Genomic DNA, 72,089 nt, shown 5'->3' on the forward strand with positions numbered 1-72,089 from the left:
CAGTGACACTTGAAAACTGAAATGTGCCCATCTATACATTTCTCTGTCAGGCAGATTGGCTAAATGTCCCACACAAATAAGACGTAGTGAGGCCTTGTTTCTACTTGTCATGTCTGTCTCATACTCCCCAGGCTTTCTAGAGGAAAGAGTCTAACAGTTTATTGACAGATAAACACATAGACATCTACACTCACTAATATATGGCTGCAGCCATTCTCAAGTTAAACGATTGATCACCCCGAAACTTCAACTTGACGCGTCTAAAATGATGCTACCCATTCAAGAGCTTTTTCAGACTCCGCCTTTGTCTCTTCTCATGCATTGTTGTGCTAACTCAATTCCATTTTATGGTTATTAACAATGTTGTGCTGTTCTTCGTGCCTGTTTTTTTCTTATGGACCACTAAGCAGCAATATCTAACTCAGGATGTATTGATGATAAGCAGAGAATACAGCCAGCTGTATCAACCAACAAGACATCAATATGCAAACAAGCCGACTATAAACATGTTCTTGTTAGTTATCCTGCTGTCTTTCACCCCTCCAGTATCTACATATTCCCTTGGTTGGCTTAAGCATGCACATACATGTACAAGAACACAAAAAGAAAACAAACACCGGATGTGTTGTATACAAAAGACAATTTTGTTCATTCTTATCCCGTTGGCTCACTAATGCAGTACAGAGGCTGTCTTGGCCTGGTCAATACCTTTCTCTCAAAATGATGAGGAATGGCCTGCGCTGCAGTAACACTGTGCCGGGAGATTGATCACATGCAGACTACTGGAGATTAAATGGCTTTCTTGTGGAGAGCCAGACTGCCCCTGGATGGTGCAGTGTGTAGATAGGAAGCCCATTCTGTTGTCTCAGTTCCCAACAGCTGCACAGCCTTAGGACAAATCAGCATATGCAGGCATTCAAGCTGCAATGCATTGATTTTTATTGGAAGGTAGAGGCTTGCGTTTGACTGCATCATTATTTAGCTTGTTTAGATTGTTATTTAGAAGAACAATCTTATTTTATCTGTTGTCAACCATCAGTAACCATCAGTGTGTGTTTTTACTTTTGGGATTACAAACGTGCATGTAACATGTCATACCTTTTTTGAATTTGTTTGAATACATTTTAAATAATAGAACAAAATGGTAAAAAAAAAAAGGAATTGAAAAATGAATGCGTATTGTTTTTCAAGGCTGCGGCGTCAATCGCAGTCCCGCACCGCAGTGCACCGCAGTCCCCACCGCAGTCCCCGCACCGCACTCCCCGCACCGCACTCCCGGCACCGCACTCCCGGCACCGCACTCCCGGCCAAAGCTTTTAATAATCGCTGTTGGTTACTTCTCAATCTTCAAAGCCAAACATTTTACTCGGGACAGCCCTAGTATATATATAAATATTGTGTTTTTCTCTGGTAGGATAGTGCTGGATGGGCCCTGTGGAAACGCTCCCGCTGCGCGTTGCTTTTGTTTCTCTGGCAACAATATCTTGAAAACATATCACCGCTCAAACAGCTGATAGTTCAGAGATTTTTAACTTGAGGCGTTTGGAGTGGCGACCCGAAAAAGTCTGAGCGCCACGTACGCTATTCCCTCATTGGGAATAACTGAAAAAGATGCTGACCATCAGGAAACACACCCTTCATGTTTAAGTGATGCACACTAAGAAAAATACTTTTATCAAGGTAGAGAGAAACACTTAAGAAACCCACATGACATTAAGTATGTTCTATTTCACTAGGTCTTTATTCCCCTCTAATGGTTTCCATTTAAAGACCAGCAGAGCCAGTGATTTTACTCCCTCTAGTTAATGTTGGCTCAGGAAATTGTCATGAATGCGTTTGTGTAATGCAGCACATGTGTTTGTGTGCGATGGGTGTGGTGTGCGGAGGAGGAAGGCCGTGCACTCCAAAGTGAAGAGATGATTAGAGCGACGTGTGGTTTGATATGTGCGTGCTGGTCTTCACTGATAATGAAGCAATTATGCTGCAGAACCATTTATGCTTGTGACACAAATATATTGTAAAAATGTAGCACAGCATATATGCGTGTGTGCGTGGGTGGATGTGTTATACTACAGAAATAGACTGCCAGGTAATTAAATGTTGATACAGAGAAGAGCCACTAGACTTTTAATGGCATCAAGGCAATTGAGACCACATCCATGATTATAATGTAGTTAAAGGTGAGTGTTGTGGTTTCTCATTTCCAACAAGCCTTTACTGTCTTCTCTAATATTGAAACAACTAATGGTAAAAGAAAAAGCATTCAGATCATTATCTTAAGTAAAAACAATACTTAAGTGTAGAAGTACACAGAAAAGAACTTCATTCTAAATGAATCACTTTAAAGAATTATATTATGGAGTTATTATGACCAATTCATTAATGTGTAAACAGCGTTTTAACATTGCCGCTGGTTAGTAATAGTCATGTAGTGGTGTCGCCTGGCCTGGGTATTCGGGGCAATAATATGATCAGAGGTGCACGGCAAAGATCTGAATTGCATAACGTCACTTTTGTCACTACGCGCCTTTGCGTACCTCAAAACATCAAAACAAAACACATATTTCGTCTTCACGTCTTCAATCTTCGAACTTTCTATGACTGATTGTACTGGGTGCTGGCCGAGCCGCCCAGCCGCAGGACATAACCGACGGACCTGTGAAGCTTTACAGGAGGCAGAGGCTTAGGTCACTGTGTAACTACTCTGGTCTTGAAAGAACTTTACGTATCGAACTGATGTCCACAATCACGTTTATTCTCTTCTTTGCACAATCATGAAACACCGTGAAAACGTGTTTGCCTAGTAGACCAGCAGTAGAATTATCGTTATCACATCGTTGACACTTTTACCGTCCTTTTACTCTCTCACAAACACAAAATACACATCCGGGGCAAGAGGTCACAAGACTTCCGGAAAGACAACTCTTATCATTTTTACAAAATAAAACAAAGTTCAAACATACATTAAACACTCTTTAAAAAAGGACAAAACCATAATAAGGGACCTTTGAGCGTGAGCTACACTCCCACCAAAATTACCTTCAAACACATGCAGATGTCAATACATATACAGGGCCGCCCCTGGCCAACATTGTGAGATGAGCCCCCCCCCCCCCAACCGACAGGAGTGAAAACTTTTTTTTGGAAACAAAGTAGGCTACTTTGCAAATATAATTCCTGTTTATTATTATTATCAACACAGTTACTTTTTTATACAGTGAGGTAAATGGTAAATGTGCATGTATGTCGTTCAGTGCGTCTACAGGTGAATGCGTCTGCATTTCCTGCCAAATACTAGCCTAGAAGATTAAAATATAATTAATGCAAATAAACTACTTCTACTACTAATAATAATAATAATAATAAATAATAATAATAATAATAATCAATTCAATAATATAAATACCATATTATTTTATTATAATATAGTTGTAATATAGTCAAGACAAAACATGCTTATGACATGCTCAAAAACTGATATTTCTTAAATCTGTATTCTAGTTCCCTCTGTCAGCAATGTATCAACAACTACACACACATTTCTCCTCAGTATTTCTCTGTGTTGTGGTTGACATGATGATGACTGTTAGGAGTTAAGGGGAGAGGCTGAGCGTCACCATGATGATGACTGCAGGAGTTAAGGGGAGAGGCTGAGCATCACCATGATGATGACTGCAGGAGTTAAGGGGAGAGGCTGAGCATCACCATGATGATGACTGCTAGGAGTTAAGGGGAGAGGCTGAGCATCACCATGAAATGTGCAAATTGACATAAAAATGAATGAGGGGAAAAAATGCTCCATGTTTTTTAAGCTGTAAACTTGAACTGTTATGTAAGCCAACTAGACAGACAGTGTATCACTCTTCCTCCTGTACATTAGCAGATAAAAGGCATCACATACTTCAATGAATGTTAAATAAAGAATGCTGGAAATAACTGCATCTCCATTAGCCTATATGCTATGCAGAGACTGCCTCCTTCATGTCGTGAATTGCAGCTGCTGTTTTAATATGGCAATTGGCAATTTGACTTATACAACATTCGCAAGTTGTACATTTGACTCATACAATAACCCACCTTCGAGTGATGCTCTAGTTTTCTTCATGTTTAGTTTTTTCCCCTCTTGCTTGCGCCGGACTGACTGAAACTGTCTTTTCACCGACATCTCTTCACCTGCACTAGTGGCCGTATCAAAGCCGTGATTGGTCAGATGTCGATTCATTGCAACGGTGTCGGGTTACAGACGTGCTCCCCTTGTCACCTCTCACTCTCGCGGGGGGGGGCAAGACGGGCCCCATGCAGCCTGCGTGATTGGCCTGTAGGGAGGGGGCCCTGTACATACAATAATATGATCTTCATCAAATAAATCAATGGTAATTTTCAACTCTTTTCGCTTGTTTGTCTTTCCCTTAACTCACATATAGAACAATGCAAGTTCACAATATCATTTACATATTTGAGCAATCAATTTTCATTTACTTAACTCAGGCTACATCAACTTTATTAATCCCTTAGCCTAACGAGGAAATATATAAGTGTCTAGCAACTGCTTGCTTCCTAACTGCTCTCCATTAGAACAACTAACTTCTGAATTAGTGTTGCACGGTGTACCGATACTTGAAAGGTACCGCGATACCCTTTCGTTAAAAACGGTACGATTCCTCCGTTTCATTAGTATCGGTAAGAATGACGGGTAAGAATGACGGGGAAAAGTACTCCCGTGAAAAAGCGCCGTTTTAATAAGAGCCGTGTGTGTTCAGCGCTCTGCTTCCACTCCCTGCACTGCAGCCGTGCCTGCAGTCCCTCTCCTCTCAAGCACGTTCTAAGTCCCTCCCCTCTCTCGTGCACGCGGCCACGCGCTAGCTGCCAGAGCATGTGGAAAACGAGAAGCATGGCTGCAAGTGGAAGTGCAACTGCCGCTGCGCCTCGGCTTGTTGACAAAAAAGACGCCAGAAGTCTGTGAACGGGCCGTTCAGGTGTTCAGAGCAGAGCTCCCTGTCGCAGCGGCAGAGCATGATGTGTGCACTGAAAAGTGTTTCTGTCGCAATATTATCGTTGAGCAAACTTAACTAGCAAACTAGCATCACTATCTGCTAACGTTAGCTTTAGCCTTCGTTTTCTATTAGTTTTTTTCATAGGCTATAAACGGAGGTGGTATAAGTATATATCTTGTACTTGAGTAAAAATAGAAGTACCCGGGTCTTGTACTTGAGTTAAAGTATTAGTACCAGAATGTACGAACAATCCTGCAATCAAAATGTTCCTCAAATAAAAGTACAAAAGTATTATCATCAAAATATAGTTAAAGTAGCGACAGTAAAAGTAGAAGTACTCAGGTCTTGTACTAGAAGCACCAGAGTGTAGGAATACTCTGTTACAGTAAAAGTACTGCATTCAAAATGTTCCTCAAGTAAAAGTATTAAAGTAGCGACAGTAAAAGTAGTCATTGTGCAGATTGGTCCATTTCAGAATAATATATGTGCTGTGTTTTATAATGATTGATCATGAAAGTGTTCTCAAAGCTGGTAAAGGTGCAGCTAGTTTGAATCTTGTGGATTTACTCCAGGTGGATCTAAAGTCTGATTTAACACTTGATTATATTTCACATAATTCATCCACATCTGTGAAGTAACTAAAGGGATTAATACATGTAGTGGAGTAAAAGTACACCATGTACCTCTGAACTGTAGTGGATTAGAAGTACAAAGTAGCAAAAGAAACATTGAAATACTTAAATAAAGTACAAGTATCTCAAAATTGTACCCAAGTAGTACTTGAGTTTATGAATTTAGTTACTTCACCAGTGGCTATACAGATAGAAAGACTAAGCCTTGCACAGAGGCATGAAAATACATTTTCAAAATGCTCAACAGTGCTGCCAAAATGTTAAACTCACTGCTACACAATTAAAATAAATGCTTTTATATATTATATTAGATGTGACTCTTTGGGGTTTCTGTTCTTAGTAACACTGCTGCTTTAGTTGTTCTGACTGCTAAAATCATCTGTTATTCCTAATTTTAAAGCCGATATTCCGTGTTTCCCTTTTTTTAAGAAAAGTATCGAAAAAGAATCGGAATCGCAATTCTTGACTTGGTATCGGTATCGAAACCAAAATGTTGGTATCGTGACAACACTATTCTGAATAGGTCTTTCAACAACGGGTGACTTGTTGAGGCGTTCACCCTTTCCCCCCCGACTGCTGCATCAGAGAAGTGATGAAGTCGACACTCAGTAGCTCACCAAAGTTTGTAGGTGTGATGCATCTTGGGATCTGAATCTTCTCAAGATTTTCCAGATCATTCATCTAACTCTCCCACCTTCGCTTCACCGCGCTTGGCAGTGGATCATCCTATCCGATTCCACACATCTCTCACAGAACCCTCTTTCCTTCAAGAATGAATGGAGCTAGAAGGCCATTTGCGAGATCCGGTCCTGGTTCTGGTTGTGTTTCTGCTTTCTCTGCGTCGCCATCTTTGAAGACGCCATCCATAAACTTCAGATAGTCGGCCTTGAGTTTGGGATCTCTTTCCAGTTTCCTTTTAAGGTGCTTTAGCCGGATCAAAGCCAGCCTTTTGTTGTCTGGGAGTAGAGGTCGTGCTTTAAATGGAAGAGGCATTTCTAGATGACCCTGCTTGTTTTGCTGGATTCCTTCCTTTAGGATCTGCAGAAAGCGAATATCATCTTGTGATATACTGTTGTCCCCTGGCTTGGTGTCCGCGAAATCGGACTCCAGCACCTTGATAACCGCTGATGGCGTTACAGGTGGCACCTCTCTGACTGATACCCGATGACAAAGTCCAGTCACATCTTGAGAATTCACACGCTGCGATGCACTTCCTACGATGCTCCATCCAAGGTCAGTCTTAATGGCATAGGGCTCGTAATCGCCACCAGTGATGATTTTCCTTGGGGCCAGTGCTCTGGAGCAGTCATAGCCAATCAGTAATCCAACACCGCAATCTATAAGTGGAGGCATCTCTTGAGCTATATCTGCAAGGTGTTTCCATTTCATGGCTGTCTTGCAGGTTGGAATGTGCGCACGTTCCAGTGGAATGAAATCCCTTGTATAAGCTGGAGGCAGATCAATGGATGTATTTGAGGTGAACCCTCTGACTTTGAGTCCACAAACTCTCTGACTCTTTACAATTGAGTCTTTTCCCATCATAGTCGATAATTTTTGTTTTACCGGCTCCATCTCTGTTTGCAGCTTCTCACAAACCTCCTGTTCTACGAAGGTGTGACTGCTTTGGGTGTCCAATAGAGCATACACCAGAGTTTCAGAATTAGGAGTGTTAGATGATGAAATCCACACTGGCACGATCATTGATGTGCTCCCACCTTCACCTCCATTCACACAACATGATAGTGAGGATGTATTTCCTTCAAACCTGCTGTGTGTGTAGGGTTTGTCCGCTGAGGAACGCTCTTCATGCAAAGGAGTTGGATGACCCCTTTTGCATATGCCACACATGGCTCTGTTCTTGCAGTCTCTGGAGACATGTCCCTTTCTCAGTCATGCAAAACACAGCCTATTTTCTTGTATGCATTTTCTCTTTTCCTCCACAGTCAATTCCAGTAGCTTTTGGCATTTGAATATGGAATGATTTTCTCCACAGCAAAAACACTCAGTGTTTTGTGTTAGCATGCTCCCTTTCTTCACTTTCTCTGCATCTTCTGACTTGGTTTCTTCAACGTTGGTTTTAGCTACAATGCAAGGTGTTTCTGAATCCCCCACGTCGGTGGCAAATGTGTTTGCTTTTGGCCCTTTGGCTTCTCTTACAGGCATTTCTGCTGAGGGTTTCAGAGCATATAGTGATGACACTGGGTTGCATGCTATACGGGCCTCCTTTGATATGAACCTGGCAAACTCTGCAAAACTTGGATAATCATTGCCTAAATCCAGCTGTTCTGTGACATAACGGTTCCACCTTGATGTGAACCAATCAGGAAGTTTGGTTAGCATCTTCTGATTCTCTTCACAGTCGTTAAGAACTTGTAGGCCCTTAACGTGAGGCATAGCGTTGCTGCATGTTTGGAGGAAGTCACTAAATTCTCTCAACTTGAGATATTCCTTTCCCCCAATCTTTGACCATCCGTTGAGTTTCTCTCTGAAGGCTCGCTGCACAACAAAGGAATGACCGTATCTGGCATTCAGCCTATCCCATGCTTGTTCATAGGCCTCCTCATCTTTTCTGTAGAAGCTACCTTCAAGGGCAGATTTCGCCCCCCCTGCTACGTACTTTTGCAGGTAGAACAGCCTATCTGCAGGATTAGAGCATTGCCTTTCTATTAGAGCTTTAAAGCTTGAGCTCCACTCAGTGAACTTCAATGGATCACCAAAGAATACGGTGGGTTCTGGGACTGGAAGTCGGGTGAGAGCCATTGCTTCTTGCAACGCCTGTACTAAATGTGCCTCATTTTTAGTCATTTCTTGACTTCCAGAGTGAGGAGAAGATGGGTTAGCATCATTCAATTGGCTGTGTACAGGACTACGCCTCTCACTCCTTTCCTTTCTCTCTTCTTCGGTATACACATTTAACTTTGCCTGAATGACATCAAGGTCTCTTTGATTTTCAAGTTTCTTCAATTGCTGACGTTGAGCTTCAATAGCAGCTTCCATATCCATTTCAGCTCTCTTTGCAGCTAACTGTGCAACTGTCTCTGCTCTCTTGGCTGACATACTAGGTGACTCTGAGAGATGATCTGAACGGTAGCTAGGTGCAGTGGCTCTAGATGCTGTAGATCCATATATGGACCGAGCATACTCATTATTAAGCAGCATGCATAACCTTGATGTTCCTGCTTCAGCGTCAAAGTCGCCTGCATCTTCAGTTAACCTTACTCTCATTAGCTGTAGTAGATCTGCAGTTACAGCTGAGCATGCATCCATTTTCCTGCGAATTTCCTGATTAGGTGCTGTATTAATTCGCATGTTGTCATATAAGTCCTTTAATTCGGATTCAAGCCCCTCAACTTCATCCATCATGTTACACATGTCACTCTCAGAGCATTCTCTTTTAATTATTGTACGAATGTCTCTTACTGCATTTTTCCATTTTTCATACACCGTTTTGAACTTATTTTCCTTTTGAGTTAACTCTTGCTCTTTAAGTTCTTGCATTTTTGTTGTTAGCCGTCTCTCTCGAGAGGATTTCCTTACTCTTGTCTCTGATTTTTTAGATGCAGCACTTCTTCTCTCATCTTTCTCTTCTGCTTCAAAGTCTGAGCTTTGCTCTTTTTCATGTAGCGACATTAAATCAGACTGACAGACTAAGTTACAGGCATGAATGGCAACTCTTGGAATACCTTTAACACTTAGCAAATACAATTCTTAACAGTAATAACCCTTAACAATAACAGTTACAGGAACTTTAAATATATTTTCTTTACTTTATACTAATAGGTCTTTATTACCTTTACCTTATTTGTGGGACTATCCATCAATTATTTGAGGTTTACATTTCAAAGTACAGTTCAACCTGAAGAGCCACACTCGTCCGCGCGGGATACGAAGCACACAGTCTGATGAAGCTCGTCGTCTGCACGGGATGCGCAGCACACCGTCTGATGAAGCTCGTCGTCCGCACGGGATGCGCAGCACACAGTCTGATGAAGCTCGTCGTCCGCACGGGATGCGCAGCACACCGTCCGATGAAGCGCAGCTTTGCACATGATACGCGACTTCTGTTGCTTGCAGCAAGATGGGGAACAGCGACAGCGTCTCACGTCTTTAGCCTGTAGCTTGCAGCAGGATCGAATAGCTTCGCACACTTTAGCCTGTAGCTTGCGGCAGGATTGAGAACAGGGTCTCACCTCTTTAGCCTGTTGCTTGCAGCAGGATGGGGAATAGCGTAGCACACTCTAGCCTGTAGCTGGCAGCAGGATCGAATACCTCGATTCGGATGGATTAGGTTACGTTTTCACTGTAACTACTCTGGTCTTGAAATAACATTACGCATCGAACTGATGTCCACAATGACGTTTATTCTCTTCTTTGCTCATTCATGAAACACCGTGAAAACGTGTTTGCCTAGTAGACCAGCAGTAGAATTATCGTTATCACATCGTTGACACTTTTACCGCCCTTTTACTCTCTCCAAACACAATATAAACATCCTTTGCAAGAGGTCACATGACTTCCGGAAAGACAACTCTTATCATTTTTACAAAATAAACCAATGTTCAAGCATACATTAAACACTCTTCAAAAAAGGACAAAACAATAATAAGGGACCTTTGAGCGTCAGCTACAGTGAGTGATAATAAGTCATCAATTATTTTCCCTTTGAGCATGTTTTTGTGGTTTCCACAGAGAAATGGTCATATCATTTGTTATGTCTGATAGGGAATTATTAATATGGCCATTTAGTTTATGTTCTAATCGGTTTAGCTTTTTGCTCTCCTCTGAATTCTCTTTCCAAACACAGGCAAACGGCCTTGGGAGAGTTACCAGTGTGATAAGGAAGGCGCTTTCTTTGTACTTGGCATTTAACCACAGCTGTGTAGACATGACCATAACATGATCACTTCTTCCGTCAATAACAGGGATGTCATGAAGTATAATATTGATTATATTTTTAGAAGTGGTTAAGTGTCAGTGACATGGGAGAACGTCAGAGTTGGTTTTGGCAGAGGCTGTGTCAATATGGTGTCTCGGAAAGTGTTTTGTCAAGTCTACAGCCGTAACTTTCAATTCATCTTCAGTGTCTGACATCAATTCAAAGCTCTGAAGTGTAATTTTTGTGTTACGGTTTCATCTAAGTGTCTAGTTTTCAGGAAGCTAAAAGTTGCTAGAATCAACAAAAGAAGAATAATTATTATAATTTATGTTTACAACAATGTGATTACTACGACTGCTGCTTATAATGATGTAAACACAAAAGTGACCTGTTGTGTGTTGTTGCGGCCAATATTACTCATAACATTTATATTTGTTTGATATTTTGCATCAGCTACTTCTTCTACTAGGTTTTGAATATTACTACTGTTATATGATATACATTTGGTTATTGTACAGCTTTATAACTGTGATTAAACTGTGTTTTAGTTCATCATAAAAATGCGACGCATATGAAATAGAGGTGATTCATTTTCACACAGCTATGCCCTAAAGAAAACATGTTGTGTTTGCAGTGGGACTTGGTGTGTGACAATAAGTACAAACTTCCACTGTCTACCTCGATCAATTACATCGGTGTGCTAGTGGGAGCATTTATCTCAGGCCAGTTGTCTGACAGGTTGGTACTTCATAGTCTGAATACTTTAACAATCAATTATAATATTAGAATTGCAGTTACTAACTCACTAAACTGTATTTCATTCACAGGTATGGAAGGAGGCCAGCCCTCTTTCTCATGATGATTCTTCAGACAGTGGCGATCACTGCACAGATATTCTCTCCAAACTGGGAGATCTTCTGCTTCATTTTCTTCTTTGTTGGTGCTGGCGGGTTCTCCAACTATACCATTGCATTTGTGCTAGGTATGTTTTCAAGTCAGGATTTGGAACATGTTATGTTTGATACTGCTTGAGAAGTTTGTAGATGTCATGTTGACCTCTCTAACCTGGTAGGTAAAACACAAGTTTGTGATTCAAAACGTATTGGGGCCTAAGATAAAAACGGTGGTGTATTCAAGTGTGGAATGCAAGCTTTCAAAACACAGATCAATGTAGTGATTCGATTACTTGGCTATTGATCTCACATAACAACCCAGTCTCACGGCATTTCGTGTTCACCAACACGATTTTTAATCTATTGATTCGTGTTCACCATCACGATTTGCCTCTTTTTTTCGTGTTGCACAGCACGATTTTAAAAGCAATGTATTTCTACTGGTAACGTGTTTCGTGCCTGCAGGCTGCAGCACGTCTTTTTCTCCGGTCGGGTCGTGGAAGACCGGAAGCTGTGTGGTTCATAAAAACATGTTCTTACTCAATATCAAGCCACAGTTATTGCTTTTATTTTAAATCGTATAATTTCGGACTTTTGTTGTCATCTGTGAGGAAAATAAATGGGGCTCAGAGACTCAGGATACTGAAATCTGTATTTTTTAAATCTTTTTTTCCTTCTAATTTGTTATTCTTTTCAAAATAACACACTGTTATTTACTCACCAATAACACACAATTATCCTTGCTTTTATTTATTGGTTTGATTCCATAATCTCGGGCTTTTTTGGCGTCCGTCAGGAACTGAATTTCAAAATAAATATAACCGGAAACAGACGTAGGCATTTCGAGCGATTACCCAAGATCCTCAGCTAAGGTTTTAAGCTCTCTGATTGGATGTGTTAGCCGCAATGCATGCTGGGAGTTGGTGTTTATATTATATGAAATCCGGAAAACATTTTAAAAGTATAACATAATACTTAATTCCGAGTGCTCTTGCTTTTCTCTTTGAAAATCATCACATAACGGCATTGTAATACACGGTTCGGCTGCATTACATATTACAGATCTGCCGTAGTTCTTTATTTAGAGAGCCCTGATGAGAAGACCTTTGGAAAAACTGGAAGAAATGGCGCCTAAACTGAATACTTGACGTGGATCATAAATATATCAACAATTAAACAACATCTTCAATTTCTCTTCACACAATACGTCTCCTTGCAGTATCAACACTAATTCGGCTGACTTTTACATTTGATCTAATTCATAGATTCGTTATATTTACACCATAACGGTGCACAGCTGATAGAAAAGGACTGTAGTTTTTAAAGATATTACTGATTTTCTTTGAATGTAAATACTGAGTCTGAAATAGTATAGCAATATGCTGTAAAATGATGTGAAAGCATGCATAAAACTATACATCTTCAGATGTTGTACATACACACTAATAATACAAAGTTGTTATGGCTGTGTGTACCTTGTGTGCACCTCCTAGTGGTTAAAGCACGTTATTGAATTATTGTTTGTTTGTGTTATAAAATATTAAGAGTACATACTTTCATAGGGGGAAAGTATAAATATAGAAATATAGAATATAAAAAATCAAGAAGATACTATAAGTGATCTCTACAATAAAACAGTTTAGTGCAGGATGTACAAAGATATTAATAGGAGGAGGTGCAAAACAGAAAAACGGATTAACCTTTATTTAAACATTAAATATTAAATATTAAGCCTGACAAAGTAATTAATGTCTACTATATTGCTTTCCTGCAATGTTAACTATGTTGAAGCACTTATTTTAACTGATATTATACACATGAATTATACTCTTATGTATGTAGATAGAATAAGAAATGTGCAGAATATGACAGTTTAATGGTGGTGGTACACACATATTGATAGATGTCTTGTAATGCACTGTTGAGGAACCTGTGACCCAAGTTTTTCATTCATTGCATAACTACACCGTAGTTGTGTATGATATGTCAATAAACCTTTGAAAATCTTGAAAGGGATGTGCAAAATAGCCATAATATACAGTCTTTAATTAAGTATTAGTAGAGAATAACGAGTAATGAATATATTTTATTACTTGTTTCCATTCATGTCAATTGCAGATACATGTTTAGTCTTCTCAAGCACCAACTATCAAATATCTCTCCTGATTGTTGGCACTTGACAATCACCTTACCTGAATTTTACTCAGGTGTAACTAAAGTCTGATTTAAGGGTTGTTTATATATTTCACATAATTAATCAGAATCTGCAAAGTAACTCAAATAAATGCAGTGGAGTAAAAATACCAGGTTAACCTCTGCATTGTAGTGGAGTAGAATTACAAAGTAGCAATGAGCTGTCATGTGGGTATACATTAATGCTGCGCATTATGGACACAAGTGATTTTCACCCATTTATTAATTATATGTTTTACATTTGATAACTCCAATGTGTTTAATAATGGCAACTTCGAATTGTGGGAAAAACGAAAACGTTCAGTAGAGACGTCCCATAGAACATTTTGCCAATAGCCAGCATGTGTAGTTCTGGGGGGGTGTTCGATTCCAGTTTTGGATAATCTGGCGTGGTTTCATTCCATTTCACACAGCTGTTTGACGCTCTGCGTAAGGACTGTAGTCCTAAACGATAGCTGGGGATTATGGGTAGTGTAGTGTCTTCGGCCATCCTAAATTCAGAAATGTTGACAATCGCAATGATGCTCGAAATGTCCCTTATAGGCCTACGTCTGTTTCCGGTTATTTTTATTTTGAAATTCAGTTCCTGACGGACACCAAAAAAGCCCGAGATTATGGAATTAAACCAATAAATAAAAGCAAGGATAATTGTGTGTTATTGGTGAGCAAATAACAGTGTGTTATTTTGAAAAGAATAACAAATTAGAAGGAAAGAAATATTTAAAAATACAGATTTCAGTATCCTGAGGCTCTGAGCCCCATTTATTTTCCTCACAGACAGCAACAAAAGTCCGAAATTATACGATTTAAAATAAAAGCAATAATTGTGGCTTGATATTGAGTAAGAACATGTTTTTATGAACCACACAGCTTCCGGTCTTCCACGACCCGACCGGAGAAAAAGACGTGCTGCAGCCTGCAGGCACGAAACATGTTACCAGTAGAAATACATTGCTTTTAAAATCGTGCTGTACAACACGAAAAAAAGGGGCAAATCGTGATGGTGAACACGAATCAATAGATTAAAAATCGTGTTGGTGAACACGAAATGCCGTGAGACTGGGTTGCACATAAAGTCCCCCAACAGAACTGACTGGCAAAATCACTCAGAAACTCCAGTCTCAGGTTTTTATTGATACGCTCTCATTTATTTTGGTACAGGAACTGAAATACTAAGCCCAAAGTCCAGAGTGATCTTCTGCTCCATGGGTGTGTTTATGAGCTCAGCCATGGGTTACCTGGCAATGCCAGCTGTAGCCTACTTCCTCCGTGATTGGCGGATGCTGCTGATTCCCATGGCTGCATCTGGACTGATCTACGTCCCAATATGGTGGTAAGAATTAGGGAGGGACATTTAACATCAGGGCTGCATCCAACACTTTCAGAATGTGTAGTGTCTGTAGAACACTGATCTTCAACTGTGGCTCTGAATTAAATAAAAGTCTAAGAGCTTTTTGCCAGTCTGTGGTTGAAACTATCTTTTCTGCACTTTGCGGATCAGCCAAAAATGTAACTGCATTTACCTCATACATCTTATTTTCTCTCATATGTGTTACTTCGGATCAACAGACACGATCAGCTTGTGTAAGCGTTCGTCAACAAAGCATATAAACAGGAGCATATCTCCTGCAAACTGTTCAGATGTTCATAGATAGCAGTAACAACACTGCGTCCCATTCAAAACGTTGGTAGAGAACAGGGTCAATTTATCATTGTATTTATCAATAAATAAGTTTGTATATGTAGCCAAAAAAGTGCTGTTAAACAGTATAAACTCATGGCAATCCCTAGTAAGTAATGTATATGTATTGTATTAAAGCTTGCTCTCTCATACAGAAAAAGTACGTTGCTTGCATGGTTAGAACACATTTATATTGAAAGGAACTTGTAAGTAGAAACTTTAAGAAAGTAGCATGTTTCTGTGAGATACAGTGGTGATTGACCAGATGTGTATTTGCTAAACCAACTAGTTATTCATCACTAAGGCTTTCTTTTCTCCATATGCTTTAATCTTATAGGTAAACATTGTCAAAATGTTTTGCATTTAGTCCAAATGGTATATTAAGAACTATGTACATGTGCTGATATTGTTGTTTCCCTGTTCTGCAGGTTAGTCCCAGAGTCTCCTCGCTGGCTGCTGTCTCGGGGCAGAGTGGAGGAGGCGGAGGCCATACTGATAGGAGCCGCTAAGAGCAACAATGTGGAGCCTCCAAAGGCCATTTTCACACAAGCTGAGGTAAGCTGCTAGTTATACAAATAAACCATTCCTGACTCAGAATGTTAGTAAAAGTAAAAAGAGTTTACTTATTGTGTTTTTTACATAGCATAGTCTTCCTGTTGTAAGATAAGATAAGAAGTACTGTATTGATCCCAAGTTGGGAAATGTTTGTGTTGCAGCAGAATAAAAATACATGGCATCATACAATACGAATGTATAGAAATAAACATTCCAAAATGTCATCTCAATAGCAATAAAATAGCATTAAAAAGTAGAATATATACATAATATAAATATAAAGCAGGATATTATATTTATATATACATACTTATATAAGTAATATGTAAGTAAGTAAGTAAGTAAGTAAGGAATGGAATATTAAATATTACATTGGATATAAATGTAAATTGTACAGTGTGATTTTAAGTCCATGTTTTGAGAGTATTGCATTTCATGTCAGCAATTTCACTAAGGTAATTGTAGTCAAGTATCAACTCAATATACTATTCTGTTTTGTGAATTCTGTACTTTTTACTCAACTACATTTGACTGATTCTAACATCCAAGTTTTTTATTTTAAAAACTGCCAGTGTCAAATGTGTGTTTCATGAGTGGCAGGGCTATTTTCACAGTTTAGGATTTGATGCTTTTAATTGTTGCAAATTCATTTTCTTCTTTTTCCAAGATTGACGATACAATGTCTAGGAAAGACAAGAAATACAACTTTTCAGTTATTGTGAGCAGCTGCAATATGTTCTCCATTACAGTGCTGTGCTCAATGCTGTGGTATGTCTATAATCTTCTCTTTAACTCAAAAATCACTCTACAAAACAATGTAAATATTACAGATCCATCCCAAATGTGTGTCTCCCATCCTACGTGTACTGAATTTGTTGTCTTGAATGTCTCTGCAGGATTGTTGTCACCATTGGCTACTACAGTTTAGTCCTCAACACATCAAACCTGAACGGAGACCCTTTTTTAAACTGCTTCCTGTCTGGCTTAGTACAATTGCCGGCTTACATAATAGCCTTGTTACTGCTCCAATACTGCTCCAGGCACTTGTGCCAATCTTCTACACTCTTCTTCGGAGGCGTGATGATCCTCTGTGTTCACATCATCCCAACAGGTAATACTTTGCTTTCTATAGATGAATAAAACCAACCTGATCTCACCAGAATGCGTGACTCCACCACAACTCCTTAACACCGCATTGCGTGGTGGACTCACAAACTTTGTTACCTTTACGTGTCTGCACCACGCAAACAACCCCAATGTAAAGTGAATGAGGTTCCTTTGTCGTGGTGCACACACGCATTTCTACAACGTCCTGCAGTGAGCTTTTATTCTATAAAAAGTTTTTAAAATCTACTTTATAGCTTATAGTAACTCACGGGAGGCTTCTTTTATTTTATTTGTATTCATAATAATTTTTATTTTTCGTCAGAATGTATTATGGTGCATTATTTACGATTTTTTGTTCTCAAAAAACAGTGCATTGTGTGTAATACAACTGTGATTTTTATTAAATTAGTTAGTTTTTAAGGAAGGCCAGAGCTTCAGCTGTGTCCAATAGCTTGTTCCCTTTAGTTAACGTTTTTTAAAAGAACATTATATTCCGATTTGATCATGTCCCCTTTATTGTATTACGGAGAGCAATGTGAGCATCCATTCCCATTGGATAACGGAGGATTTTACACCAGGAAGTAAGTATTCTCTTTACTGTCGATTGATTTTACAGTGCTATCTGCACTACTCATCAACTCAAAAACACCAGATTATCCTTGTTGATAACACAACATTGATTGGTTTAAATTGTGTACAATGCTTTTGTAATTTTCCCCTTTGATTCGGAGAAACAAATATGTGTTCAGTTTAGGATGGCCGATACCCAGAATCCTCAGCTATCGTTTGGGACTTGTGCTTTGCTTGACAAACCCCGTGATTTGTCCTCAAGCTCTGTGATTGGTTGTTGGAGTGGCAGTGCGCGAAGTTTACGCTGAGCGACAAAACAGCATTTTGAAATGGAATGAAACCCATCGACGCCACACTATTCAAAACAGCAATCGAACGTCTCCTACCCCCCCCCCCCCCCCCCCCCCCCCCCTTAGGTCACAGACTCCTCCAACAGTGCAACACAATAAAACAGATACACAGAAAAAATTGTGCAAGTCAATACAAATAGTAAAATAGTAAAACGTGAAATAGTGCAATAAGAGTCTATAGGCTACAAGTGATTGGAATATGATATATTAGACACATCATTTCTAAGTAGCAGCCAGATTAATGCTATGGATGTTATTTCAAAGTTCAGGTGTTTAATAGTCTTATGGCCTGTGGGATGAAACTGTCCCTGAGTCTGGTGGTTTTAGTCCGGATGTAAGATAAGATAAGATAAGATAAGGTGGTACTTTATTGATCCCAATTTGGGAAATTGTTTTTGTTGCAGCAGCATAAAATACAAGGCATTTTACAATAAAACAAAACTACAAATAAACAAGAATAGAAAAAAAAGAAAATAGAAAATATACGTGTTGAAATAGAAAATATACATATTCAAAAATATATGACAATGGAATATGGAATATTAAATATTGAACAGATTATATATGTGTAAAATGTACAGTAAGGTTGTATTACAAGAGAAACTATGGAGCAGAGAGTTCTCTTCCAGCCAGAGGTGATTTAGTGGACAGAGTTATTGCAGTGGGCAGGAATGTGTTCCTGTATCGGTCCTTGTCAGCAGTCTGTTGGAGAAGGAGCTCCGTTGTCTGTCCAGCTGCAGGTGGAGAGGATGGGTGGGGTTATCCATGATGGACAACAGCCTGTTCAGTGTCCTCCTCTCCACCACAGCTTCAAAGGGGTCCAGCTTGATGCCGATGACAGACCCAGCTTTCCTGATCAGTTTATTGATCCTGCTGGTGTCACTGGCTCTGATGCTGCCCCCCCAGCAGACCGCAGCAAAGAAGAGTGCACTGGCCACAACAGACTAGAAGATCTCCAGCATCTTGCTGCACACGTGGAAGGATCTCAGCTTCCTCAGAAAATAGAGTCTGCTCATCCTCTTCTTGTACACAGCGTCAGTGTTGATCCTCTAGTTCAGCCCATAAGTGCACTCCCAGGTACTTGTAGTCCTCCACAACAGCCACATCCTCTCCTAGAATGCGGCTGTTGTGCCAGACGGCAGCAGACAGAACAGTTTGTGGCTGGGGTGATGGGGGTCTTTTATAATCCTGAGGGCTTTCTTTAAGGTTAACCTGGTATTTTTACTCCACTACATTTATTTTAGTTACTTTACAGATTCTGATTAATGATGTGAAATATAAACAACCCTTAAAGCAGACTTTAGTTGCACCTGAGTAAAATTCAGGGAAGGTGATTGTCAAGTGCCAACAATCAGGAGAGATATTTGATTGGAGGACTGGCTTATCTAAAGCCAGTTGAGTAGCACTTGAAATGTTTTGGCTCTATGAAACCTAATGTACTTACAGTACTGTATATGATTCTGTTTTCTTCAAGCTTGTATTTTATTGGTCGAACGCACTTATTGTAAGTCGCTTTGGATAAAAGCGTCAGCTAAATGAAATGTAATGTAATGTAATGATTGTTGGTGCTTGAGAAGACTAAATATTTATCTGCAGATCCCTATAAAGTATATACATTACTCGTTATTCTCTACAAATAGTTAATTAAAAACTGTATATAATTGCTATTTTGGATATCCCTTTTCAAGATTTCAATATTACTCTCAACGTGTAATAACATGCTTTAACCAGTAGGAGGTATGGGTTAAAAACAAGTGGCAAACTCTGGGGAACAGCCGGGAAGCCAATACGGAAGTGCCACACACTGCAGTTCATACATGGGCCGCTAGGGACTGGCTGCAGAAAGGAGCAATTTCCATAGACCCCCATGTTAAAATGCCCAACTTTACAGCAGAAACAAATGTTTCTACCCATGGATGCAATACATATTATTATCGATATAGTTAGATTCCACCTTCATGATTACTGTGAGTGAATTGTTTTCTAACACGACCCTTTTATTTATATTAGGTCTCGAAATTGTTGCATAAATTAGGGCGTGGTCACGTTGATGGACACGTACATGCCTCACTGTCAGCTAACAGCAACCAGTGTTGCCAACTTGGCGATTTTCTCGTTAAATTTGGCGGCTTTCCAAACCCTCCGGCTACTTATTTGTGTCAAAAGTGACTAACGACTAATCTAACGATGTATAATGGTGTTATTAGGGACTTTTCTGGTGTTTGGAGACTCACGTATTGTTCTGCAGTTAACGAGCCGCGGGTGCTGCCGTGAGCCCCGCCTCCCTCCCATAGTACTCACAGGCGCTCAGACTGACAGTTGCCTGGCCGCAGCAGAGCTGCTGCTGCAGTCAGAACAGAGAGGAGACAACCACACTCCCCCGCGTCGAGACTGAAAATGAATTGCGCATGCGCCAAATGCCAAGCAGTCCTGGTTTTGAGCGGGATTTAAATGTAAATGTTTCTTCACTCACTTTCACACTATAATAAATAACTGCCTTTGCTTCGCTTTGACTCACACAGCCTCAGTCACTCAATCACCTCGTCCACTGTGTGTGTGTCTCTCTGTGACAAACATCATGGCACAGTCTAAATTGTATTCTCAAAAATACAGAAAGGAGTGGGAATCAAACCCTGAGTATAAAGGATGGCCATTTATTGGAGATGGCACACGGGCATACTGCCTTTATTGTATTTCTATGCCAAACTGTCTGACATCAAGAAGCATGTTAAAACCCAAACACATACTCAAAAGGCAAAGACATTTCTGATCTACTGTCGTCTTTAACTCCGGTTGTTTCAAGTTTTGATCCTTGAAGGGTTGGGAACGTTTTTTGTACTCCCCTCTACCCAACTCAGTCTCACGGCATTTCGTGTTCACCAACACGATTTTTAATCTATTGATTCGTGTTCACCATCACGATTTGCCCCTTTTTTTCGTGTTGTACAGCACGATTTTAAAAGCAATGTATTTCTACTGGTAACGTGTTTCGTGCCTGCAGGCTGCAGCACGTCTTTTTCTCCGGTCGGGTCGTGGAAGACCGGAAGCTGTGTGGTTCATAAAAACATGTTCTTACTCAATATCAAGCCACAATTATTGCTTTTATTTTAAATCGTATAATTTCGGACTTTTGTTGCTGTCTGTGAGGAAAATAAATGGGGCTCAGAGCCTCAGGATACTGAAATCTGTATTTTTAAATATTTCTTTCCTTCTAATTTGTTATTCTTTTCAAAATAACACACTGTTATTTACTCACCAATAACACACAATTATCCTTGCTTTTATTTATTGGTTTAATTCCATAATCTCGGGCTTTTTTGGTGTCCGTCAGGAACTGAATTTCAAAATAAAAATAACCGGAAACAGACGTAGGCCTATAAGGGACATTTCGAGCATCATTGCGATTGTCAACATTTCTGAGTTTAGGATGGCCGAAGACACTACACTACCCATAATCCCCAGCTATCGTTTAGGACTACAGTCCTTACGCAGAGCGTCAAACAGCTGTGTGAACTGGAACGAAACCACGCCAGATTATCCAAAACTGGAATTGAACACCCCCCCAGAACTACACATGCTGGCTATTGTGTTTCGCAAAATGTTCTATGGGACGTCTCTACTGAACGTTTTCGTTTTTCCCACAATTAGAAGTTGCCATTATTAAACACATTGGAGTTATCAAATGTAAAACATATAATTAATAAATGGGTGAAAATCACTTGTGTCCATAATGCACAGCATTAATGTATACCCACATGACAGCTCATTGCTACTTTGTAATTCTACTCCACTACAATGCAGAGGTTAACCTGGTATTTTTACTCCACTGCATTTATTTGAGTTACTTTGCAGATTCTGATTAATTATGTGAAATATATAAACAACCCTTAAATCAGACTTTAGTTACACCTGAGTAAAATTCAGGTAAGGTGATTGTCAAGTGCCAACAATCAGGAGAGATATTTGATAGTTGGTGCTTGAGAAGACTAAACATGTATCTGAAATTGACATGAATGGAAACAAGTAATAAAGTATATTCATTACTCGTTATTCTCTACTAATACTTAATTAAAGACTGTATATTATGGCTATTTTGCACATCCCTTTCAAGATTTTCAAAGGTTTATTGACATACCATACACAACTACGGTGTAGTTATGCAATGAATGAAAAACTTGGGTCACAGGTTCCTCAACAGTGCATTACAAGACATCTATCAATATGTGTGTACCACCACCATTAAACTGTCATATTCTGCACATTTCTTATTCTATCTACATACATAAGAGTATAATTCATGTGTATAATATCAGTTAAAATAAGTGCTTCAACATAGTTAACATTGTAGGAAAGCAATATAGTAGACGTTAATTACTTTGTCAGGCTTAATATTTAATGTTTAAATAAAGGTTAATCCGTTTTTCTGTTTTGCACCTCCTCCTATTAATATCTTTGTACATCCTGCACTAAACTGTTTTATTGTAGAGATCACTTATAGTATCTTCTTGATTTTTTATATTCTATATTTCTATATTTATACTTTCCCCCTATGAAAGTATGTACTCTTAATATTTTTTAATCAAATATAACACAAACAAATAATAATTCAATAACGTGCTTTAACCACTAGGAGGTGCACACAAGGTACACACAGCCATAACAACTTTGTATTATTAGTGTGTATGTACAACATCTGAAGATGTATAATTTTATGCATGCTTTCACATCATTTTACAGCATATTGCTATACTATTTCAGACTCAGTATTTACATTCAAAGGAAATCAGTAATATCTTTAAAAACTACAGTCCTTTTCTATCAGCTGTGCACCGTTATGGTGTAAATATAACTTATCTATGAATTAGATCAAATGTAAAAGTCAGCCGAATTAGTGGTGATACTGCAAGGAGACGTATTGTGTGAAGAGAAATTGAAGATGTTGTTTAATTGTTGATATATTTATGATCCACGTCAAGTATTCAGTTTCGTCGCCATTTCTTCCAAAGGTCTTCTCATCAGGGCTCTCTAAATAAAGAACTACGGCAGATCTGTAATATGTAATGCAGCCGAACCGTGTATTACAATGCCGTTATGTGATGACTTTCAAAGAGAAAAGCAAGAGCACTCGGAATTAAGTATTATTTTATACTTTTAAAATGTTTTCCGGATTTCATATAATATAAACACCAACTCCCAGCATGCATTGCGGCTAACACATCCAATCAGAGAGCTTAAAACCTTAGCTGAGGATCTTGGGTAATCGCTCGAAATGCCTACGTCTGTTTCCGGTTATATTTATTTTGAAATTCAGTTCCTGACGGACGCCAAAAAAGCCCGAGATTATGGAATCAAACCAATAAATAAAAGCAAGGATAATTGTGTGTTATTGGTGAGTAAATAACAGTGTGTTATTTTGAAAAGAATAACAAATTAGAAGGAAAAAAAGATTTAAAAAATACAGATTTCAGTATCCTGAGGCTCTGAGCCCCATTTATTTTCCTCACAGACGACAACAAAAGTCCGAAATTATACGATTTAAAATAAAGGCAATAACTGTGGCTTGATATTGAGTAAGAACATGTTTTTATGAACCACACAGCTTCCGGTCTTCCACGACCCGACCGGAGAAAAATACGTGCTGCAGCCTGCAGGCACGAAACACGTTACCAGTAGAAATACATTGCTTTTAAAATCGTGCTGTGCAACAAGGGGCAAATTGTGATGGTGAACACGAATCAATAGATTAAAAATCGTGTTGGTGAACACGAAATGCCGTGAGACTGGGTTGCTCTACCATGCTCTCTCCTACAGCCGCCATTACATGATATGCAAATTAGGCGATGACGTCATTTAGCGACTTCTGACGACTTTTCGGACAGCTAATAGCTACTTTCCTTACTATGGAGTTGGCAACACTGACAGCAACTTGTCCACTCTGCTAGGCTACAACCATAGAGTCTACAACGTTAGTTAGTCATAGTACTGTACTTGACCCTTTAACTTTGGCCGTGTTCGTGGTGATTGTGCCTTTTAGGGAATATTGTTACAAATACCAGACAATTAAAATGTCGTGCTGTGCGCTTGAATGTACTAACAGAACTTCCAAGAAGTCTAAAATGATAATATTATACATGTTAACCCCGTTCGCAGGTGTTTGTGTGCTTGGTAGCTTAGCTTGTTACTTATTAGCCAGCTAAGGACGTAACCCTTTATGCATACATATACATTTTAGTTTATGATTCAGCCTTGGGTAAGACTTTTATAGTCTATGGCTATGACGCCCATAATGCTAAACGGGAGAAAATGTTAATAGGGGACCCAATTATCCCAGTGGTGGCCGCCGGAGCTAACGGAGCCGCAGGGGGCTAGCTCCAGCCGGCGTCCCAGAGCTAGCCCACTGCGGCTCCGTTAGGTCCGGGCGGTGGAGTCCGTCTTTTCTCAACGTGTGACTGACAAGCATTAAGAATAACAAAATATAGCTAATTCTCTTGCAGATTGTCTCATTTGAATATGAATGTAACGTTTATATAGGGGAACTACACTGTTAGCAGTAACTTGGTATGCATGTATTTCATGTTAGCTTAGCTTCTTAGCCTGAGCTAGCTCTGTTTACTTCCAGTTCGGAGGCAGCAGGTCCCGCCTCGGCTCCGCCTCTTTGCCCTTATTTGGAGCAGGCTCTGATTAGACTCTGACGTCACAGTCGAGCCGTTAGTGGCCGACTCCGCCTACTAAGGGCTTCACGGCAACTCTGCAGAATCCTATGGGTGACGTCACGGACACTACATCCATTTATATATACAGGTTAAAAGCATAGGTTAAAAAGCTGTCAAGTTTACAGTGTTAACAAAATAAAATATACTGCTGTTTCTGGTTTAGTTTACGACGGATATATTCTGTTATTGTTTTGATATTTGTAACACAAAAGAGATGGAAAAAACCCACAGCAACACAGAAAAGATGGTCTTAACATGACCCAGCGGTCTAGTAGTTAATAAAAAACAATAATATCAAAACAAATGATTACTACTAACTTTATTGTGAAATTAAAACAGAACGGTAAAAGAATAGTTTCCGGTCTATTTTGAGGCCAGATCTCTGTAGATAAATAAAGAACTACGACAGATGTGTAATATTTACAATGCATTCATGTGATGACTTTCAAAGAGTAAAGCAAGCACTGCTGAATAAAGTGTGATTTATCTTATACAAAACGTTATTTTTTCATATGGAATGCAGTTGGAGGTCAACCAATCACAGAGCTTGAGGCAACGCGGAACAATAGCTGAGGATTCTGGGTAGTGTAGTGTCTTCGGCCATCCTAAATTGAACAAATATTTGTTTCTCCGAATCGAAGGGGAAAATTACAAAAGCATTGCACACAACTTAAACCAATCAATGTTGTGTAATCAACAAGGATAATCTGGTGTGTTTGAGTTGATGAGTCGTGCAGATAGCACTGTAAAATCAATCGACAGTAAGGAGAATACTTACTTTCGGGGTAAAATCCTCCGTTATCCAATGGGAATGGATGCTCACATTGCTCTCCATATTACAATAAAGGGAACATGATCAAATCGGAATATAATGTTCTTTTAAAAAACGTTAACTAAAAGGGAACAATCTATTTGACACAGCTGAAGCTCTGGCCTTCCTTAAAAACAAACTAATTTAATAAAAATCACAGTTGTATTACACACAATGCACTGTTTTTTGAGAACAACAATTCGTAACTAATGCACCATAATACATTCTGACGAAAAATAAAAATATATAAAAAAACTTTTTATAGAATAAAAGCTCACTGCAGGACGTTGTAGAAATGCGTGTGTGCACCACGACAAAAGAGCCTCATTCACTTTACATTGGGGTTGTTTGCGTGGTGCAGACACGTAAATGTAACAAAGTTCGTGAGTCCACCACGCAATGCGGTGTTAAGGAGTCGTGGTGGAGTCACGCATTCTGGTGAGATCAGGTTGAATACAACTGTTCTGTCACACTTAATGGACGGAATGCTAAATCTTTGCAGGATAACATGAACAACAACATGTACATAGTTCTGGTTGACAACAGTTGTGATTTTAAACATATATATAAAAGAAAAATACCATCTTCTATTACAATGTTCATTTATATAAACGTCTGTTAAGTCATTTTGGCCAATTGAGATAAAATAATGATCAACCCTTGCATTTAAAGTGTTACAAATTGGGTTTGTGTGGCGACATTCCAAGGACGAATCACAAGCAGCGTACACTCTTAGGATCCAAATAGATCCAAATTGTACAGCTTAGACTGTTAGGAATTTCATTAGTTTTGCTGGTGATAAAAGTATTGGACAATAGTAAAACAATTAAAATATATAATTTTCACAAGTCAGAAGGAAAAACAAGGCTAATTGAATGGACTTTAGATGTGTTGGATGTATCGTATATTTCATATGCCTCTTCTTCTTATTGCCTTATAGATTCAGAGATTGTGCCTGTGTTGTTGGAGATTTTGGGCAGATTTGGCATGACATCTGCATTTTGTGTGGTGTACACATTCTCATCGGAGCTCTTCCCAACCGTCATCAGAAGCACAGCGATGGGCTGTTGTTCCATGGCTGCTCGCATTGGAAGCATCATCTCCCCATTTATCATTTACCTGGGTAAGTAATACGTTTTATATTTTGAGCGTTTAGCAAGTGTGAGGGCATTTCTTTCTGATCAATTCAGTTTATTATTATTTTCTTATTTCTGTAGTGTAGAGCTGCAGCTGTTGTACAGTTGAAGAGTTGATTTGTCCAGCTACTAAGAATTAATCGATATTCAAACAATTGATTCTGCCTTGTTGGAAGCAAAAAGCCAAATATTTGATGGTTCTTCTCAAATGTAAACATTGTTATGACATATCGAAAGCGTAAGTTGAACATCTGAAGCTTAAGGTATACGGCATACTTACTTTTTTAATTAAAAGTAAAGAAAAGTCAAATGGGTTTTTCTCTAAGGATTTAATCGGACAGAATAAGCAAACCAAAGGCATTTTTGTAGCCTATGACGCACTGTGAATCACGATTGTTCACTTTTTTAACATTTCATTAAAAAAAAAAAAAGGTTTAAAAATCGACATCTTTAATTGAAGCCCTACTGCATTAAGAACGCCCTTGGTCTCTTGTCTTTACTTCAAGCTTTAGTTTGCTGAAAATGTGCTGAAACAAGTTTTTTTCTTTTTATTCTCTCAAAAATAATTGTTCAGAAAGCATAGAACCGTTGTTATTTTGTTCATCTCAATTACAATACACACAGTCGTACAAGTAACTATATTTGTTTAATGAGTCATTCCTTGCCTTTATTGTGGTATTTTCTGCTTTTTTAAAGGACAATACAACAAGTCATTACCATACATATTGATGGGTGGGTTTGCCCTTTGTGGGGCCCTCTTGTGTTTCCTGCTGCCAGAAACTTTTGGAAAGCCTTTACCAGAAACCATGGCACAAATGCAGCTGATATGCAGGTGAGCGTACACTACACTCCAGCAAGTTGCACTACTCACATACTGCATGTCTACTCGTCACAGCGTTTCTTTATACACGTCTCTACTACAGATGTAGTTCCAAGTCCTCTTGATCACATTAAGATTATGTATCATCATAGTTAAGGGGAAACTCTTTACCACTCTCACTGATTAATAATAATAATAATAGATGTATGTTGTTAGCGCTTTTACAGGTGCTCAAAGACGCTTTACAGATATAGTGAAAAGAAAAGAACAATCAATCAATCAATCAATGTTTATTTATATAGCCCAATATCACAAATGTTACATTTGTCTCAGTGGTCTTCACAGTGTGTACAGAATATCAGTATGACAATACGACACCCTCTGTCCTTAGACCCTCACATCGTACAAGGAAAAACTTCCAAAGAAAACCTAGTTTAAAGGGAAAAATGGAAGAAACCTCAGGGAGAGCAACAGAGGAGGGATCCCTCTCCCAGGACGGACAGACGTGCAATAGATGCCGTGTGTAACAAATAAATATATCTAGTTAAAGTCAAATTAAAATCAAGCAATACAAAAACAATCACACATTAAAAGCCAGATTGAAGAGGTGAGTTTTTGTAAGTTTTTTGAAGGTGGTGAGGTCAGTGCAGTTGGCTTCTGATGAGCGGAGGCGGTGTGGTGGTGCAGCAGGTCTGTGAGGTAGGGGGGGCCTGGTTGTTGAGGGCTTTGTGAGCAATGAGGAGGACTTTGAAGTCGATTCTTTGTCGGACGGGGAGCCAGTGGAGGTTCTGGAGGATGGGAGTGATGTGGTCTCGGGAGCGGGTGTGGGTGAGGAGGCAGCAGAGTTCTGGATATGTTGGAGTTTATTGATCAGGTTGGATGGTATGCCGTAGAGCAGGGATGGGAAAATGGCGGCCTGCGGGCCGCATGCGGCCCCCGCCTCCTCTTTTTGCGGCCCTCAGATTAATTTATAAACAACGTAATTAATAAAAAAATGTTTTAAAAAAAACATTTATCTTTTTTACTTGTAGTACTGATACCGTCCACTAGACTCCTAGTTACGTCGCGTGCTGCGTAGATGATTTCAAATACCGCAAAATAATCTGTGTGCATTTGTGTGCCGGGGAAACAAACACAAGAAACACCAGCTGTTGTTATGCCTGCTGTGACGTTAAGTTGCCTCTTGTAATTATGCCTTTACAAGCTTAAAAGTTATTTTTATCATCTGAATTTGGCGAAACAAGTTTAATATTCTTAAAACCAAGACTTTGTTTATTTGAAATCAGATGAAAACAAACTGTCACGGACCCTGCCGTGTTATCTATGATTACTACGCTTTTCATTCATAATTTCAGCGGGAGGGAGGGGGAGTGGTGCTGAGGAAGAGCAGAGTGCGGGCTGACAGGTGTCTGTGTTGACATGGCCCTTAATGTCTTATTGTGGAATAAGGGGAATGCAGAGACTGGCTACAAGTGTTTTTGAAAACCCAAGCAGATGTTGTGAGCATCTCCCACTGTATGCTCCTTAGAGCCAGCGGAGATGTCACGTCTCTTACCCTCTGAGTCTCTATTTGTTGTGTTATGGGGCCCTCTAGTGTCTGAACACGGTGGTACCCCATTTCGACAATCCCCACCGACACTGCGCATGACGGTGGTGCCTTCACAACCCCAGCCGGCACTGCGCATGCGCGTGACGGTGGTGCCTTCACAGACCCGTCTATAATCCGCCTTTTGAGAGAAGCCGTAGCTGCTCTCAGAAGGGGAACAGTTGACGGACTGTTTATTGTTTTTATTGTTTTTCTTTTCATTTTTTTGAGCTGCGCCCTTGGCTTGAAGCCTGGATGCGTCAGCAGAAAATGGTTTATTTTAGAAACAACAACAAACTTGTGACATGTGCTTTTGCGGACTTGAGGATGGTGTTGAGGCATCTCTCGAGGCGGCGGGAACACATCTAGAGCTGGGGAACCGTGGACTTCCAGCTCTGTCACAGAGGAGAGAAGGAGGGGCTGTCAGGCCGCTCGCTTCTTCTTCTTCGACTGCTGGCCGAAATTCTGGGTCGGCTGCGCCTGGGCTGCAGCCGGGACCGGAGATGTTCTAGGCCAACTCGCTCTCGTCTCCTGCCCGGGCTGGGGACTCGGGGCGGGCTGCGACCTCTGCTGTTTGGGTATATTGAACCGAGCAGGGTTCGAGGCAGCTTGGTCGAAGGACTGCCGCTGTGAAGGCAGTGGCTGGACCCTTCGAGGGAGGCAGAGGGCCTCGTCCTCCTTCTTTTTCGACTCGCATCTCCTCTGCATGGAGGCGAGAGCGGAGCCGAAAATCCCCTCGGGAACGATGGGCATGTCAAGCACATCCTCCTTTTCCCGGTCTGGGGGGTTGGTGAGGTTGAGCCATCTAGCTCTTTCCTGCACCACCATGATCCCCATTGCCTTGCCCATGGCCTGGACCGCGCAGCGTTGGACACGGAGACAAATGTCTGTGACCACGGCCATCTCATCCAGAACGGCCAGTCCAGGATTGCTCGACAGATCCTCACATAGCTCCGCTTGGTATGGGGTTAGCAGCGAGGAAACGTTCAGAGCCCTGGCGGACAACGCTGCGGCTCTGTAGGACCGTTCAGTCATGGTCGTCTGGAATCGGTCCGCCTTCGCTGGCAGCGTGGGGTTCCTGCTTGGCGACGGGCCCATCCTCGGTAGGAGGTGGGCTGCAACCAGCGGTTCCATAGGCGGTATGCGGAGCAGGCCGAGCCTCTCCATTCCGTCACAGTCTAGGGAGGAGGCACCCTGGATTGGGGCCTTGTTGCTAAAGGGCCGCTCTCTCCACGAGACCGACACCTCATCCAACATCTCCGGGAAGACCGGAAGGAGTTGCCTCTTTGTCCTCGTTGCTTGGGGACCTGGAGGTCTCCTTGGCCATTTCGGGCCACAGGATGTCTAGCGTCCTTTTGCCTCTCCATTGACACCCTTGATGGCGTCTCTGTTGAGTTTGTCGATACCTACAAATATCTTGGCTTTTGGTTGGACAGTAATGGTTACAAAGTAACGCGTTACTGTAACGCCGTTATTTTTGGCAGTAACTAGTTCTCTAACGCATTACTTTTTAAATTCAGTAACTCAGTTACCGTTACTACATGGTGCGTTACTCCGTTACTGCGTTAGTTTTTTTATATAGTCAACAGCCAGGTGAACAGAGATGAGAACTGTACTTAAGTACAGTACTTGAGTAAATGTACTTAAATACTTCCTGTGGGCGTGTTTGTGTTGTTTACTAACAAGACTATCATGGCGGCGGCGGAGCTCAAGTCTAGTTTCTCCACCTGGAGATATTCTCACTATTTCACTTTTGTCGAGCACAAAGAAAATAACGTTTTAGTTAAATGTAAGTTGTGTCCTGGCGGGTCAAAGAGCCTATCGACTGCCCAAACCAGTCATTCAAATCTCTTAAAACATCTGCAAAAACAACATGCTGGGACGAAGCTAGTAGCTAAGACCACAGAGACTCAGCCGACACCACTCCACCTCCACCTGCACCTAAGCAACAGCGGCTGGATTTTAACCAAGGGACTGCTAGCCAGGGAAAAGTCGATAAAGCCATTGCACGGTATGTTGTAGAACACATGCAGGCTATTGCTACAGTGGAGTCACGCGCTTTCAGGGAGCTAGTTAGCATGATAGCATGTCCGGGCAGCACACGGCATATGGGACGGAACACTTTTTCCAACTACCTGGAGAAAGAATATACAAAAATGTAAAGCCAGCTAATATCGATGCTATCCAGATTGCATATAATGCATGTCAAGTTGATCAACAGATTGTATTATTCTCCAATGCAATAACAGTACTGAAATGAAGGCTATAAGGGCATTAATATAATGGGAGCCCTTTTTTAAATAACTAAAACGTTACTTTTCACAGTAACGCATTACTTTTTGGTGTAAGTAATCAGTAAAGTAACTGAGTTACTTTTGAAATGAAGTAACTAGTAATGGTAACTAGTTAATGGTTTTCAGTAACTAGCACAACACTGGTTATATATCAAATGCACCCTATAGGACTCATCATTGCAAACTGTATAGCCTAACTGGATGGTCCTCACTTACTATGCGTAGGATGCAGCATTGGTTTTTATTCATGTATAAAGCCATTTTAGATAAGCTTCCACTGTACATATGTGCCAGATTTGCTCCAGTTTGTGACTCTTACAACCTCAGATCCAGTGCCTGGATACGGTTCCAGGTACCTGCTGTGCGGACTGAGGCTGGGAAAAGGAGTCTTTTTTATTATGGTCCTTGGTCTTGGAATGACCTTCAATTACGCCTCAAACTGAACGCACTTGTCTCAATAGCATGTTTTAAATTGAAGTTGTCCGAAGTCCTTGCCATTAGCTGCTCTTGCAGTAATAAGTAGTGCACCTTTCTTACTGTCCTAATGTGCACAATGTAGTGACTGCTTTTTCGTCTTTTGTTTTCTTAGTTATGTTCTCTGTATTTTATATGTTTGTGTTATGTGTTATGTGTAACGTTGCTGCCTTCTTGACCAGGTCAGCAATGCAAATTAGATTCTATCTCAATGCTTTTATCTGGTTAAATAAAGGTTAAATAAAAAAATAAAAAGACAAAAAATTGAAACACAAAGATTATTTAAAAAAGATTATTTTGGGGAAAATGTCACATTTTTATTTTGAAAGCCCGATTTCTAATGCTGTGCATGCAGTAGGCGTTGGACTGGAAGTACCGGAGACTTTAAACGGTTTTGAAAACTTCTGTCACGGAGTGATCATCTTCTCAATAAAACATCTTTGCTGATGTTTTTTCGAGTCTGCTGGCCAATCAGAATCAAGATTGTTGCCGGAAGTCATCTATTCTTTATACATCCATGGGTACAACTTCAGATACAAATGAACACATAATGAAATATGACCCCCGGTTTGATGATTGACAGCTCACAGAACAATGGGGGCTATCTACCCTTACCCACAATTTAAAGTAATTCACACAGACAAGTTCAGCTGTCAGAACAACACATCCTCACTCCCAGGTCGGCCTATGTTGACGTTATGTCAAGTCCCCTGCCGGGTTTTTCCAACGCAAGGGGGGGGGCCTTAGAGTCCATTTTCAACGCAAGGGGGGGGGCCCTTAGCGTCCATTTTCAGCTTTCCGGGATGTCCATATGCTTCTATGGACGCTCATGGAAGCACGGCATTCGTTTGTGTCGACTGCCCTTAAAGGCAATGAGAGCGTCCATTCTCATTGGATAACGGAGAATTGTACACCCGGAAGTAAGTATTCCCCTTACTGACGATTGATTTTACAGTGATATCTGCACTACTCATCGACTAAAAAACACCAGATTATCCTTTTAATTACACAACATTGATTGGTTTAAATTGTGTGCAATGGTTTTGTATTTTTCCCCTTCGATTCGGAGAAACAAATCTTTTTTCGGAGTAAAGGATGGCAGAAGACACTACACTACCCAGAATCCCCAGCTATCGTTTGGACTACACCATGTGCTCTGTTTGACGTCACGTGATCTTCAAATTTCTCCCTGCAGAAAAAAGAAATGGCCGAACTCCGTTTTATTCTCGGTGTAAAATGCCTATTTTAAAGTTAGTTTGGCCATTAAAATGCGTTTTGTTGTCATTTGATGCGAGAAATATGAGTTGTTATTTCAGATGATGTGTGCAGTGGATGTACATGATCTTTAGTTTGCTAGTTATTACGAAGATTTCACTTCAGGAAATTGCGTCCAACGTTTTCATTGTTACCAAGGTGGTTGCTAGGGACGCTGCTATCGATATTATTTCTGTTATGTTGTGTAACTGTTTAATGGTGTTATCTTTATTGCTACCCCCTTCCCCGTCAATGTATCGTGTTGGTCCACAGCGCAAACATATTAGTTTAACAAAATCCGCATCTAAAGATACGTTATTTTCCCCTGTGCAATTCCAGTCTCACATCTCAGAGCACATTGTCATTAACAAATACCGGAAACAGACCGAAAACATTTTTAAAAAATAAAATAATACCTTATTCCGAGTGTGCTTGCTTTTCTCTTTGAAAGTCATCACATACCGGCATTGTAATACACGGTTCGGCTGCATTAAATATTACATATCTGCCGTAGTTCTGTATTTATAGAGCCCTGATGAGAAGACCTCTAGACAAACATGAGGAACTGAAAACGTGACGTGGATCATAAATATATCAGCCATTAAACAACATCTTACATTTCTTTTCACACAATACGTCTCCTTGCAGTATCAACACTAATTCGGCTGACTTTTATATTTGATCCAATTGGTAGATAGGCTGTATTTACACCATAAAGGTGCACAGCTGATATAAAGGGACACCTGGTGGTTAAAGCATGTTATTGAATTTCATTATTTTTATTATTAGATATTAATAGGATCCCTATAAATTATGTTCATTACTCGTTATTCCCTACTAATAGTTAATTAAAGACTGTATATAATGACTATTTTGCACATCCCGTTCAAGATTTCAAGATTTTCTAAGGTTTATTGACATATCATATAGGCCTACACAACTATGGTGTAGTTCTGCACTGAATGAAAAACTTGGGTTGCAGGTTCCTCAACAGTGCATTACAAGACATCTATCAATATGTGTGCATACCTCCAGCAATGTTAACTATGTTGAAGCCCTTATTTTAACTGATATTATACATAATGTATTATACTCTTATAAGATGTATGCAGATATTTCATCTCCGGCCTTGTCAGGTATTGAACAATCAATAAATAAAGAACAGAATTGTTAAATATAAAACACAGAATTTGTGTGATTATACTAAATGATTTACAAATAAACACAACTGCATATTTAACTGTTACACATGCTGATGTAACGCAAATGTTCCAACTTGGGATCAATAAAGTATATCTTATCTTAAGCTGATCGATGGCTACTGCCATATTTGCAAAATTTGCCTCTGAACCTTGACAAGTGCATGTTTCAGGCTTATCAATTAATGTAATGTCATGTTATCAATGAACAAGAGGAGGGGTCACAAACATAAGACCAGCTGTTAAATAAAGCTCTTCTGACCTTAGCTGGCATGTGTGTATATATATATTAATGCTGCCCATTATGGGCACAAGCACTTTTCACCCATTTATTAATTATATGTTTTAAATGTGAGTGTTTCCTATCCCCTAAACCTCCAGGGATGTACACAGTTTAATACTGGCAACTTCTTATTATGGGAAATACAAAAACGTCTTTTAAAACTACAACTCCCAGTAGAGACGTGCCATATAGAGGACATGTTGCGAAACAGAATAGCCAGCATGTGTAGTTCTGGGGACGGGGTGGGGGGGGACGGGGACGCGGTGGACCCGTTCAAATCCAGTTTTGAATAGTCTGCCGTGGTTCCATCCCATTTCAAGTGCTGTTCGAGGCTCGGTAACCCTCGGAGCACACTCTCCAATCACAGAGCTTGAAGACTATCACGGGGTTTGTCAAACAGAGCACATGGTGTAGTCCAAACGATAGCTGGGGATTCTGGGTAGTGTAGTGTCTTCTGCCATCCTTTACTCCGAAAAAAGATTTGTTTCTCCGAATCGAAGGGGAAAAATACAAAAGCATTGCACACAATTTAAACCAATCAATGTTGTGTAATTAACAAGGATAATATGGTGTTTTGTAGTCGATGAGTAGTGCAGATATCACTGTAAAATCAATCGACAGTAAGGGGAATACTTACTTCCGGGTGTACAATTCTCCGTTATCCAATGAGAATGGACGCTCTCATTGCCTTTAAGGGCAGTTGACACAAATGAATGCCGTGCTTCCATGAGCGTCCATAGAAGCATATGGACATCCCGGAAAGCTGACAATGGACGCTAAGGGCCCCCCCCTTGCATTGAAAATGGACTCTAAGGCCCCCCCCCCTTGCGTTGGAAAAAGCCGGCAGGGGACTTGACATAACGTCAACATAGGCCGACCTGGGAGTGAGGATGTGTTGGTCAGAACAAAGTGAAAAACAAACAATGGCATAACATATTATTATGTCGGGTAGTAATAGATTTATTTATTTTCTTCTCAGAGTGTACCAGAATGTGTGCTTATATGTTAGTATTTCTAAAAATCTCTCCCAGAGCCCCTTCTGGGGTTGGGTTTTTAGCATGTCTGCCTTTTTATGTTATACAGTTCAGCTTTGATTCCATCATCTCATTAAACCTTCTTTAAAAGCATACTTTAGTTCTGTGAAGGGATATAAGGGATATATGCACTGTACTTCACTTTAATTAATATTGTATGCTGAAAAGTGTATATTACAGCACGATTTTTTGTTGAATAGATTTGAGTGGTTCAAATTTCGGGTCGGGATTTATTGACAAAGGAAAAAGTGAGTCCCGTGGCCTGACCAGTTGAAAACCACTGCCCTAGAGGATGCTATTGCAGTAGTCGAGTCGTGATGTGATGAATGCATGAATCAGGGTTTCAGCAGCAGAGGAGGAGAGTGATTGGCGGAGACGGGTGATGTTTTTGAGGTGGAAAAAGGCAGTCCTGGTGATGTGATTGATGTGGTGATTGCATTTCAGCTGACTGTTGAAGATGACTCCGAGGTTGCGGATGTGAGGGGGGGGGGGGGGGATAGAGTGTTGCTGTCAATGGTGAAGTTGACATTCTGGATGGTTTTGGTACGGGATGGGGGGCCGATGATGTCTGATTTGGCACTGTTCAGTTGGAGATAGTTTGTTTGGATCCATGCTTTTAGAGAGACAGTTGGTGAGAGTGGAGTGTGTTGTGGGCATGATGGTTTTTGTTGAGATATAAAGTTGGATGTCATCGGCGTAGCAGTGAAATTGAAGGTTGTGGCGACGAATGATTTTGCCAAGAGGGAGCATGTAGAGGATGAAGAGGATGGGGCCAAGCACCGAACCCTGGAGGACGCCTTGGGACAGAGGAGCAGTGGAGAAGGTGCAGTTATTGATGTTGATACACTGATGTCTGTCGGTGAGGTAGGATTTCAGCCAGGAGAGTGCAGTGTAGGTCAGAGAAGAGGAGGAGGTCGTTTGTGATTTTGAGAAGAGCTGTTTTGGTGCTGTGTTTTGATCAGAAACCAGATTGAAATGGCTCAAAGAGGTCATTGGAGCTGAGGGGGGATTTTAGTTGTGAGGCAATGACACGTTCAAGTATTTTTTTTTTTTTGCTTTTATCTTCAATGAAGAGCAAATCGACGTCGAAATTGGTTACTATATTGCTGTTATTTATATTTTTATGTTACAGTATATGATGCATGTTGCACGTTTGGAAGCTTTGTTCTCTTTCACATGCAGCACAAGACTGTTTGTAATGTCAGGAGAAATGTAAAGTCCAACATGACCTTTAATAGCACTGCTGTTAAACTGTTGCTAAATCTTCTGTTAATGTTTAAACAGGGGAAGACGGGAGAAAGCAAAGGAAGATGAAAATGGAGAGAGCGCGACTGATTATCAGAATAAAGAATCCAGGTTATAGTTGTGATTTGTATTTGTATTTTTCTTTATACTCACATGATTGCTCAATAAGATGTTGTTTTAAATAAAGTTACTTTTATCATTTATTGTGTGTGATTCTGTTTGATATATTATTGTATGAAATGTCCACCTAACTTATTGTGAAGCACGATGTCAAGCCATTTTTATAAATTCAACATTTTGACACAGGAAATTGAAGACTGCATGGTTATATGTATTATAATTAAGATTGAGGAGCTTCGTTGTGTTTGTGAAACCATTCTCTTCAAATAGCCTTTATAAATGGTTAAGTATCAGATCACACCATAAAGACTTGTCCCACCTCACAGGTGTGGCATATCAAGATGCTGATGAGACAGCATGATTATTGCACAGGTGTGCCTTAGGCTGGCCCCAATAAAAGGCCACTCTAAAATGTTCAGTTTTATCACACAGCACAATGCCACAGATGTCGCAAGTTTTGAGGGAGCGTGCAATTGGCATGCTGACAGCAGGAATGTCCACCAGAGCTGTTGCCCGTGAATTGAATGTTCATTTCTCTACCATAAGCCGTCTCCAAAGGCGTTTCAGAGAATTTAGCAGTACATCCAACCGGCCTCACAACCGCAGACCACGTGTAACCACACCAGCCCAGGACCTCCACATCCAGCATGTTCACCTCCAAGATCGTCTGAGACCATCCACTCGGATAGCTGCTGCAACAATCGGTTTGCATAACCAAAGAATTTCTGCACAAACTGTCAGAAACCGTCTCGTCGTCCTCATCGGGGTCTCGACCTGACTCCGGTTCGTCGTCGTCGTAACCGACTTGAGTGGGCAAATGCTCACATTCGATGGCGTCTGGCACGTTGGAGAGGTGTTCTCTTCACGGATGAATCCCGGTTTTCACTGTTCAGAGCAGATGGCAGACAGCGTGTGTGGCGTCGTGTGGGTGAGCGGTTTTCTGATGTCAATGTTGTGAATCGAGTGGCCCATGGTGGTGGTGCTGTTATGGTATGGGCAGGCGTATGTTATGGACGACGAACACAGGCCACTCGATTCACAACATTACCCTAATCCTAACCCTAACCCTAACCCTACCCCTCACACCAGATACTGACTGGTTTTCGGACCCCCCCAGACCCGCCCAATAAAGCAAAAATGCACGTTTCAGAGTGGCCTTTTATTGTGGCCAGCCTAAGGCACACCTGTGCAATAATCATGCTGTCGAATCAGCATCTTGATATGCCACACCTGTGAGGTGGGATGGATTATTTCGGCAAAGGAGAAGTGCTCACTATCACAGATGTTTTCAGATTTGTGAACAATATTTGAGAGAAATGGTTATTTTGTGTATATAGAAAATGTTTTAGATCTTTGAGTTCATCTCATGAAAAATGGGAGCAAAAACAAAAGTGTTGCGTTTATATTTTTGGTCAGTGTACAATGGGCTTTAATGGAGGAATGTTGAACGTTTTTGTCACTTCATGCCCTCAAGAGGCATTTTGTTTAATTGTTTTGCTTAATTATTTGTCATTTTTCAAGCTACGAGATGTTTTCCTACGTTTGTCATGAAACATTATGTCTCAGTAATGTAGGGTTTGGTAATTATGGTAGTTTAAAAAAAATATATGATGGCAAATTTCAAGATTGTCTACCCTCTAGCTGTGACATCACGCACTCTAGTTAATGTTAAAATCTGAAGAAAACCTCTTTAACACGGTCTGAACAATGTTTTAATATCACTAAAAGTAAGAATCAGATTTAAAGGTTGTTTTACAGGAATAATGTCAGAAAGATGTGTAACATTTTAAAGTTGGAATGAGTTTCTGAGTGAAAGTATGAATGAACAGTTAGCAATTGAATTCACATGAAGATTTGTTTACATTACATTGCATTTAGCTGACGCTTTTATCCAAAGCGACTTACAATAAGTACATTCGACCAGGAAGACACAACCTTGAAGAAAACAGAATCATATAAGTACATCAGGTTTCATAGAGCCAAGTATTTCAAGTGCTACTCAACTGGCTTTAGATAAGCCAGTCCTTTATTAGTATATAAGTGCTCTGTTAGCAGTTGTTGAAGTCTGAAGAATTTCTCTATTGACTTCAATGGTTAAAAATATGATGTATTATGGGATGTATCTCTGGAATTATGAAAGTTATGAATGAGAAAAGTAATAGCCATCGATTCCCAACCGAGCTGAACGTTTTGATGTTTGAACGGAGTTTCTGCGATGTTCAATGCGGGAGAAGAAGCGCAGCTAAATAAGTCGGCGGAATAATAATAATAAACTTTTCGTGCGTATACAAGAACAAGTAGTGAGAATGCTGTTAACAGCATTCCCACTAAATAACAGAAAGTTGGAATGCTGTATCAGCATTCCCACTAAACTAGAGTGTGTGATGTCACAGCTAGAGTGTAGGAAATCTTGAAATGTGCCTTCATATATTTGTTTTAAAACTGCCATAATTCCCAAACCCTACATTCCTGAGACATAATTCTTCATGACAAATGTAGGAAAACATCTCGTAGCTTGAAAAATGACAAATAATTAAGCAAAAAATAATTTAACAAAATGCCTCTTGAGGGCATGAAGTAGGGCTGCGCATCTTCACAGGTCTCACGATTCGATTCGATTACGATTATCCTGTCAACGATTCGATTCAATTCGATATCCCGATGCATCACGATGCATCACGATTCATACCAATGCGTTGCATCCTCAATTTTCTATATTACTGCACATGGCTTATTTTTCATCAATGCATACATGCAGTAAATACATATGAACTCTCTTGTTATTATTTAGAAAGTGCTTCAGAAATCAATAACATAAATGTCTTGAAATTAATTTATAAACCAAAATAAATGAATTGTATAGGTCTAGCCTCCCTATATCTGTGTGTGAAGTGGTTCCATCCTCAAAAACAAAAAACTAATGCTTCTGCAGTCGAGCTGCAGCTTCTAGCAACAGTCTTCTGTTAAAGAAAAGACACTGCATGTCCTGAATGTGGCATCACACACAGGACTTGAGTCTGAACACAGCAGACAACAGGAGTATTTACAACAGCATATACAAACTAAAATACTGCATGTGGGTGCACACTTACATTCTCTGTCTTACTGTTACATAAATCCCATGAATGTATGAGATTAAGTTAGCTTCATTATATCTCAGTGATTAAGTGAATAATAAAGTTTCTATCGGGTCACTATCAGCCTGTCACTCATTATTTTCAGGGAGGGGGCGGGGCTTGGAGGAACAGAGGAGATGGTGATCGCGGGAGCTTTTTTCTCCTGCCTTCACAAACTTTACACACGTATATATCGTCTGAAAATTGCTAGAGGGCATTCATACTCTGCAATCCAAGACTTAATTAAATCCACCAAAAACCTGACATGATTGTAACGCGATTATTTTTGAAAAACATAAATCCCTGTGTCTCTGAGCCGCAGCGACACGGAGTGATTCAGAGCGGGTCCTTCTGCTGTTGGTTCTGGACTGGTGTTCTTGTGTTGATGGATAAAACAGACTGCTCCGTGTTTGGTGTTGCTGTGCCGCTGTCACGTCTGTTCCCTGATCTCTGCGTCACAGACCGATTTGATATTAAAGTAACAGAAAAAAAACGTTATAGTAAAGCTGCGGCCGGAAAATCAGGAAGCAACGTTACTACGCTATAATCGATTATCTTCCGTCACTGCATCGATACTGAATCGTCCACGTCCGCATCGCAATGCATCGTAGAAACGATTATTTTCAACACCCCTAGCATGAAGTGACAAAAACTTTCAACATGTCTCAATTAAAGCCCATTGTACTTTCAGGCTAATATTTCCTCACAGCAGCAGCCGCCCAAAAAGGCCACATTATTGACCCGAAAGTACACAAAAAGCACACTACAGATACTCAAGGTCCTTGAGATGCTTCACGCTTTGAAATTTCACCGATATCTGTTACGGTTCTTCAACAAAATGTTCATATGTAAGAGGTGTATCTCTCATTCAGAACAATGGAAACCTTTGATCTCTGGATACCTCGTTAGCTCAAATATAAACACCTGTGTCATGGAACACGATGATGTCATAACTCCAACTGACATGCTCAGAGCAGCAGACGTCAGATAATGGTTAATGGTCCTGCCCTCAACAGCTCTACGTCAATTATGAGGTGTCATCATATGCCATTTCCATGGAAGATCAAGAGGGCTATCAAGAGAAGAAAGAGAGGACGATCAAGAGGAGAGAGAGAGGGTGATAGAAGAGTGAGTGGGTGATCAAGAGAAGAGAGAGAGGGCGATCAAGAGAAGAGAGAGAGCGATCAAGAGAAGAGAGAGAGGGCGATCAAGAGAAGAGAGAGAGAGCGACCAAGAGAAGAAAGAGGGCGAGCAAGAGAAGAGAGAGAGAAGAGAATGAGGGCGATCAAGAGAAGAGAGAGAATAGAAGAAAGAGACAAACTAAAGTGGAGACATGGCAGAAACCCTACAGGGAAGTGTTCACCTGTGAGAGTGTGATCAAGAGAAGAGAGAGGGCGATCAAGAAATGAGAGAGAGCGATCAAGAAATGAGAGAGAGCGATCAAGAGAAGAGAGAGAGGGCGAGCAAGAGAAGAGAGGGGGCGATCAAGAGAAGAGAGAGAAGAGAAGAGAAGAGAGAGAGTCAAACTAAAGTGGAGACATGGCAGAAACCCTACAGTGAAGAGTTCTCCTGTGAGAGGGCGATCAAGAGAAAAGGCGATCAAGAGGAGAGAGAGAGGGCGATCAAGAGAAGAGAGAGAGGGCGATCAAGAGAAGAGAGAGAGGGCGATCAAGAGAAAAGAGAGGGCGATAGAAGAGTGAGAGGGCGATCAAGAGAAGAGAGAGAGGGCGATCAAGAGGAGAGAGAGAGGGTGATCAAGAGGAGAGAGAGAGGCCGATCAAGAGAAGAGAGACAGGGTGATAGAAGAGTGAGAGGGTGATCAAGAGAAGAGAGAGAGGGCGATCAAGAGAAGAGAGAGGGCAATCAAATGCCGTTGCCATGGCAACACAATGCTCACCATGAAACGCGGTTTTCTCATAACTTCAGTGAAAATGCTCCAAACGGCCCAAAACTTCACAGGTAACGATGCAGCCATCAACGCATCTAAGCGTATTATGGGATGTCATCTTGATTACAGATCATTCGCCGTCAAGTTAGTTCAAAACTTTGCAGTTCAAATATTCTGCTGCTTTTCCAAGCCTTTTTACTTTCTTTTCTTCTCTCATCACACATTCAAGCTCCCAGTGTTCATGTATCATTTCAATCTAAATTCTTCACTTTTGTCTAACACATTACATTTCAGCATTGCAATTCAGCATAAAGCATTCCCACTAGCAATTTCTTCAGGAATTGAATTCTCTAGTTATTAATATTACCATATATATATATATATATATATATATATATAGAGAGAGAGAGAGAGAGTTCATTTTTAAGAAGGCTTTTTAAGTGGAATAATTGCTAAGAGAAGGAGGAGGACTTGAATAAAGCTTTAGAGTCACTCAAGCAAAGGAGAACATTTGATAAAAAAAACACTCACATTATGTTGTTAATCCATCCATTTCTTATGTTTCAGCTTTATCAGAGCTGGCTGTCGCTCTGGAGATGCTGGGTAAGCTTGTTGTCACCAAGCGGCAAACTCTGGGAAAGAGCCGGGACGCCAATACGGAAATGCCACATACTGCAGTTCATATATTGGCCGATAGGGACTGGCTGCAGAAAGGAGCAATTTCCATAGACCCCCATGTTAAAATGCCCAACTTTACAGCAGAAAAAAACATGTTTCTACCCATGGATGCAATAAATATTATTATGAATATAGTTAGGTTCCACCTTCATGATTATGGATCTGTGAGTGAATTGTTTTCTAACACGACCCTTTTATTTATATTAGTGTATTTGCTTGATTCCAGTGTTGAATTTACAAATGTTAAGGGATTTTAAGATTCTGAAGTATTATGCTAAAAACTCAATAACTTAGATTATTATTTATAGTTTTGCTGAATAGTTTCATGTCCGCTTACCTTAGAAATGTAAAATGCCACGGCCGTGTGCACATGTTAGCTTAGTTTGGTAGCTTCAGCTAGCTCTGGAACTTCCAGATCGGTGGGAGCAGGTCCCGCCTCGGCTCCGCCTCTTTGCCCTTATTTGGAGCAGGCGGGAGTTGAACTCTGACGTCACTGTCGAGCCGTTAGTGGCCGACTCCGCCTACTAAGGGCTTCTCTGCAACTCTGCAGAATCCTATGGGTGACGTCACGGACCCTACGTCTATTCTATTTATACAGTCTATGGTTATCACCAACAGTACATCCCTGATGTACGCCTACATTGCAGAGCTTTACCCAACAGTGCTCAGGAACACAGCGGAAGGCGTTTGCAATGCATTACTGTTTCCAGAATAGGAAGCTGCCTTGCTCCTTTTTTGTTACAGCTGAGTGAGTAAACTCGTCTTCAATAGTAGATATGTGTTTGATCCTATCTTAACATATTGAATTTGTGAAGATTAGCTGCCATTTTAATAGTTTGGATGCTCTGATTTCACATCCTGTAAATGTTTGGAGGACCCCAGATCTTCCTCTTCTAATTTTGCCTTCTCCTTATACCGGGGAATCATTTGAGAAAATAATATTTCCAAAGAAATAAATCCTTGAAATCTGCCTGTTCAGTTTCTGTTGGAATGTGAAGGGTTAAATGCTGTCTCTGCGAGTTATGTGAAGACGGGAGGGCTTGTTGGTCCCTCTCTACATTCACAGAGGGCCCGCTATAGAGAGGCGAAGTCCCTCCCTTTCCGGGAGCCTCCATGGGACCCCGGAAGCATACAATTATACATTGAAGTCAATGGAGAGAGAAAGGTTATCTTTTGATCCCGTTTGAATTGTGCCACGAATGACACATATGATGTTTGTCAATTTAAAAGAATATTTTGCAAGTCAAACAAATAAAAATGTGTCGTAAAACGGTGAAGTTACACATTTTTTTGTGTGAAACCGCTGAGTGAACTACAGGTCTCTGGTCTCGCACAATACGCGTCACCATCACAAAGACGGCTGTCACGTTAGCAAATTGCACCTGTTTCTTTCAGAATGAGAATAAAAGTAGAAAACGAGGTGAACATCACTACAAGTCTGGACACGTTGAGAGCTGTACATACACGAAAGGGGAGTTAGTCGGTTCTGTAAGAGCAGCGGGACCGGCTTTACAAAATGTTGGTGAGTAATATGAGTGCAATGTGTAACGTTAATGTCAGCTAGCTAACATTAGCTAACAAGGTACACTAACGTGTTTTGTTTCAGGAACTAGTTTTCTCCTTAAGAACTTCGTGGTCTCTGTGTCTGCTGTGGATAACATTAGTGTTCACAAGAACAAGGTAAACTCCCGTGTTTTGTTTTAGTTGCTCTTCAGATTGAAGCGGCCAGTTTTATATCGACTATACTGTATGTGTGATCTCCTTTTACATCTCGTTGTGTCATTTGAGTTTATTTGCTGTGTGTAGATTCAAGGGTTTTGGTTATCTTGTCAATGTGTTTGGTTATCTAGGCACAGCTGTGTGTGACTCCCTCGGGTACACTGGTATGTGTTTTCCTAATGTAGAGAGCATTGATTAATTAATAAACTACACACTGAGTCTAGATCTTGACCAAATCCTTTTTTATTGTTGATCAAATGTTTTTCAAAAATGTATTCATACACATTTAGAAAAATACAATGTACAATCACAACCAGTACAACACAAATTACAAAAAAATACAGAAAAAACAAACAATAACAACAATCAGACAAGAGGACAAAACTATGGAAAAATAACCCCTCCCACCCCCAGATCCGGACCATCCTTGTATTATTGCTCATTCAATCTATTATAGCATGCTAACAAACATGGTACTTTCTTTATTTGTACAGATCTGCATGGGAGACGATGGCGCGATGCAGAGCGCTGTCTGTGATTGTGCACGGGGGATGTACAAATGCAGCCACGCTGCAGCATTGGCAATATGTGCCATGTGGCAGATCATCAGCTCCACAGATGTTGAGTGCCAGTGGAGGAAGCCTGGCACTTCCAAAGTAGTCCAGCCGGTGTCTCAACTTTACCAACAGTGAGAGGAGACATACAACCCACTGGCCAGAGACATCGCCACTCAGGATGTAGACTAGTTCAGGTCTGCACTGAGGGGCGCACAGTGTGGCATGGCATGGCTTTTTTCACCTGAGCCAGAGCCGCGGCCTCAACATCAGGCCATTGTCACCGTGCCGGAGCTGGTGAAGGGGCATGAGGGTCGGGGGCTTGAGGCAATTATTGCCTCAATGCGACTGAGCAGAGACCAGCAAGCTGCCATCCAGACAGCCACCGGAGGACAGCGGACAAATCCTCAGTGGCAGTTACACAGGCGGGGCAGGTTGACAGCCAGCAAGTTTGGTGCTGTGCTGCGTTCGGGACTTTCATCCACTCCATGCGCGTCCCTCATGAAGAGGGTGCTCGGGGGGTTGTAAACGAGGCCGAAGGGGTGAAGGCTTTTGTGCAGGCCTATCAGGTGACAGTGTTCGAGTCTGGTCTCTTTGTGAGTGAGTCGGTGTTTTGGGAGCATCCCCCGATGGACTTGTGCAGCCATCTGCCCTGCTGGAGGTGAAGTGTCCACCATCATTTTACATGATGGTGTATATATATATATATATTTGTATACATATCTGTAAATTGTATAATTTTATTTGATTTAAAAGTCTTTTTGATCTCTCTGTCTATAAACACAAACTGAGTAAGATTGACAATAAAGTTGACTTTGAAAAATATATATATTCTTTATGAAAATAGTTGACTGTTGGAGAAATGAATCCAAATGAAACGTTGGACTGAACTACAACTACGCCTTTAAATCTCTACGGACTGTTTTTCAGTGGGATGGCAAGTTCCTATCTTTAAACATGTATTAGTTTTTTCTCAGAACAGATTTGATTTTCTGAAGTTAATTTAACTTAACCATGTAAGGTCATTATTAAAAAGGTACAATCAATTTGTTTAGTAATTTACTGACAGAATAAGAAACTCAATAATGCTCTACTCACCTATTCCTTTTTATAAAGTGAAACAGTTGAAACGATAGATTTTAGTAAACTTAAAAACAACCTTCTCCAAAAGCTATCAAGGAATATACTTATTTTAGAACTTTATTACATATTATTTGTATATAGTTTGAATGATCCATAATTGACAGAAGCTTGTGTTTACACTGACCTGTTACTCATATATTAATGTCTTTGTAACTTCTTTAAACCACGACCTCACTAATTTCTTTCATTCATCACGGTTCAGTAAACTAAGTGATACATGAACCAGTTTAATAATTATAATAACGTAGGATTGCAACTCTTTGAAACTGTAGGTGGCTCTTAAAAGAGCCGTTGTGTTTGGGTGTGCTGGTCTCGGGTCAGTCTAAGCCCTCTCTCCGCGGATGCGGCGGGCCAGCTGGATGTCCTTGGGCATGATGGTGACCCTCTTTGCTTGGTTCATCTTACTGGGGGGCAGCTACATGGATGTCGGTGCAGTCCACAATCATTGTGCAGTTGAAGGCAGAATTAATTTATTATTGACTCCGAATGAAGCACAACTTCATGTCATACAATACATTGACTTTATTTGTAATTGTGTAAAAAAATAAAGCATTGATTAGCAAGCAGGACCTGCAGGAACAGAGAATGGTGATGGATGGAGCTGGGAAGAGAGAAGAATAAAGAAACAGATCAACTTTATTATCGGATATTAAAAATTCAATTTCAAAACAAGTTGCCGCTCCTACAGTTTTCTAGTGTGTAAAGATGATTTCACTTGACCTATGCAAAATATCACACTCAATACATGTGTGTCTCTGGGGGGGTGCATTGTGCCTTTGATGTATATAAATAATATACCATAACCAAATACTATAACGTACAGTGGAAATCAGGTTGCCAGGGCAGGTCAGTTTGCATGTTCCTCAGGGTCTCAGCAGTTACAGGTGAGGGAAAGGAAATAAAAGAGATAAAGGTCAGTAACAACACTTTAACGTAACAACACTTTGAATAATTATCTCTTCTAATAATTTTCTCTCAGTAATCACTCAACTACTGTCTTTCCAACAAACAGATTGACTCACCCTTACTGTCATCACAATGAAACACGTCCAGAAGAATGTCATGCAAAGCTCCCTGCCTGCCTTCGACTCTCCCTGACTGCTTCCTTAGCACCCGGTGGATGGCGCAGTAGGCTACTTTTCAAATGTTTCACGAAATACTTACCATCATGACTGTTTAAAATGTTGGTTTACTTCATGTAATAAAATAATAACTTCATGGTAAGGCTACAAAAAGTGACAAGGCTAAGTAATGTAATGCTAACTAACGTGCTCGCTACTCGTCGCTACTAGCTAGGTAGCTAACTTGACTATATATGTTCCATGCACAACATGTATATTACCTGATATGGTTGGTCCAGCGACTCCTGGTCCTTTCATCAGACGGGAATCGATAGAACGAGCAAGTGGTATGATCACTTATGTGATTACAACCTGGTACAAAGCACACAGGCATCTTGTAAAAGTGAATTTATTTTTAGCAATCTCTTATTTATTGGAGGGAATAAATCAGTTATGAGATCTTCTTCGCTTTAATTACGAGTCACAACCACTTGGAGCATTATCGCCTGTGACATCACTTACGCGAGCCAGAATGGGATTTGGGATTTGTAGTCGCGTATTTTTCATAGTCTTATATTTCAACAGTTTTACGACAAAATGTGACTTTTTTGACATGGAACTTATTGTTTAAGATTAACAAACATCATATGTGTAGTTCGTGGCACAATTCAAACGGGATCAAAAGATACGTTTTCTCTCTCCATTGAATTCAATGTAAATGTTTCGCTTCCGGGGTCCCATGGGCCGGAAGTAGAATAGTAACTCAACGAGAGAGTAATGTCAAATGACAGTACAATTGACCAATCATATCTTCCCTCTAAATGGGTGGGCTTTATATTCGCGGACTTTATGACAAGTTCCACCCGCTGTGAGGTCTATGCAAGTGGTACAGTGACGCGTCCTGGACCACGGCACGGCAGAGGACCAGGAAGGGGTCTCGGGCGGACGGCCCGGGGGCAAGGCAGAGGACCAGGAAGGGGTCTCGGGCAGACGGCCCGGGGGCAAGGCAGAGGACCAGGAAGGGGGATTCGGGCGGACGGCCCGGGGGCAAGGCAGAGGACCAGGAAGGGGTCTCGGGCAGACGGCCCGGGGGCAAGGCAGAGGACCAGGAAGGGGGATTCGGGCGGACGGCCTGGGGGCAAGGCAGAGGACCAGGAACGGGTCTCGGGCGGACGGCCCGGGGGTAAGGTAGAAGCCGAGAAGGTGGACTCGGGCGGACGGCCCGGGGGCAAGACAGAGTCCAAGGTGGGGGTTATGGAGGGGCGAAGGCCACCGCGGCCGGGAAAGTCAGGGGGCCGGGCTCGAGGGCGAAGGCCGTGACTCTCAGGGGCCCGGGATCGAGGGTGAAGGCCGTGGCTCTCAGAGGGCCGGGCTCGAGGGTCGAAGACCGGACAGCTCCGGAGGCCGGGCAGGAACCGGTGTCGACCGGACCGGATCCGGAGGCCGGGCAGGAAAGCGCTGATGGGACAGCTCCGGTGACCGGGCAGGACCCGGTGTCAGCCGGACAGAAACCGGAGCCGGTCGGACAGGCTTCGGCAGGATCCCCCACGGAAGTGGACCAGGAGTTGGCAGGAACCCTGGCGAGACACGTGATGGACATGGGGCTGGCAGGGCCCCCGGTAGAACCTCCAACGGCACGGGATATAGGGTTGGCAGGACCCCCGGCAGGGGAGTAGACGGAGGGACCTCCAACGACACAGGACACAGGGTTGGCAGGACCCCCGGCAGGGGAGCAGACAGCGGGACCTCCAACGATACCGGAACTAGGGTTGGCAGGACCCCCGGCAGGGGAGTGGACGGCGGGACCTCCAACGATACCGGAACTAGGGTTGGCAGGACCCCCGGCAGAAGAGTAGTCTGCGGGACCTCCAACGGGACAGGACATAGGGTTGGCAGGACCCCCGGCAGGGGAGTGGACGGCGGGACCTCCAACGAGAAAGAGCTGGCAGGCCCCCCGTCAGGAGAGTAGACGGCGGGACCTCCAACGGGACAGGACATGGAGCTGGCAGGACCCCCGGCAGGAGAGTAGACGGCGGGACCTCCAACGGGACAGGACAAAGGGTTGGCAGGACCCCCGGCAGGAGAGTAGTCGGCGGGGCCTCCAACGGGACAGGACCCGGAGTAGGGACCCGAGAGGAGACTCGAGAGAGGAACCAAGGGGGAACTCGAGAGGAGACTCGAGAGGGGAACCAAGGGGGAACCAAGGGGGAACTCGAGAGGGGACTCGAGAGGAGAACTAGAGAGGGGACTAGAGGAGTAACTAGAGAAGGGAACTCGAGAGGGGACTCGCAAGGGGAACTATAGGAGGGACGAGAAGAGGGACAAGAGGAGGGACGAGAGGAGGGACGAGAGGAGGGACTAGTGCAGGGAACTGGAGAGGGAACTGGAGAGAGGACTCGAGAAGTGACTAGAGGAGGGACTAGAGAAGGGAACTCGAGAGGGGACTCGTCAGGGGACCAAGAGGAGGGACGAGAGGAGGGACTAGAGCAGGGACTAGAGCAGGGACTAGAGCAGGGACTAAAGGAGGGACTAGAGGAGGGAACTCGAGAGGGGACTGGAGAGGGAACTGGAGAGGGAACTCCAGAGGGGACTCCGGAGGGGACTCCAGAGGAAACTTGAGATGGGACTGTGGCAGCTGGAGCCGGAGACCTGGCTGTAAGGTCCGGAGCGGAAGCCTGGACCCTGGCTGTGTAAGCCAGGTAATCCAGTATGGACGCAAAGCTGCGTGGGCCCGTACTGGAGCATGGAGGCATGGCTGCTAGCTTAAGCTTTGCGCCTCCTTCTCTTAGCAGCCGCCTGTGGCATCAAAAAAGTTCGTAATGTTACGGTAGAGCGAAGGAAGCAGGTAGGACCCAAATGCAGATTAAAGTGAAAAGAATTCCTTTATTTCAAGGCTATATATATATATATATATATATATATATATATATATATACAGGTAGAACAGAACACTCACCGAGGACAAGCCAAATCACAAGACGAACCCACACTCAACACTGGGAGACAGGGGAATTTAAACACAGGGTAACTAGACACAGGTGGGAACAATCAGGGGCGGGGCTGACACTGAAGAGCACAGGAGACACACAAGGAGTGACAGGTGAAAACAATCAGGAAATTAGACACACCAGGGAAACTAACGACAGGAGGAAAAACACAGGGAAAAGGACCAGACAATATACCAAGAGGAAAACATGACGGGGAGAACAGCAAAACACCCAAACCAAGACATAGAAAACGTGACATAACACAATAATCGTAACAGATGTTATGATGGTTCAGATTGCTTTATCACAAAAATAATAGAAGGCTATGAAGCCTTTTATCATGATGTATAGGGTCAAGTATCATAATACTTCATATGGCTGGTCAGCACATAATTTTTTACATTGATAATTAGCATAATGGAGCACTATGATACAAATATGGCCTTAATAATTTTGGAACAAATTAATTGTGCGTGCGCTCTTTGCAAGCTAAGTAAAATTACATATATCAAAACAGAGCTTTAATATTAAAACAATGCACTATTTTCTTTTTGAACAACATTGAAAAGCACAACATCTTCACTAGACAAATGTTGCACAGTTGGCATGTTTGTTGTGACACCATTGTCGAGACGAAAGTCAATGATAAATAATTATGTGTTTTCATTTAGAGTATTATTATTATTATTATTATTATTATTATAGTATTGTTCAATACCAGGGGCCTATACTACGAACCTGGTTCAACCTAACCTGGATATGTTTGAGTTAGCCGGTTGGCCTAATCCAAAACATACGCGCTCTCGCTAAACTGTACTACGACGCTGGTTATCAAGTGGATCGCTCGAGCCAGCAGTGTCCTATCTAGTTAGGTGCGCGTTCACATGAAAGGGGTGGTATTTGGAGCATTCGACCAATCACAAACATGGAGAAGCGTACTGACAGCACAGCGTCATACTTCCTGAATGAAAAGTGAACTTTAATACTAGTCAAAAATGAAGAAGTTAAACTTTAAACATCCATGACTTAAACACTTGATCCAGGATCAAAGCCACATAGCTGCACCTGCAAGGTGAATACAGCTGGTAAAAGAAAAAGTGTTTGAATGCGTACATTAACAGGTTTATGATATCACTGCCCCGTCTAAAACACGATCTGACTTCAATTACATTTGTCTCGAGTGTTTCGTCAACTTATGTGTTGCTTAAAATAATACTTCTGCATACAGTATGTGACACTGTGAGTGTTGCACATGTGTATATTCTATTCATGTTCACGTTCACACAGTCGCTGATTTTTGCCGGCCGTCTTTCCTGCGACGGCAGTTTTTCTGTATTTCCTTTCTCCTGTAATATGACTTGATCGCTTTAAACTCCGCACACTGAGCTCTGATTGGTCAGCAGGCGGTGCTTTCACTGAGTTGAGCTCTTAGCCTGCAACCTAACCTGGTCCCGACCAGGTTAGCTGCTTAGCATATATTACCATGGAGATCTAGCCTGCTAAAAAGAGAACCAGCTTCGGATGACCGGAAAGCCGGAGTTTTCCCTGAATTTAGCTGGCTAAGCGAAAATCCTGCTTCGCAGTATACCCCCCTGGTCCCGACCAGGTTAGCTGCTAAGCATAAGTTACCATGGAGATCTAGCCTGCTAAAAAGAGAACCAGCTTCGTAGGACCGGAAAGCCGGAGTTTCCCCTGAATTTAGCCGGCTAAGCGAAAATCCTGCTTCGTAGTATACCCCCCTGGTCCCGACCAGGTTAGCTGCTTAGCATATATTACCATGGATATCTAGCCTGCTAAAAAGAGAACCAGCTTCGGATGACCGGAAAGCCGGAGTTTTCCCTGAATTTAGCCGGCTAAGCGAAAATCCTGCTTCGCAGTATACCCCCCAGGAGAGGGTATTTGTTTATTTTGATAGCGTGGGCTACTTTTCAGAAGCGAGCTGTAGGAGGAAAGATATGAATGCCGCTTCCGGCAACACGGCTACAAAAAGGGGTGCAGATTGAGATGGCCGGTCTCTTGTTCTCAAAGCCACGGAGAGAGAACCAGGCGACAGTGTGTGTGTGAGGCTCCGGAGACGCCGTTGGTATGTTATTGTGTTTATTTACTTGATCTGTTGTCGCACTTTGCGAGAGTGCTGTTGCGCAATCAGCTGTGTTTTTTACGTAGCGCGGTCTGCCTGTGCTCCAGTGATTTCTGTGTAATTTAGACGGCTCAGGTGGTCAGATGAGGTATTCTCTGGTGCTTGTTTCCAAGTGGGGATAAACACTCTTATTAATTCATTTAAGTTAATGATGTGGTTTTAAAGTAACAATTTATCCTTTTTAATTAAAACATAGTTTGTGGTGCTATTATTGTTATTATTGAGAATGCAGTGAGACCTGCAAAATGTTTGTAATTTGTGTAGCATGTGAGCTAACTTTTGTTTGTACTTTGTGTTTGAAGGTTTTCAACCTGATGAATTCTTGGAGCTGTCTTCATTAAATAAAGACAAAAAGAACAAATTCGAGTTGTCCAAAGCGTCCTCTGTTGCCCTCTAGCCTATCAAGTCAGGCTAAATCACTGAAACAGCCCAAAAACCTGAAGGACTTGACAACCATACTGCTTTGTCAAAAAACTATTGGATCTGTTATCAATATCTTTGTTTACCCTTTGGAATATATAACCTGTAAATCCAATAAAAAACTCAAAAAAGAACAACAATGTTGCTGGGAGAACTTCCTGACTTGATTGACTTGATCTACATTGCGATCTTTTCATTACAAGTACTATAAGGGTATCTTGTTTATAGTTTATACATGATTGTTTCCCTGACAGCTATGTCTGGGTATTAAACATTGTTTGTTCCTCAGCAGGCAACATGTTGTTACAACAGCAAAGAGATGGTGCATGGAAGGGAAGAAAATAAATAAGTGGGCAACATTAAATATAAGAGGCTAAAACACATCAAATAAAAACCAATGACTCAACAACCATGGAAGAAATAAGTAGCAGTAAAAAAGATAAGTTAACTAGCACAGGTTAAAAAAAAACTATGAATACATGATGGTAGTAACAAAAGTCCTAAGAGGAAATGATAGCTTAAGAAATATTGTAAAACTCTCTTTTTTTAATCTTAGCATTGGTCTAGTACCAACCTGATCTCACCAGAATGCGTGACTCCACCACGACTCCTTAACACCGCATTGCGTGGTGGAGTCACGAACTTTGTTACATATACCTGTCGGCACCACGCAAACAAGCCCAATGTAAAGTGAATGAGGCTCCTTTGTCGTGGTGCACACACGCATTTCTACAACGTCCCGCAGTGAGCTTTTATTCTATAAAACGTTTTTAAAATCTACTTTATAGCTTGTAGTAACTCGCGGGAGGCTTCTTTTATTTTATTTGTATTCATAATAATTTTTATTTTTCGTCAGAGAATGTATTATGGTGCATTAGTTACGAATTTTTGTTCTCAAAAAACAGTGCATTGTGTGTAATACAACTGTGATTTTTATTACATTAGTTTGTTTTTAAGGAAGGCCAGAGCTTCAGCTGTGTCAAATAGATTGTTCCCTTTAGTTAACGTTATTTAAAAGAACATTATATTCCGATTTGATCATGTCCCCTTTATTGTATTACGGAGAGCAATGTGAGCGTCCATTCCCATTGGATAACGCAGGATTTTACACCCGGAAGTAAGTATTCCTCTTACTGTCGATTGATTTTACAGTGCTATCTGCACTACTCATCGACTAAAAAACACCAGATTATCCTTGTTGATTACACAACATTGATTGGTTTAAATTGTGTACAATGCTTTTGTAATTTTCCCCTTCGATTCGGAGAAACAAATATTTGTTCAGTTTAGGATGGCCGAAGACACTACACTACCCAGAATCCTCAGCTATTGTTCCGCGTTGCCTCAAGCTCTGTGATTGGTTGACCTCCAACTGCATTCCATATGAAAAAAACGTTTCGTAAAAGATAAATCATACTTTATTCAGCAGTGCTTGCTTTACTCTTTGAAAGTCATCACATGAATGCATTGTAATAAATGGTTTGGCTGCATTAAATATTACACATCTATCGTAGTTATTTATTTATCTACAGAGATCGGGCTCAGAATAGACCGGAAACTATTATTTTACCGTTCTGTTTTAATTTCACAATAAAGTTAGTAGTAATAATTTGTTTTGATATTATTGTTTTTTATTAACTACTAGACCGCTGGGTCATGTTAAGACCATCTTTTCTGTGTTGCTGTGGGTTTTTTCCATCGCTTTTGTGTTACAAATATCAAAACAATAACTAAATATATCCGTCGTAAACTAAACCAGAAACAGCAGTATATTTTATTTTGTTAACACTGTAAACTTGACAGCTTTTTAACCCAAACCTCCTACTGGTTAAAGCACGTTATTACACGTTTAGAGTAATATTGAAATCTTGAAAAGGGATGTCCAAAATAGCAATTATATACAGTTTTTAATTAACTATTTGTAGAGAATAACGAGTAATGTATATACTTTATAGGGATCTGCAGATACATATTTAGTCTTCTCAAGCACCAACAATCATTACATTACATTACATTGCATTTAGCTGACGCTTTTATCCAAAGCGACTTACAATAAGTGCGTTCGACCAACAAAATACAACATTGAAGAAAACAGAATCATAAAGCACATCAGGTTTCATAGAGCCAAAACATTTCAAGTGCTACTCAACTGGCTTTATAAGCCAGTCCTCCAATCAAATATCTCTCCTGATTGTTGGCACTTGACAATCACCTTCCCTGAATTTTACTCAGGTGTAACTAAAGTCTGCTTTGAGGGTTGTTTATATTTCACATCATTAATCAGAATCTGTAAAGTAACTCAAATAAATGTAGTGGAGTACAAGTACCAGGTTAACCTTAAAGAAATCCCTCAGGATTATAAAAGACCCCCATCACCCCAGCCACAAACTGTTCTCTCTGCTGCCGTCTGGCACAACAGCCGCATTCTAGGAGAGGATGTGGCTGTTGTGGAGGACTATAGCACCTGGGAGTGCACTTATGGGCTGAACTGGAGGATCAACACTGACGCTGTGTACAAGAAGGGGATGAGCAGACTCTATTTTCTGAGGAAGCTGAGATCCTTCCATGTGTGCAGCAAGATGCTGGAGATCTTCTAGTCTGTTGTGGCCAGTGCACTCTTCTTTGCTGCGGTCTGCTGGGGGGGGGGGGCATCAGAGCCGGTGACACCAGCAGGATCAATAAAGTGATCAGGAAAGCTGGACCCCTTTGAAGCTGTGGTGGAGAGGAGGACACTGAACAGGCTGTTGTCCATCATGGATAACCCCACCCATCCTCTCCACCTGCAGCTGGACAGTCAGGGGAGCTCCTTCTCCAACAGACTGCTGCAGCTCCGCTGTCACAAGGACCGATACAGGAACACATTCCTGCCCACTGCAATAACTCTGTACAATAAATCACCTCTGGCTGGAAGAGAACTCTCTGCTCCATAGTTTCTCTTGTAATACAACCTCGCTGTACATTTTACACATATATAATCTGTTCAATATTTGATATTCCATATTCCATTGTCATATATTTTTGAATATGTATATTTGCATATATAATATCTACATGTATGTTTTCTATTTCAACACGTATATTTTCTATTTTCTTTTCTTTTCTTTCTATTCTTGTTTATTTGTGGTTTTGTTTTATTGTAAAATGCCTTGTCTTTTATGCTGCTGCAACAAAAACAATGTCTCAAATTGGGATCAATAAAGTACCATTTTATCTTATCTTACATCCGGACTAAAACCACCAGACTCAGGGACAGTTTCATCCCACAGGCCATAAGACTATTAAACACCTGAACTTTTAAATAACATTCATCTGGCTGCTACTTAGAAATGATTTGTCTAATATATCATATATTCCAATCCCTTGTATAGACTCTTATTGCACTATTTCACTTTTTACTATTTTTCTTTTTGTATTGACTTACACTATTTTTTCTGTTTATCTGTTTTATTGTGTTGCACTGTTGTAGGAGCCTGTGACCTAAGGGGGGGGGGGGGCGGTAGGAGACGTTTGATTCCGGTTTTGAATAGTGTGCCGTCGATGGGTTTCATTCCATTTCAAAATGCTGTTTGTCGCTCAGCGTAAACTTCAACATCCAACATCCAATAAAACAGCTTGAGGACAAACCACGGGGTTTGTCAAGCAAAGCACATGGTGTAGTCCCAAACGATAGCTGAGGATTCTGGGTAGTGTAGTGTCTTCGGCCATCCTAAACTGAACACATATTTGTTTCTCCGAATCGAAGGGGGAAATTACTAAAGCATTGCACACAATTTAAACCAACCAATGTTGTGTAATCAACAAGGATAATCTGGTGTTTTTTAGTCGATGAGTAGTGCAGATATCACTGTAAAATCAATCCACAGTAAAGGGAATACTTACTTCCGGGGTAAAATCCTCCGTTATCCAATGGGAATGGATGCTCACATTGCTCTCCGTAATACAATAAAGGGGACATGATCAAATCGGAATATAATGTTCTTTTAAATAACGTTAACTAAAGAGAACAATCTATTTGACACAGCTGAAGCTCTGGCCTTCCTTAAAAACGAACTAATTTAATAAAAATCACAGTTGTATTACACACAATGCACTGTTTTTTGAGAACAACAATTCGTAACTAATGCACCATAATACATTCTGACAAAAAATAAAAATTATTATGAATACAAATAAAATAAAAGAAGCCTCCCGTGAGTTACTATAAGCTATAAAGTAGATATTAAAAACGTTTTATAGAATAAAAGCTCACTGCAGGACGTTGTAGAAATGCGTGTGTGCACCACGACAAAGGAGCCTCATTCACTTTACATTGGGGTTGTTTGCGTGGTGCAGACACGTAAATGTAACAAAGTTCATGGTAATGCGGTGTTAAGGAGTCGTGGTGGAGTCACGCATTCTGGTGAGACCAGGTTGTCTAGTACAGGGGCGTGGCTAGCTCACAGCTTTGGAGAGGGCAAACCGCTCTTTTCGTCTGTTGCAGCAGAAAAAAACCTGCAAAACATTGGAGGGGACAGTTAGGATAATGATATGAAGGATTACGATGAGACAATTGCTTTTCTGGGTCACTGGGGACGTTTCCAGCAGGTTGTCTTCTTCCTGCTCTGTGCCAGCATCGTGCCCAATGGATTGGCGTTTTCTCTGTTGTCTTCCTGACAGACATTCCCAGACACCACTGTCTGATTCCTGAGGAAAACCTGACTCAAAATTGGTGCGATGCAATCTTCCCGATAGAGGTGATTTAAAAAATGAAGAATCTACTATTTTACAGTTTTAACGATCAAATTAATAGCCACGATTTTCTTTTTTCTCTGCTGAAAAAAGCTCATAAAGTGATGAGTCTAGGGTAGTGTAGACACTATTATCTTCACCTGAACTTCTCTAATATATTTCTCTCTCTTCCTGTCCACTAAGATCTTGACTGGTGATGTACGGGTATTGTTCCCATCACTGTGTGTGTGTCTTTGTTTTGCAGTTGGCTACATGATGCTGCCTCTCTTTGCTTTCTTTTTACCTGATTGCTATCTCTCTGCCTGGCCTCCTCTACATACCTCTCTGGTGGTGGGTTGTACTCAAAACAAGCAAAGTTTATCTCACCATGCATCTATCCATTTCTCTCCACCCATGTCCAGTAGCGTGGCGTGGGAAAAAAATTAGGGGAAGCCAATAATACGTCCTTTCTTTTGGGTCGGGGGTGTGGTGGTCAATGTAATAACGTAACCAGATGAGTGATTACAGCACCCGGTATCATTTTACACACATTTGTATCATCCAGATGCAGGACTTACACACGCCTGTTTTCTAACCGACAGGTCCGCACCAAGCGACAAACTCTGGGGAAGAGCCGGTGTTACCGTTTAACTGGTTACACTGGGGAACTCGTTACGTTAACGGTAGGAATGGGGCGTGTACTTTGAGGAGCCATTGTCGAATAACCAGGACATTTCGATCGCTTCTTCTTTAGCTATTCTCCAGCGAGCAAGGTTTTTATTAAATACCTCCATCCCTCTCATCACAACAAGACTCTACACTGTGCAGAAAAAAAAACAACATAAATGAAAATAACCTTGCTGGATAGCTTAGAATGAAACAAACAAACTATCTTACATTGGCTGATACTGATGTCACAGTAATGGCTAAACCACAGACAAGTCCAGCGGGGGGGCACAAGTTGAATCCATATAATGTAATTGTTATTTTATATATATGTATATACATATAATCATCTGTAATTTCCAAAAAAATACGAAGATACTTATCACAGACCTTTTAAGCTTGCAGAGCAAATACTGCTAAAGAAAAAGGTCCAGTACCCAGTGGACCTGGAAGGAGTGGCCTCAATGAGGTTCCAGATGGCAATGGCTCTCGTGAAAAACTCAGGTATAAAGGACTAGACCAGGGAAACAGAAATATTGTGTCTTGTTTGGCATTTCACTACCTTAATGCCTGTATTTGTCATCTTTTTTTTTTACAGATGACCTATCCCAGCTGTGTCGGGCCTGTGGGGAACTTAACTCAGGGCCTAAGGGTGACCAATGGGTAAGAAGTTGTATTAATTTCCTGACCAACATTTGGCTGGAAGACTGGGATACACCCTGGATTGGTTACCTCTACATCACTGGATAAACACTCACTATAACAGGTATTGAAAATGTTTACTTTAAGTCACCAAACTTGCATGTCTTTGCACTATGGGAGCAGTTGAAGAAACTTCTGAGCACAGACTCTAAACAGAAAGTACAGCTAAGATCCCAACCTATACATTGCTTGTTTAATTCAATGTAAACAACTTTATTACTGCTGGATGAGTGATGTTAACCTTAAAAAAAAGGTTTGTCAATATTCTAACATGTGTTTTTTCAGTTTCTTTTAAGATTGAGTGCATTTTGGAGAAAATGTCCTCTCCGTTAAAGGCAGCTCGTTGTGGAATAGCCTCTCAACTGAGATACGGGATTGTTCCACTCTCAATAGCTTCAAAGGTCAACTCAAAGAATGTTTAAGAAACAAACATACGTGCAATCACCGCTAAATGCACTTTAACACAGGGGTATCTCCTCTTGCACTTTATATAACACTTTTATCTTTTATTGCACTTTATACGTCGTTGCTGCTACATTGTATTGCCATGTCATAAATACTTGTGTATGTTGCTCTTGCTCTCTTGCACTTTTTGCATATCATGTATTTTGTTTTTGCTATGTTTTTAAAATGTGATGTTCTTAATTGTTTTATGTGAGGGACTGCGGATGGAAATTAGCTGAAAGCTAAATCTGGCACTGTTACGCTTGATACATTTTAATGTTTTAAGTGTTCATTACTGTGCATTGCCCCTGCTAAATAAACCATTAAATAAATATAAGAGCATCAGGACTGTTTTACATTACATGACATGTTACTTGTTAGACACTTTTATCCAAAGCAACTTACATACTCAATACTGTGGACAATCCCCACAGGAGCAATTTGGGGTGAAGTGTCCCTGATCCGAACACCAACGCACTAATCCACTGCGCCACATGCCTCCCTTTAGGCATATGATAGCTATGTGATTAACATGATGACAAAGGTATCCTAACTGTAGCTGTGAACATGACAGGATGTGTGATTACCTAGAAGAGCATCAGGACTGTTTGAGGCATATGATAGCTATGTGATTAACATGATGATTCAGCCTCTATGGAGAGAGACCTCAAGCATGCTCATTTCTGACGTGGAGCTAATCTGCAGTAAACATTGAATACTGCTTTCTATTCCTCCATCTTGTGACTGTGTAACTCCCTCTCTTGGATATCAGCATTGAAGGAGTTTTGGACTACTTTCCTCCGCGCCGTTCCTAATGAGCTTGCTTTAAAAGAAGAAACACTCAAAACAACCAGGACGAGGGTTAAACAAAAATCTGTTTTAATCATAAACGGTAATAATGCAATACCATATAATACATTACCATACAAAGCCATCATATGAGTAATGTCAGGAGTATGCCTACTCCTGGCCTTGTTCACACAACACACTCTTACTCCCTAAGCGTCCAATAGCGACGTTTGGTCAGTGTCCGTGGCGTCCAATTTTGACGCTCCTAGTCTCCTTCAGCGTCATAAAGAGACGCAAATAGCTTTCAACTGATTGCAATGTATTCCCATCTGCGTCGGGATTTGACGCTCATGGAAGCACGGCATTCGTTTATGCCGGCTGCCCTTAAAGGCAATGTGAGCATCCATTCCCATTGGATAACGGAGCATTTTACACACGGAAGTAAGTACTCCTCTTACTGTCGATTGATTTTACAGTGATATCTGCACTACTCATCGACTAAAAAACACCAGATTATCCTTGTTAATTACACAACATTGATTGGTTTAAATTGTGTGCAATGCTTTTGTATTTTTCCCCTTCGATTCGGAGAAACAAATATGTTTTCTGAGTAAAGGATGGCAGAAGACACTACACTACCCAGAATCCCCAGCTATCGTTTGGCCTACACCATGTGCTCTGTTTGACAAACCCCGTTTTTTTCACCATTCATTCGGATGGCTGGCGTCTATGTCACGTGATCTTCAAATTTCTCCCTGCAGAAAAAGAAAACATGGCCGAAATTCGTTTTATTCTTGGTGTAAAATGCCTATTTTAAAGTTTTGATGTCATTTGATGCGAGAAATATGAGTTGTTATTTCAGATTATGTGTGCAGTGGATGTACATGATCTTTAGTTTGCTAGTTATTACGAAGATTACTTCAGGAAATCGCGACGTTTTCATTGTTACCAAGGTGGTTGCTAGGGACGCTGCTATCGATATTATTTCTGTTATGTTGTGTAACTGTTTAATGGTGTTATCTTTATTGCTACCCCCTTCCCCGTCAATGTATAGTGTTGGTCCACAGCCTAAACATATTAGTTTAACAAAATCTGCATCTAAAGATAGCCTACGTTATTTCCCCCCTGTGCAATTCCAGTCTCACATCTCACAGCACATCGTCATTAACAAATACCGGAAACAGACCAAAATTATAATAATACCTTATTCCGAGTGTGCTTGCTTTTCTCTTTGAAAGTCATCACATAACGGCATTGTAATACACGGTTCGGCTGCATTACATATTACATATCTGCCGTAGTTCTGTATTTATAGAGCCCTGATGAGAAGACAAACATGAGGAACTGAAAACGTGACGTGGATCATAAATATATCAGCCATTAAACAACATCTTACATTTATTTTCACACAATACGTCTCCTTGCAGTATCAACACTAATTCGGCTCACTTTTATATTTGATCCAATTGGTAGATAGGCTGTATTTACACCATAAAGGTGCACAGCTGATATCAAGGGACACCTGGTGGTTAAAGCATGTTATTGAATTTCAATATTTTTATTATTAGATATTAATACGATCCCTATAAAGTATATTCATTACTCGTTATTCTCTACTAATTGTTAATTAAAGACTGTATGTAATGACTATTTTGCACATCCCGTTCAAGATTTCAAGATTTTCTAAGGTTTATTGACATATCATATAGGCCTACACAACTGTGGTGTAGTTCTGCACTGAATGAAAAACTTGGGTTGCAGGTTCCTCAATAGTGCATTACAAGACATCTATCAATATTTGTGCATACCTCCAGCAATGTTAACTATGTTGAAGCACTTATTTTAACTGATATTATACATAATGTATTGCTCTTATAAGATGTATGTAGATATTTCATCTCCGGCCTTGTCAGGTATTGAACAATCAATAAATAAAGAACACAGAATTGTTGAATATAAAACACAGAATTTATGTGATTATACTAAATGATTTTCAAATAAACACAACTGCATATTTAACTGTTACACATGCTGATGTAACGCAAATGTTCCAACTTGGGATCAATAAAGTATATCTTATCTTAAGCTGATCGATGGCTACTGCCATATTTGCAAAATGTGCCTCTGAACCTTGACAAGTGCATGTTTCAGGCTTATCAATTAATGTAATGTAATGTTATCACAGGGGTCACACACATAAGACCAGCTGTTAAATAAAGCTCTTCTGACCTTAGCTGGCATGTGGGTATATATATTAATATTACTGCCCATTATGGGCACAAGCCATTTTCACCCATTTATTAATTATATGTTTTAAATGTGAGTGTTACCTGTCCCCTAAACCTCCAGGGATGTACACAGTTTAATACTGGCAACTTCTTATTATGGGAAATACGAAAACGTCTTTTAAAACTACAACTCCCAGTAGAGACGTGCCATAGAGAACATGTTGCGAAACAGAATAGCCAGCATGTGTAGTTCTGGGGACGGGGTGGGGGAGGGGGGACGCGGTGGACCCGTTCAAATCCAGTTTTGGACAGTCTGCCGTGGTTCCATCCCATTTCAAGTGCTGTTCGAGAATCGGCTTAACCCTCGGAGCACACTCTCCAATCACAGAGCTTGAGGACTATCACGGGGTTTGTCAAGAGCACATGGTGTAGTCCAAACGATAGCTGGGGATTCTGGGTAGTGTAGTGTCTTCTGCCATCCTTTACTCCTGGGAATGGACGCTCACATTACCTTTAAGGGCAGCCGACATAAACGAATGCCGTGCTTCCATGAGCGTCAAATCCCGACGCAGATGGGAATACATTGCAATCAGTTGAAAGCTATTTGCGTCCCTTTATGACGCTGAAGGAGCCTAGGAGCGTCACAATTGGACGCCACGGACACTGACCAAACGTCGCTATTGGACGCTTAGGGAGTGAGAGTGTGTTGGTTCACAGGCTGCCCCGACCTCCCAGTCCGGGCCGCGCGTGAAGAGAGGACGAAAACAACACGTTGCACGTCCCAAAACCAACAAAGGGGTGGAGTTTCATTTGGGAGATACCAACACGCTGTCTCACAGGGAATTAGCGCGGGCAGCTTTGAAAGCCACAGGTGTTGGGAAGGCCTGCAGGATGCACCTCATTAAAAATCAGGGGAAATGCCCCTCCCTATTTGCAAAGCCTATCGATGGTTTAACCCAGAAAACATTCTCAGGGATAATCTTTACACTCAAAACAGAAATCACCATTAATTCTGCATCTTCCTTCTTCACAAATAGCTTAAAACACTCTTTTGATAAACAGGTAAAAAGTCAAAGAAAAACTATTGTGCTCATCTATTTTTAAGAAAAAGGGAACATTGTTTCAGAAATCTATAAAAAACCTCTATATTTGAGAGGAAAAATGTACCTTTTGTTCCTTCAATTATTAACACACAGGAATGTATAAACTCACACATATACTTATTCAAGATATATAGACTTCTCTGAAACTTGGCCTGCTTGAGATCCTAAGCAGAATAAATTCTCCCCACACCAATCACCCTGTCCTGCATATCTTCACCTCCCCCACATAGCAATAAAACCCTTAACAGCCCTTTGTCTACCGCCATTTTAGTCGTCACATTTATGAAAGGATAAAACAGAGAAATCACTATAAAACACAAACACAGGTATTGCCTGAACAGTATTCACTTAACTGCTACTATTGAAACTCAAAGGACCTCTTTTAGTGTCTGGAAATTGCAACAAGACTTTCTGCCATTTCAAATGTAACACACATCTTTGGTACAATATCTCACATCAATTTCCACAGCATGTGAAGGACACTGTTCAGGAACTAGTTGATGCTCTGTATGTGATGACTACTTCCATTCTGGAGAGGATCACAGACACATGGATCCTGAGATTGAAGCTCAAACTGGTGAAAAGTGATATTTTTCCAACTATTTCCAATAAATGTTATTCTGAAACATAACTATCACTGTTGTCTTTCCTTCTATAACACTGATGTAGGCCAAGAAAAACGTTGCATTGCATAATATCTAAACTTACATTTGGCACTTTAAATGTAGCCAAAAATATGTGAAGCTGGCGCTTAGCCCACCAAAAAGTGCATAGTTGCAACTTAGGCAGTTAAGCATTTTATATCAGTGGGTCCTAATGGTGCAAGACGGGGAAGGCAGACATAATTGCTTAAACATATAGGCTTAACCCTTTAATTGGCAGACCAAGAAAAAATCTATGGAAAAAGTATTTGTTTGCATTTTTTTATCAAATGGGACACAAACTACTTTTTTTTTTTACTGTCTACACAGTTTTGTTTTTATGAGCCTCAACCAACTGGTCGTGATGGCGTTTTATGGTAAAAGTGCATTTTCAACAATCATCATCTACAGTATTTGTATGCATCAAACTCAAATAAAACAATTTATTTTATGGAAAATGAGCAATATACCAGATATATTCATACAAGATAATAAAGGATAATTGTCAACAATTTTCTTTTTTCAAGCCATCAGCATAAATATCGTGGATCATAAAATCCATCAGTTGTTTAACAACTCCTGAATCCATCCCCTCTTGGTTAGCCCTACAGCTATTCTCTCCCTCCCTCCCACATACACACACACACACACACACACACACACACACACACACACACACACACACACACACACACACACACACACACACACACACACACACACACACACACACACACACACACACACACACACACGCACGCACAATACTCACTTACGCACAGCTGATCTTTCTCTATGTCTATCTCTACAGTATCTCTATCTATCTCTCTGTCGCTATCTCTCTCTCTCTATATATATCACAAACCAAGAAAGTTGTGACACTTCCGCCGGTTTATATAGCCTAGCCCTAGACAATGTAGGATAGAAATAAATATAAATATATATAGCATGTATATATATATACATATATATATATATATATATATATGTATATACATATATATAAAATAACAATTTCATTATATGGATTCAACTTGTGCCCCCCCCGCTGGACTTGTCTGTGGTTTAGCCGTTACTGTGACATCAGTATCAGCCATGGAAGATAGTTTGTTTGTTTCATTCTAAGCTATCCAGCAAGGTTATTTTCATTGATGTTGTTTTTTTTCTGCACAGTGTAGAGTCTTGTTGTGATGAGAGGGATGGAGGTATTTAATAAAAACCTTGCTCGCTGGAGAATAGCTAAAGAAGTCCTGTCACAAGTTAATCGGAGAGGATCACAGCTGGCCACGGATCTCGATGCTGCATTCGGGCTGTGAGTAAACAACTTGTGTCTTTTAGGCTGTCTGGAGGTATGGACAGCTATCAAAGCTACTAAACATCACATTAACAACGATGTATAAATGAAAGTCGGAGACAAATACATATTTGAAATGATTTATTCACGTTTGCAATGTTTTGAACAGACATCCCCAGTCACCTCATTGTCATTTTGTAGTCCTCGCTGTACGCGTCCGGATATCGGCATCGCAACCACAACCTCACACACTGGTACTGAATGTGCATCAAAGTGTTCCGATGGAGCCAAATATACCAAAATATAAATGTAAACAACAAAAGAAGCGATCGAAATGTGTATTTCCTGGTTATTTGACAATGGCTCCTCAAAGTACACGCCCCATTCCTACCGTTAACGTTACGTAACGAGTTCCCCAGTGTAACCAGTTAAACGGTAACACCGGGACGCCAATACGGAAGTCCCACACACTGCAGTTCATCTAGTGGCCAGTAGGAGCAGGCTGCAGAAGGGAGCAATTTCCATAGACCCCCATGTTAAAATGCCCAACTTTACAGCAGAAATAAACATGTTTACATCGTGGTTCAAAAAACCATATTCTCTGTATAGTTAGATTCCCCCTTCATGACTACTGTGTGGGGGGTGCATTTTTTCTCAACTCATCTGTTTAATTAATATTAAGCCTTAAAGTTTTTGCATAAATTAGGGCGTGGTCACTTTGATGGACATGTACATGCCTCACGGTCAGCTAACAGCAACTTGTCCAGTACAGTCTATGGTCCGCACGCACTCTCCAGCCGAAACTCTAATATACATTCATTCACAAACTAAATCAGGAGACCTTTAATGTTTTACGTCCGATTCGCTCCTTTTTTCCTCGCTGTACACAGCTCCAGTTTGGGCATTGGCCTGTCATCAGATGTTATTTGTTGTTGCTGCTGTAGCGGAAGTTTAGTACAATTATTTTTGATGAAATACTCCAAATCTCCACCCTCCATAATTGCACTTGCTTCAGTTGCTTGCTACTTTCTAACGGCGGTGATAGTGGTGCAGTGGTGCTATCTATCTTCTATCGATTAGATTTATGATTCGAAAATTATACAAGTAGGGTAGACATGTGGATATTATCCGACTGAACAAAACGTGCATTTATCTAACAGGTTCGTTTTCCACTAACCTTATTTAGAGCTATTTTCCAAAATCCTATGGAGAAATCCCATTGCTTTTTTGTCGAGGGAAACCGCGCGCAGCTTACTTCCGGGTTTTAGGACGCGTCACTGCAACATTTGATTTGATTGGATTGTGAGGCAAGGGAAGCCAGCCGTCTTTGGCTTCCCTTGGCATGGCCCTGACCAGAGCCCTAGAGAGATATCTCTCTAGGGCTCTGGCCCTGACTAACCACAGGTTGGCAGGGGCATGAAGTGAGCCTCATCTGATTGGTCAATCCCTCCATTTGTTTTCACCAAGGGAAGCCAATTTTGGCTGGCCTCCTCTCGCAACAGAGAGTTCTATCTACTGTTTCACCATAACATCTAGAGGGTCCACGCTGTTTCACTCTTTGTAAAATACTCAATGAGAATGGGGGAGAGACAGGCCAGCACAGCAGCAACACACAAGAAAGAATTTCCGAAACTAAAGTGTTTTTATTTATTTATTAAAATTATAACTACAATCCGAAAAAACTTGGCCTCCAGGAGAAAACGCCACTGCCCATGTCAGGCTGGATCATGCTGGTAGCAGGCTAGGGAGGTAGGCCTCCTTACATAGGTCTTCCCAGAGAATATTCTGAGTGTCTTGGTAGGTTGAAGTGCCTGGAAAACCTCCAGCTTACATTTCCTGCTGGCTGGCACTGAAATACTTCCCACGCCGACTCTGTCATCTTTATCTTATTCCTTGGAGTGTCACTGTATCGTATTCAACTGGTGCCTCAAAGTAAGCAGTGTCATGATGTGGTGCATCATGGTACTGCAATGCTTCCAAGCAAATGCTTTCAGTCTTACGGCCCCTACACACGGCGGCGTGCGTTGCCGCTTCAACGCTTCTGCCCATTCACTTTGAATGGGGTGACGTCACGATTCGCCGAACTGCATTGTGGGAACAAAGCGTAGCGGTGCTCGCTGCTAAAGTAGAGCAATGTTCTACTTTTGCCTCCTCGACGGAGGCATCAGCCAATCAAATCCCTCGTATGAAAATCTGACAGTAAAAGCACTAGCCAATCAAACCGCGTGTATGTTGGGAGAGCCAGACCGCAGTTATTTCCCATATGTCAAAAAATGGAGGAGAAAATGATCGTGGCGGTAGGGAATCACCCGGTACTCTATGACCAGTCCCTCTTTACATACAGGGATACAAACCGGAGGAGCCAGGCATGGGGGGAGGTGGCAGAGACAGTGGGTGAAACTGGTAGGTTTTCGCTTGTTTGGGGAGTTTATATCCAGTGTACTTCGTTTGAATGGACAGCTAACAAGCATAGACAGTATATTTAGCCAGCATGGATGTAGCATGAATGCTTTGCTTTGTATGTCCGGGGCGGGACATTCATCTGATTGGTTGTTGGTCGTGTTGCTCGCGTTGACTCCCCAAGCTCAAGACACGCCCACCGCCAAGCGGCAACGCACGCCGCCGTGTGTAGGGGCCGTTACGGTACGTCCACACAGCAGCTTTAGACGAATCTTCCACCGCTTCTCTGCCCATTGACTTTGAATGGGGATGACGTCACTTTGCCTCGCTTTTCGCCGAACTGCATTGTGGGGGAGCGAAGATTTCCAGGATTTCCAGGATTCAAAAGTTGAGCAATGTTCAACTTTTGAAGCTGAGCTGGAAGCGTCAGCCAATCAAACACGTTTATTCAAATCTGACAGTAGAAGCGCTAGCCAATCAAACCGCGTGTAAGCTGGGAGAACCAGACCCCAGTTCATTTCCTCATATTCCAAACGAGAAATTACGGTAGCAAATCACCCGGTTCTTTACGACCAGAACTATTAACGGGATACAAACCGGAGGAACCAGGCATGGAGGGAGGTGGCAGAGATAGCGGGTGAAACTGGTAGGTTTTCGCCTGTTTGGGGAGTTTATATATTGCTCGCATAAAATCCCCGGGGTTTTTTGCTTTGTATGTCGGGGGCGGGAGATTCATGTGATTGGTTGTTGGTCACATTGCTCGCAAAAAATCCCCAAGCTGTCAGACACGCCCAGCTCCAAGATTTTCTAAAAGCTGCTGTGTGGACGTACGTACCGTTAGAGTACTCCACGGATTCAGCAATGCACTAATATAACATTGTCAGAATTGTGCTGGATACAGAGATATAATATGTTGTATTCAATGCATTATTCTTGTAAAAACCTGGGCCAACATAATGCAGTTCATAATTAACAGAGTAGATAATTTAGGGGCAGGTATTGTTTTCATTCTATTCTGTTGTTAATCAATTTCTTGCGTTTCAGCTTTATCAGAGCTGGCTGTCGCTCTGGAGATGGGTAAACTTGTTATCACCAACGATATATGTTATCGCCTACACTGCAGAGCTTTACCCAACAGTGCTCAGGAACACAGTGACAGGCGTTTGCATTACTGTTTCCAGAATAGGAAGCTGCCTTGCTCCTTTTTTGTTAAGCTGAGTGAGTCAATTTGTCTTCAATATCAGGTACTACATTACATGTCACTTGTTAGACGCTTTTATCCAAAGCGACTTACATACTCAATACTGTGGGCAATCCCCACAGGAGAAATTTGGGGTGAACCTGTGACCCCCTGATCCGAACACCACCACACACGTTTAATGTAATGTGTTAAGTCAGTGTGACTGGCTAGAGATGCAATTTAGTTTCTAATTAAACTGTATACGTGCAGTTAAGTCAAGCACTGTTAATCACTGACAGACACTTAATGACAATGTGACACAAAGTTAAAAATATCATTAAAAAAAACACAATCACTGCCAAGATGTTTGTTTATTTAAAGGGATAGTGGAAATCCGCGAATTTTGGGTTTAACTTATGTATTTTTATTAAACATAAGCATAATAAACCATTTTTTTTTATTTCATGCGCCTAGTTTCATTTTATTTTCAATTTTACTGCTCCCGACCATGCCCTCTCAATGAAACGAAATACTTCGGGTGATGACGAAAACAAAGGAAGACGGGCACAAACATTGGACGAGGCACGAGTATTTTATTATGTTTTCTGGCTGATTTAATGCATCATTAGCCTGTACCATTGTGTACAACGCCATTTATTGCCTGTCGATTAGGCGACCGGAGGCCTCGTCATCCGATAATCCGGTACACAGTGTCGAATGTGTACATTCATATCATATAGACATGATAGACTAACAGTACTGTGAGTACAGCCTACACTTGACAGGCAGCCTGGCTAGCCTAGGATTAGGACCATACTACGTCAAAAGACCGATTGGCTCTAGCTGTATATCATGCTAGTATACAATTCATTTAAATGTATTCATGTAATTAATGCCCATAAGGCTGTTACATATACAATAATAAATGTGACAAGATAATTTATGTGAACCTGACCCTGGTATGTTATGAAATGTACCCTACATGCAGTCATCCTCGGGCATAGCCATAGGCCTACAGTGCATGCATGCCAACTTTTGCAATATATAATATAGCGCCTAGCGTGAGCTATGCTTAGGGACCTACCAGTCAAGATTATTTGTGCGTAGGGGTGCATCACCTGGCTCCTGGTCATCCTCGCCATTGCCCATGCCGTGAACTAACTCCATCACCTCGGGCTCGAACAAATAAGGACGTAATGGTCCATCGTCTGGCTCAATATTCTCACCATCGTCGCTTACTGAACCGGATTCAGATTCAGTTCCTAAAACAAAATTTTTCGCAGGAAAGCCGAGAGGATGTTTCTGACTTGCTATCATCACTGGATACCTCGTACAATCCTTCTTCTTTGTCTGGTATATTTGCCCTTCCACGTTCATTCTGCATAGACGCCATGGTTTGTTATTGTTTCGTCTTCCTGAGTTTTCCTCACTTCCGGTTTGGCTGACTCGATCATTTCGTTTCTAAAAAAGTTCGGGGAAGCTGCAATAAAGTGCTTCTAACATGCGTAAGGCAATTATTATATTTTTTTAATCAGGTGTGATTGTTTTGGTACGTAATTATGCTTGTATATAAGTTCAAACGAAACTATTTGGGGTTCAATTTCCACTATCCCTTTAAATCAATCTGAATGTCCATTTTAATAAGACTAATTTGCTAAGTCTGAGCAATATAATTATAACTATAATATCTATATTATTTGGAAATACATTTGCCTTCTGGTATTGATCTTCTCATCAGACTGTCAGAAAATAAAGAAGCGTATTTCATAAAATGATTATTCATGTTAAGCTGGCTTTGCTATAGTGTGTTGTTTGCCTTCATCTGGTTACACATAAGGCCTCAGAACCGGGATCTCGCGCCCTGACAGGCCGGGACCCGGTGACGACAAGACACAAGCTGGGGCTCCCGGTTGGACCTCACCATGGTCTCACCCGCGGAGGATGTCCTCGAGTTGGACTATGAGGAGGACGAAGAAGAGGACGCCCTGGCGTTCCTCCTGTCCGAGTCGGATGACCAAGAAGAGGACACCTTCATGTCATCGGCCCAGGCTGCAAAGCCTGGAGCGAGGGCTGCTCTCCCGGGCGACAGCACACCAGCTTCACCCAGTCTGAGCATGGACCTGCAGGCCGTGTGCAAACGTGCTGCGGTCAGACTCAACGTTCCGTGGCCTGAAATGGCCAAGGAGACCTCCAGGCAGGCTTGGAATTTCGTCATTTTAGGGGCAAGGCCATTTGGCCTTCCCGTTCACATTTTTTTCAAGGGCACAAAGGCCACATGACAGGGCACAAAGGCCGTTTGGTTAAATTACGCTGGTTTTACCTTTCAGATTAATACCGTGACATTCTCATTCACCAAGAAACATTAATGATGTATTAAGCAGGAGTTACAGAATACAGAATACATGCTCTAAAATGTCATTTGTAACATATTCCGTTACTCCATCTAATTACCGTATTCTAAATACTTGGATTACATCAGCGCTGTTTTACATTTGATCAAGTGTGAATCAAGCTGCTATTTCAGAGTTTGAATCACCCACATGATGCCAGCAAAAACCCACAACTTAACTATAGGATAAACTGAAACATTATGCATCATCTCACAGAAATGTCAGAATTTTAGTTCAAAAAGCCCAGAAAATCATATGAGAAGGATTCCAAAAGTAACCCCGACAATTCCTTCAAAGAGAGACGTATCCTCCTAACTAGTGATGATAGCTCACCAGCTATCGCTAGTCAATCAACATGACGGAAAAGTGTAGCACTAACGTCAACGCCAGTCGTTTTACAAATGGCTGAATGAATAGCAATAGTGTTTCTTAAACGTATACGTTAAGTTCAGCCATAAACCACATAAGTCAGTCATGTATTATATCAAAACCGCTTAGCAAGAAAAATACTAGATTCAAAGGTGACAGCTATCTGCTAGCTTGTAGAAGCAACACTAGATGTAGACCCCTTGAAGGGAAGATGTTAGCACTATCCAAACTAGCTAGCTAGCTATCGCTAGTTTTCATGACAAAATGTACTAACGAGTCGACTTTAAATAGGCTAATACAATGGTAATTACCTATCAATAGTACTTTCTATAAACACGTAAATGTTAAGTCCTTTCAAATACTACCACATCATATCAAAACAGCTTGGTCCGCTTGCTTACCTGTGCTTCTCTTGCTCCCGCGGCTGAGGAGGAGGCTGTCGGGCACCGACAGGCATGTCTGACGGAACAATAACAGCGGGACTGCGCGCACTAATATGACTTCACTCGCGTTGTTTACACGGCATGTCTGACGGAACAATCACAGCAGAGCAATCGCTCTGATCCACAGGCACGGGGACTATACTACTGCGCGCACTAGTCTAACTTCACTGGCGTTATTTACACTGGAATTTTTGACAGGGGCACAAAA

The 72,089-nt window shown here is 41.2% G+C and overlaps 1 protein-coding gene across 1 annotated transcript; it reads left to right on the forward strand.

Moving 5' to 3' along the window:
• The first annotated feature begins 11,121 nt into the window (after positions 1 to 11,121).
• LOC117458590 (organic cation/carnitine transporter 2-like) lies at positions 11,122 to 36,902 on the forward strand. Its single transcript, XM_034099174.1, has 9 exons — positions 11,122 to 11,240; positions 11,330 to 11,484; positions 14,750 to 14,921; positions 15,698 to 15,824; positions 16,492 to 16,592; positions 16,721 to 16,935; positions 26,316 to 26,498; positions 27,208 to 27,343; positions 36,739 to 36,902. The coding sequence occupies exons 1-9, from the start codon at positions 11,122 to 11,124 to the stop codon at positions 36,815 to 36,817; spliced, it is 1,287 nt and encodes a 428-aa protein (XP_033955065.1). The 3' UTR covers positions 36,818 to 36,902.
• The last annotated feature ends 35,187 nt before the right edge of the window (positions 36,903 to 72,089 follow it).

Source organism: Pseudochaenichthys georgianus, chromosome 14 (assembly GCF_902827115.2).
Source record: "Pseudochaenichthys georgianus chromosome 14, fPseGeo1.2, whole genome shotgun sequence".
In the NCBI taxonomy this organism is placed as follows: Eukaryota; Metazoa; Chordata; class Actinopteri; order Perciformes; family Channichthyidae; genus Pseudochaenichthys; species Pseudochaenichthys georgianus.

Coding starts and splice junctions, on each gene's coding strand:
- LOC117458590 (XM_034099174.1), top strand. CDS start 11,122: ATGTTGTGTTTGCAGTGGGACTTGGTGTGTGACAATAAGTACAAACTT. Junction 16,936..26,315: donor TGTTCACATCATCCCAACAG/GTAATACTTTGC, acceptor ATTGCCTTATAG/ATTCAGAGATTGTGCCTGTG. Junction 26,499..27,207: donor CCCATTTATCATTTACCTGG/GTAAGTAATACG, acceptor GCTTTTTTAAAG/GACAATACAACAAGTCATTA.